A 72,089-nucleotide genomic window follows, 5' to 3' on the forward strand; every position below is an offset into this window, starting at 1 on the left:
CAAAAAAAACAAAAGAAAGGGTTGTAAAATATCTTCTAGAGGGTAGTTCAACACAATTTGGCAAATGATGTTAGTTGTTTCCCGTCAGTTGTGACTATAATTCAGAGTAGTACAAGAAAAGTACACAGAAAATGGGAATGTTGAAAAAGGCAAACATTCCAACACAGAGGAGCTTCAGTACAGAAAACTAAAAATAGGAAATGCACAGCAAGAAATTTTAAATATGACACATTTATGACTGTACAAAAAAAAAAAGCTTATGGAAGTAGGATTTACTTATAGAACAAGCAAACATAGATCATCATTAAAGACAAAAAGGGAGAAAAATATGCTGATGTGGGGTGAAGAGAAACAGTCATGAGCTGTTGATGACTGGCAAATCTGCCTTGGACAAAAATATAATGCAAGACTTTAGTTTGATGCTACATAAAGAGAAGAACTATCACTATTAATAACAATATAGTCTGCCTAACACTCATTTTATTTATTCATTTCCAATATATCTACTTATCTATGTGTATTTGACCAGATTTGAGTTGTATTACGAAAGATGTCCAAAATAATTAATATAAATTTTAAACTCAATGGCAGGTTTGATGAAAAAAACAAGAAAAAACATTATGTTTATCTATTATATAGAGGATGACAGTTGTCAGTTGCATCTTTTAGACAGCTTTTAATGTTACCTTTACTTTTATTAACTATATTAAATAATTTATTTTCATTATAAAAACAACATACTTGTCTACAGTCACATAGCTCACACCTCCAAGCCTGTTGACAATTTAAAATGTCTCAGTTTGGCTTGTGATAGAAAAGTAAACAGAGAAAGCAGCTTTTGGCTCACAGACTTCTAGCTAATTTAAACACATTAAGCAAATTATTTCTAAATCGGTTTAATGCCACATAGTAGTTGCTGCTCAGCTGAAAACCCTGAATAAATGTTATCTTTTCTTTGGCTCAAACAAGAAAAACTAATCTCTAGAGTTCTAGTGTTTGGGGAGTTTTATTGACCTAAATGCTGTTTTCTTCCCGCAGTTATTGTCCTTTTTATTTTGTTTTGATTGAAGACGCGCTGTAAGCTAAAAATAAATAAGATCAGAAGGAAATATTTTCATCTCATCCATCCAGCACAATTTCAGACCATATGCCAAGGCACTTGAGCAAATTTATTTTATGCAAAGCACAGATGTTCTATCTTTGTCTCGCCATATTAGTGGCAACTTGTGTAGTAGGCTTAAAAAAAAAAAAAAAGAAAAAAGTACATTTTTACTAATGTGATGTTTTTTTTCTTGTCTGCATGTTGAAAGTGTCATTGGATTTGCCTTTTCCTTATTGTTATTAACTGCCATTAAATGCATCATCTTACCTTTTTGAAAGACATCCTGCCATACATGAAGAGTTTCCATTCAAAGACATCATTTTCTACGCAGTATGGTGTTGAGAGAGCCCAATCTCTTCTCGTTGGCCACATTTACACGAGAGTTTTAATTCCTCCCTTATTCCAAATAAAAGTCAAATCCACTTTGAAGAGATGAAAAATAACCATGCCAACACTTAATTCCAAATAAAAATGACAATTCAGAAATAAATTTAAATCCGAAGGAAGTGACTGGTTTATTCTCATTTTAAATATGAACTGATGAATTCTTCTGTCATGTAAACATTAATTATGGTCAATCTGTGCATTCTTACTGTTGCAATCATGCACATGCAGTTTTATGCCTCCCGTCTCCAGTACTTTATCTTCCTTCTTTTCAGCTGATGACAAAGGTGAAGTAGTATGCACGTGTCGAGCTGGTAATTTAAATATATGATCATAATCGAAGCTGAAATTGTACATATTATGTTATTTTCCATGTTATATCTGAAACTGATGTGAAACAGGAAGCAGATATTATTTAATACTGGTATATATAAGTACGTCTGTCCAATCAGAGCCCTTCCCAAATACTGGTTTAAAACAAAAATAAGTAAATGTGTTTACCATGTAAACCTCAACTTTGAATTACTATTTCCATGTAAACTAGAAGTAAAATACTTTCATTTGAAATTATTTAATTTTGGTTAAATAATTCCAAAATAAAAATATCATGACTCTGTAGCCATTGACCACTCCCTGGCTAGTGTCCTGTATGAGCTGTTGATGCAGTTCCCACACTCCATTTCTTACACATAAGGACAAAGCAGAAGATTAGACTTTTTAAATTCCTGTGCATTATCATTAAAACCACAACAAGACCTGATATATTTGGTTACACACCCCTTTCTGTCTTATTTTTATTGTTATATACATATTATATGTTGGCGGGACATCAGCAGTAAATGGTTTAATTATAGTCTAATAATAAGAAGAAAAACACAGTTTTTTAACAACTAAACAGCCATAAAAGAACCACAGGTTTCATACATTATCCAAAAGGTTGCACAGAGGAAAAAAAACCAAACATTAACAACAATTAGAATGATGAGCCATTTGGCCATAAGGTAGATTCCACCAATCCTCCATCTGTCTTTCAACTCTGCTGTGGAAGTTGCTATCCTGCTGACAGGAGCAAGTGTGTTGGGCTGTTGACGCTCCCTTGAGAAAACCGTTTAAGAATTTCTCAAACATGAATATTCAACTATTCAACAAAGAATAGTTCACTCATGTGCTGGTAACTTGTCCAATGCTGAATGAAAGTCCTTATGTCTGCCAGAAAAGTACTGTCACTTTAATAGTTATGTGGATCTCGGTAAACTGAGAGTGTACGATGCATGGGTATGGCTTTGAGTCACAGATCCACATACTGTGCAATTTCTTGTCTTACTTAAGCGTCAACCTTGAATCTCCCAGTGGTCCAAATTTAGCACAGGTCCAGTGGTAAAGATACCACAACAGACCCTTCATCTCCAAAACCCGTCCTTGGTTACTGTTGCTATGCATGGTGGATCGTTGCCGTCACCGGTACATCCAATAGGCATGTCGGCGCAGCCAGGGAGTCTAAAAACAGCATTCTATATTACAGCATATAATGAGAGAGGCTTCATCAGTGTTCTCTCCAAATGTCAGAACAGCTTTAATGATCTGCTGAGCACACACACACACACACACACACACACACATACACACACATAGAGATAGCTGTGCACACGTGTGTGTGCAGTCACAGTGTGTAGCTCTTTTCTGCATTGTTGGCGATTTTCAGTAATCCCACCTATCTTTATTCCCTCTCTGCTATTAATTCTCACCACTGAACCTATTAATTCTTTCCATCCTCATCACTTCCTATTCGTCTATTCTTCCCTGTGGCTTGCTCTTGCCTTATCACGATTATCAAACATGTGACTTGCATAAGTGCTTCAGATTTTTTTCTATTTTTTTCCACCAAAAAATAAAAAAAAATAAAAAGGGGGAATAAAAAAGTTTTGAACATGCAAGCACTCCCCAGGCAACCCATTTCAGTGAGATTCATGAGTATGTTTCCAGGGACGAGGTATTACTCATCACAGTGAAGTCAACAGGAGACAATTAAATAGCTCTATGATGCACAAAGACTAAGAAAACCCCCTCATCTATCACATTATATAATGTAATTTTTTAGCCACTAATAGTATCAACCAGTAATTACTTCGTCCAGGGTGTGTGTGTGTGTGTTTGATGTTAATACTGAAAAACAGTCATTTCCCAGCAGGACGGAGAGAAAGACACAAAATACTTTATGGCAGGTGAAGAGTGGTTAATAAGAGTTGTATGATAAATAGAAAAAGGAAAAAACGGCTGAAACAAACAGAAAAAGGATATTTGTGTGAGTAGAAAAAGGAGGCGAAGCTGGCAGAAGACAAAGCTGCAGATAAAAAGCGGAATTAAAAGAAGGAAGAGTTACAGACAGATATAAGGAGAAAAAAGAAGTGGTGGCAGACTGAGGATTGAGACTTGTGAAGAAGACAATATAAGCAAAGAAAGACAGAGCGAGGGGAAAGGCTTATGAGCGAACATGCCGGCCAGGGCTCTTGGTGCAATGCAGAAGGCATTGCCATGGAAACGAATGGAGGGAAAGCTCAGACGAGGAGGAGGGGATTAAATAGGAAAGAAGAGATCACCATAAAGTTGGGGGGGGGGTTATGTTTTGATGAGGAAATAACTAATGAGAGGATGTGAAGTTAAATTATCGTCTTCTTTGTAGTTTTATGATGTTCTTCTGTGAATGAATTCAAATGTAATATGTAATGATTTACACAAACTTACCATCATCAATACTTTTGACTACGATAATTTGTCAACCCTTGATTATTTTTCAATTTTAAACACCCCAACCGAAGTCTGTGTTGTTCAATAATGAGTGGAGAGATTTTACGTTCAAGTAAAGTGAAAGAATTCTACTAAAATGTTGCTTCAGTAAATTAGTGGGGAAAAAAAGTGATGCGGGATAAGCCTGTCACCATGGCGCCAGTTGTCTCAGGTGGCATTGTCTGGGTCCAGATCTGAGGGCGGGGGTTGTCATGGCAGCAGGAGCACATGGAGTTTGTCTTGGTGCTACAAAGATGCGCGCACACACACACACACACACACACACACACACACACACACACACACACACACACACACACACACACACACATATTCCTGCACACGTGTCTGTTCGAAATATTCTTGACTGCAGGATTATAAATAGAAAGCATCAGAAGGCAGCGCTCCTATCCAAAACACTCGTGGGACCCCATCACTCTCATCTTCCTCCTTTCCTCATCTCTCTTGTCCTCCCTTCACTTCTCCATTCTTCACAAACCCTCTATCCTCATCATCTCAACTCCCCAAAGTCTAATTGAGTGACTTTGTTTGCCTTTGTTTATCTCCATAGTGATGGTGATGATGCAGGGGTGTCTGTGGTTGTCAGGGCAATGAGACAGGCATGGTGAGGATAGTTAATGATACTAGAGATGCTCAGGCTAATGAGGTGGGATGGCTCCACCAGGGTGTGTTCTTACCCTGCGACAGGGAACAAAGCATGTTAAAAGTTCTCTGGAGTGACCACAGGGTGTTATTGAATTATCTGGGTTCTGGTAGAGCTCAGGTTTCTGTCGCAACCATAGGGGAAGTCATAATGAACCGTGCAGATTCAGTGCTACAACTGATTAAGCTAACCTGTTGAGTACCAGTGATTTACATTAGAGTTGGCAAGTTCAATTAAAATGGTGACTTTTAGATTACATGTGTCTGTAAATGGGAGCATGTTGCTTAAGGTTATTGCAGTCTTTCTCTCTGTAGGTCTTGCCGTTACCTTTCTATAACTGCCTTTATGAGCTCCATGACACAAACCTTACTGATCCTAATTTTCCTTTCTGTGATTATTAGGGGTGTCACGATTTCAATGTTTAATTGTAATTGATCGAAATTACGTCATGATCTCGAACATTTAAATGAAAGAGAGGATCGACGATGAAAACTGCATCACTTAAATGTAGCCCATCTTTTGACATAAGACTTACTGTACAAAAGTTAATGAAAACAAATTATCATAGACAAGACGAGTCTAAAAATGTCAGAGGTCTCTGTGCTGTAAGAAAAAGAGAAAAATATCGAGAGTCGAATCGAATTGTGACCCTAAAATTGAAAACTAACTCATATCGATGATTTGGAGAATCGTAACACCCTTAGTGATTATAATTTATATAAAAAAAAAGGTGATGAAATAACTGAGTTAATATCAAGTGGGCCGCAGCATCATTAAATAATCATATGGATGTTTACATTTGTAAAAGCACAAGGAAAATAATGAGGATGGCATTAGCAGTGAGACCAAGGTGTCTGTCACTGCAAGGATACACAAAGTAAATCCCCACAGGATCTACTGATCATAGGTGCCTCTGAAACTTTGCTCCTCTTAGTTGATAAGCTGCCCTTGGAGCTCTATAATGTGTTGCTGGCTATGCTGGTGGGTTGCCAGTTCTGCAGTGGGGTTGCAGTTCACCTTCACTTTTTCACAAAATATGTCAATTTTTTCTTGTCATTTTATGTTGACAGTCCAATATCAGCAAATTCCGGCATCTAGGGAAGCCATCATGTTGAATGCGGAATAATTAGCTGGGAGTCACTAATGTATAGTGATGGATCTTTTGGACTTTCAGACTCCATATTTCTGACTTGTTTTGGTGACACTAACATTTATAATACACATTCCTGAAACTGTCACAGCCCTGCAGCATGCTGAGGCTGAGAAACCATACTTCACAACTTTTGGTTCTAGCATCACACGAACGCTGCTTTTTGCTTTATGGGACCATGTCACACTGACTGGTTGATGCTGCCCAGATGTTCTGTGGACAGGGTGTGATTAATATGTATTTTACTCACTCCAAATACCTATACATATTATACAACATGAGAGAACAAGGATTCTTGAAATTTGAATGATGTGTACCATTCCAGGTTACAATCATAATTGTAAATTCAGTAGAAATTTATTCTTGACCAGTTGCCAATGCAATTTATCCTGACAGCCACACTGTACTCCAGCAGCAGATGATACTGTTATCACTAGGGACCCAGCAAAAGTAGTTCAATAAAATAATTCCAAAAGGTTTTTATCAACAAAAAACATTTTTTGGTCATGATTGTAAGATGTTAAAGGGTTAATAAAGTATTTTTCAATTAATTTAAGGGGTTGGGATTGTTGCTTCAAATGCTCTGTTCCACTGTATAATATATATATATATATATATATATATATATATATATATATATATATATATATATATATATATATATGTATATATGTATATATATATGTATATATATATGTATATATGTATATGTATATATATATATATATATATATATATATATATATAATGTATATATGTATATATATATATATATATATTATCTTTGACCTGCTGTCAAAGTCCTGAAGAAAGCATAGATAAAAAAAAACTGTACATTAAACAGTCTTTCTTTACAATTTTAATGAAACACTTCTTATCCATTTAACATGTTTCAAGCAACATGTTAAACATGTTTCAACATTCCCAGCTTTTTTTTTTTTTTTTTATCAAGTTATATCTTTAAAAATCTCTGAATTTCTTTATGTTGAAATTCATCTTTTTAGTAAAAACCAAAGTGTTTTTGTTAGTAAGGGGAGAGTGTTTCTAAATTGCTTTGGTGACACCTGAAAGCTGCAGAGTCATCTACAGGTTGCAGGTGTCAGTAGTGGGAGACGCCAGCTGTCTTCAGATGTTTTTATTGTGGTTTGATTCAGGAGTCACTTTTGGTCAGTTCAAAGTGGTCCATCGTTTCCCTTGCAGCTACAATTGTGCAGCTGGATCTGAGCTTCAGATCACTGTGCTGCTTAAAAACCAAGGATAACTTCAACCTAGCTCCCCTCTATCTGAAGAAGCAAAAAGACCAGCATGTTGCTGGAATATTTTGCAAACTTTGTTGTTTCCTTTCTGCAATTTTTTTCTGATTCAGATGCCAACAAATTGATGAGATACATGTAGACAATCAGTTTATTTATTTTGATATAGTAAAACAAAATCATTTCTCAGTTTGCTTAATTTTACCAGAAGAATGTCAATAATTGTGCCTGAGGAGCTTTCTTTGTCTTTCATTTAGCATACTGGTAGTTATAAATACAAAAAATGTTCCTTGTTTTTACTTCAAACGGGGCATTTTATTGAAATGTTAGATTTCACAAAAGTAATCAGTGTGTATTTTTTGAAGAGAAACTTAAGCTATTTTAACTTGTGCTTAAAGTTTCATGATTTCAGCTCCAGTATAATGTCAGTCCATGTATGTGTCCACTGTGCATGTGTGTGAAGTTCCCTGAAGTCTTCTGGATGGATTTTTGCCTCGACTGTCATTATATTTTTGAGTAAGTGGCACATTGAGCGCCACATCCTGTGCTCAAGACTTTTTCAGCTTGCCCAGTCATTCAAACTGTGTCATAACAGAGGATGATGTCCTGAAAGCTGCTTTTGGGGTTAGCAGCTCTTCAGCTTGCTTTCATTCTCCCAGCATCAGCAGAGTTGCAAAGATTAAATACCTCCCCACCCCCACCCCCATACCACTTGTCTGCTGTGCTTAGGTTGTTGACTTTCTTTTTACCCTGCCACCCAGGACTCCAATCATGCCACCAGTTTGTGCATTTCTACCTCACAACTCGAGACTCATGAGTACCCCTAAAAGATTATCGCTCTCAGCTCCCAGCAGAAACTGGCAAATGGGCTTTGCATTTAAAATGGGAGTATAGTAATACCTGGGAAGTGGGGAGATTTTTCAACAGCGCAGGGATATCCCAGTGGATATTAGGTGAGATCGTCTTCCTGCTCAAATGAGCCTTCTTCAGAATAAGTAGTGGTGAGAAAGGTGTTCTCAAGGTGAATTTGGGTATGTCTGACAAGGCAAACCCTGAGATGGGTTTAAAAAAAAGGAAAGTGACAGAAGCATCCATCTTCAATCAGTTTTAGATGGATACTTTGAAGAAACGATGAGAAGCCAAGGAAGCTGTAGGTCAGCTCAGAACATGAGGGACAGATTATTTCATATCACCTGTTCACCAAGGTTGACGGTTCACATGCGTGACTAATCATGCAGCTGTCAGCTCTGTGTAATACCTGACTTCCTTATCAGTCTCCTCCTCTGATTATTGTAGTTGGTGGATTATCCTGCTGAAATAAGGCAGCTTAAATAAGTCAGCTATGCTTTTTTTTCAGATGGTGGAACAAAGAAGCTGCGCAGCACCATCCGGAGAAGCACAGAGACCGGCATTGCCGTGGAGATGAGGAACAGGGTGACACGGCAGGGCAGTAAGGACTCCACTGATGGCAGCACCAATTCAAATAGCTCTGATGGAACGTGAGTGTCTGACAAGTTGTTCTTGCATTCATCCATACATATATTCAGTGTGTATCTATTAATCACTGCTAATGTTTCTTCTTCTCTCCCAGGTTTGTCTTCCCTACCACACGCCTTGGGCCTGAGAGCCAGTTCAGTGATTTTCTGGATGGACTCGGCCCCGCCCAGATCGTAGGCCGACAGACGCTAGCTACACCCCCTATGGGTAAGCTAAGAAGGAAGATGACCAGTTTTCCACGTTTAGCCCACTTTATTCTCATCTTCTGGGATTCAAAATTAAACTTTGCACACGTAAAAGGAAAACACAGAGTAAGGTGCACATCATGACAGTTGGTTGTTATTCATTGCAGGCAATGACAGGTGTCATCTTCTCAGAGGCATGTCAGTCACATTCAAGTAATATTTTACTGATGTGCGAACTCTTATGTGTGCAGTTGCATCTAAAAATGGCACACATTACTTGTGTATTCACTCAGTATGAATGAGTTATACTTCGACAAAATATACATCTTTGTTATAAAGGTCACTGGTAATGAAAACCAACAACAGAGCAGTGTGCTGCAGCATACCTGCTGGTTCAAGCTTTCAGCTCTCCGCTGCCCTCTGCTGTTAGATAGCGAGTACTGCATTGTAAATTGGAATCTTCAATTGATGGTAAAACTATGCCCCAAATATCAATCACTGGCTTTTTGGCTGTTTTATTAATATATATATATTTTTTTTTTTCAGGGGATGTCCATGTAGGTATGGTAGATAGAGGAGGGCAACTGGAGGTGGAAGTCAACCAGGCCAGAGGGTTGATCCCAAAACCAGGCTCTAAGAACATACCAGGTACTAACTTCCCCTGTTAAAACTACACTCCTTTTTTATTCAGCACATACAGGAGGGTTCATTTGTCTTTCTTTCTTTCTCACTGTAGCAACCTACGTGAAAGTGTATGTCTTGGAGAATGGAGTGTGTTTGGCCAAGAAAAAAACCAAAGTAGTGAAGAAGACTCTGGACCCCACCTACCAGCAGGCTCTGTTGTTTGATGAGAGTCCTCAGGGCAAAGTCTTACAAGTGAGTGAAGATATTTTTTATTTCTTCCACCCTTCATTATTTATGCTCTTCTCTCCAGTGCCCAGGAAAATTCAAGGTGCTTTGAGCAAAACACACAATGTTTATTTGACCAACCAAATTCTGACTCTAGCAGCCAGATAATTTATCAGTCTAGTCCTTTTTACCTGCAAGTTGATGTGACCAGTTTTAGAATGCCAGTGTGAGATACAGTTGCTAAGAACTGTATTCAGTCTTCAGTCAAGGCTGTAGAGGTTTTTATTTCTGTAATATATCTTTCAGGTAATAGTGTGGGGGGATTATGGGCGTATGGACCACAAGTGCTTCATGGGAATGGCCCAGATCCTTTTGGAGGACTTGGACCTGTCTGCCACAGTCAGCGGCTGGTACAAGCTGTTCCCTACCTCTTCCCTGGCAGACCCCAGCATCGGACCCCTCACCAGACGCCTCTCCCAGTCTTCCCTGGAGAGCGCCACCAGCCCGTCGTGCACCTAGAGACCCAGGAGACACGCACATACACTTGCATAGGCAGTCATGCAGACACACACACTGTATATACACAACAACTGCATTTAAAGTGCAACACAGATAGGCACACACACACAAACATAAACGCACATCTGCTGAAGACATACTCAACACACAGCCGCTCCCATCCACATTAACACATATATACACTAAACATGCTGCCATACTTGTTACTGGACAATATACTTTATTGTACGCTCACATTCTCACACACTGACAAAACTATCAGCAAATCCAACTCAAAGAAGACACAATTTAACCAAACATGTAGCATTTTTCACTCACCTCTTTCATCCTTTCACCATGTGCCACATCCTGCATTCCAAGTTACGACATCTCTGTGGCACATGTCATTCCAGGGCCATCCCAATGCCAGTTTCTAAACTCTCTATGCCAAACTAAGACAAAAAAAACTTTATTTTTTAAAACCAAAGCAATTGTTATTGTTGTAATTATTATTATAAGTAGTAGGTGGACTAGTAAACAATATAAAGTATGGATATGTAGCAGAGTCAATGACTTAGATGTAATGCAAAAAAGAAAAAAAAACTATACATTTTACACACATGAACTGAGATCGGTAGGCCAAACACATAAACATACCTGGCTAACGGGCACAGACATTCACATAATGGCTATTATGTGAGGTAGCAACACTGCTATTCTATAATTTTCACAGGGCAGAGTTTATATATAGAGCTATATATCTAAATAGATAGTTAAATACTTATTTGTCTTTATATATGTATTGGCTGCATTCTGCATGTTTGCTTGCAAGACATTTTTAAAGCGCTTCAATCTTTTCATTTAGCTTGCCTTGGCCAGTGTAACAGGCGTATATTGCCGCTTCGTTTTGCAATCTGTCCCAAGAATAGAGCACTGCACTGAGTTAAGGAGAAGGAGAAGGCTTTAGTGACTATCATCGCAATCCATGGAGAAAGAGAACAAAATTAGTGAGCCAGCCACACAGTCACTGCTGAACACATTAGAAATGCTGCCTTCATCTTCAGAGTATTGGGGAGCACAGAGTAGTTAGCAGTGCGAGAGGGGTTTCTTGTGCTCTACAAACAGGGGGTGCCACAGTCTCACACTCCACTTCCAGTTGAGTTCCCTGTTTTGACATTGTAAAAATGTTCCTCCTGCTGGATGGAGGGTGCAGGGATATGTGCTGAGCGTGCCTCTGCCTCTCTTCAGAGCCACAGCTCTTTCCTCTCTCATCATTTTTTATTTTTCATCTCTATTAGTATTACTTTACAAGCATATACAGTAATCTGTCATCATTGTGGCAGTTTTACGTGTTCCAGGTGCAATATGTCAATAACACACCCTTCAGCAGTCTGGTTTTATAATTCCTGCCCATCAGTACGTTGGCGTTTTGGATAGCACTTTACTGTAAATGATGTATTTTTTAATTCTGAACTTCAGCAGTGGTTGACCTCTCTTTAATGTTATTTTGTTTAGTTGAGTCACACTGCATTGTGCTTCTCTGAATCTATGAAATCCAGCATGAAAATGTAAGTCAGGTGTGTTTTTAAAGATCAGTGTGGAATTGTACTGGAACAGCTGAAACAGGTCAGTCCTGAAACTGGTTTTAGACTTGAAAAACTGAGCACCAATTTCCTCATGAAGAAGTACACAGTTGGGCTTAGTCCTAAGCAAATATATAAGTGGTAAGAAAAAAGGTACGTCCTTAAGAATATTTTTTATTCTTCTTAAAAGAAAACCTTTATTTTAGTTTAATGATAATTCTTTGTTCCTGCTACACTGATTGTAAATTCAAATAATTAAACAGAGTTTAATTAAGATTTAAAAAGAAAAAAAATCACGAAGACGGACCTGTGAGCTGTTTGAGTTGTATGTGCATATGTCCACCAGAGGAACAACACACCAAACTAACTGACTGATGTTTTCTTTTTACTTTAGATGAAGATATTCTCTGTCGATTTAGTGGCTTTAAAAAAATGTTTCCAAGTGTTTATAATGTGTGTAAGCTGAGAGCAACTCCAAACCTTGTCTATGGACAAGATATCAAACACGGTCATATTTTATTGGAGAACTGGCAGCGTAAAAGTCTTTATTCTATAAAAAGCTTGTGCATTTATGAGCTCACATTTGGTTTTATTATCAGCACACACTGTCCTCTGAGGAGTATAAAGTTTCTTACAGTTTATCTTTCAGCAAAAAAGGGAAAGTCTGTGGAGTTTTGTCCTTTTAAACACCTCAGACCAACACAAATCACGTTTCAGCCCTCTTTAGACTTCAGATGAACAGATCTCTGGCATTCTTGTATAATAAGGGTGGGGAGTGATAGTTGTTTTTTGTACCCTCCCGAAATGTATTCAACCCTTTTTTAGAAGTGAAAAGGTCAGGGTTCCAGTTTGTTTTAGTTTTGGAGCTTTCTCTTGGTGGATCTGTACTTGTATGGTCACATATATGAAGTAATTCTGTGTATCTTAAACTGGCTTGTATCTAATTGTCGTGGACGACTGGCATGGAAAGGATTCTTGGTCGGTGCACACGTTATTCCAAGTGCGTACCATTTCTGAAGAGCTATAATCTTGGATGATGAATGAAGAAATTAAATGAAAAAGAAACCTTGATGTATCCCCTTCCTGCTGAATGTTCAGTTGTTAGAAAACATAAAAAATGCTGTTAATATTTTTTCATGTGAATCCAAATGTTTCGGAGCTTGTATGAGACTGTATGACGTCCCTTTGCCGTGTATTGATTAAACCTGCACATGATGTGTATGATGTTTAATAAGTTTTTTTTGTATGGCAGCAGAGAGCATTTGCCAAATTCAGTCAAAACCTTTGAATACAGCAACCAAAAGGAGAACTTCGATCATTGCCTTCGAAGTGTAGTGCATGTGTGTCTTTTTTTGACCAGATGTATTTATTGTACTGTGTGATGCATGAGTGGAAGAGCAGAAAAGATGCGGGTTGGCGGTCTTCTTGGTGTTTGTGCAACTGAAAGATATCTTTATATGGGATGCCAGAGGCATGTAGCAGGTTGCAAAAATTGTCAGACTGATCTTAGTGGCGGTTGCAGGCACCAAAGAGCTGTTATTTGGAAACGTGTAGAGCTTGCTAAAATGTGCTTCAGGTGCTTGAGCTGAGAGTTTTGGATGGAAAAGCTGTGGATGCTTGGAATGTAAATCCCATCAATTTGCTTGCTTTGATGTAAACCCCAATGTTAACGGAACCCAATCAACCTGCATCATCTCTTGAAAAATGAGTTGAAAGCTTATTTTTATTTTTGTAAGGACAGAGATATTATTGTGTAAAGGTAGACACCGAGTCGAAGAGGTGACGTGGGCAAGATCTGCCTTTAGATTTTTGCAAAAATGAGGGCTTGTTAAGTTTACAATGGCCTTAATTTGTGTAGAAGACATTGCTTCACTATTGTAGCACACAACTGAAAGTTTTGACAAATGTATTTTGCTTGGAATATTGTACTAAAGTTCTATATGTGTATAGTTTTATGAATGTATTTCTAAATCCTTACACCACAATGGAGTGCAATTTTTTTTTTGTCATCCTGTTTGCTATATTGTCTGCTTTGATGACTTTTTCCAGGGCTGTCGCCAGAGACGGCCCCCTACTTCTACTGTACTGTAATCTGTATGTCCTGTTTGTTTCCAGAGAGAACAACTCCATGTTAGAAAAGCATGAATTCCGTCTGGCGAAATGCATTTTTTTATTTATTTACATTGCCATGATGGCTTTTGAGAAAGGATTGCTGACCCCCTTCCTGCACCACTTAACTTCTCAAATTTATCTTATCGAGCTGATATTTGTACTTTGATCTAGAAAATGTTCGCAGCATGATTTCTTTAACCGTTTTCTTGTATTGAATCTCTATGGTAATATGACTATGATGATAACACGCCACAGTGATGAGACAGATACAACCCAGTTCAAAGTAAAAGGCAATCCCAAGAGATGGAACAGAATTGTCTAACAGTGCTGTATCTTAAGTAGCATGGACTTAGCCTTACATTTTCTCCAAAATACTTCTTGCAATAACCATTGGCTGTAGCCTCTACCATTGCTAGGGCTCTTTGTCACATTCTCAGTCCTTAGAGCCGCAGATGTGAAGACAGTATCAGCTGAGTTACAACGACAAGAATGATTTGAGGTTGAATGATATTTTCAAGCACTACAAGCAATTTCGACTCAACAGGGCATGCAATGCATTGTGAATATCTGCTATATTAAAGCACTCATGAGCAGCAGATTTTTTTCTTTTCTTTTTCTTTTTACTGGAAAAAGCATGAAATCCAAATGTCCGTTTACCTGAGTTACAGCTGTCAACAAGAGCTGAAGGGCACATTAGTACGCTTTTGCTTCTACTTTGTCTTTGTCCATATCTGCAAATGTCAGTAGTCACAGTACAAGTTTCTTAAGTGGCCATTTTGTCCTTTTTAGCTGTCTGTCAGACAATTTTAAGGCTGTAGTAGCACCCCTTGCCACCGTCAAGACAACCTTTATCTTATCAAACCCAGAAAAGCACAAATCACAAAATCAGAACTGACAGTATTTCTTCGAAATGAGTTAAACCTTTGTTTGAGTTAATATGAGTTAAACCAATATTTAATGTACCGCACTGATACACCCAAGCACATGTAGTACATGTAGCACATTTCGTACACTTAATGTAAAGACATTTAAAAAAGCATCTTGTAAAACTAATAAATCATTCAGCCCGGTTTAATTGGACCACTGGTGTTGGTAAGTGAGCGGTTGTCTTTTCTGAACTGGCCTTAAACTTTCCACCTAGTGTTCACAGACTAAATGGGCTAAGTGTCAACAGTCTGATGTCTGATGAAAGGATATGGTTAATGGCAAAGAAGAAAAAGGGAGCTGTAATTTTATACCTGTGCTTTGTAAATGTTTTCTATGTGCAGTATTTGATAATGTAAAACTGGTATTTTTGTGGTTTGTACGCTGCAAAATTGATTACTTACGGTGCACGTAGTTTTGTAAGAAAATAGAACCAAACTGAGGAAAAAAAATTTAAAAAATGAAAAAAACCCAACGTATTTCAGATTCAGAAGCCTGTATTTGCATGCCCTTTGACATCTGGACGCAAAGTCAATAAAGTTTATTTGAATCACAAAAATTTCTCTTGTTTATTTCAGTGATTTTTTTTCAGAGGTTGCCATGGCATCTTTGGCCAGCATCAGACAATGGAAATAAAATTTGCCACATAATCACACCTATAAGAAGAATATTGCTATTATTCATAATTGATCTAATTTCTGTAGGTTTGTGTGGAGTAGTTACAAGTACGCATGTTACCCATATCGACAGCTAAGCCAACTTAGGCCACAGAAAAGCAAATCTAAAACAACTCAAACCCAAATAATGTCATTGTGGTTGAGTAGAGGCTATTTATAGCCAGTTTAGCAACAAGTCAGTGTTCAGTGTTGCTTCAGTTATTATGTATGCTGATGACAGCCATGACAGACAAGTCTGTCAATTCATTCACAAACTATGAGATGAGATAACAGACGGAATTAATTCATAGCACATACACCCACTGACATTTGTGGAAAAACTGCAACCCAGGAATAAGCTGGGTTGCAACAAATCAGACAGCACCTGGTAAAACCTCTGCTGGTCAGTTGTCGATACCTGAGCAGCCACCATGCTTGTCGTGATGTGAAGCAAAAGAAGTTTAGTTTGGCTGAGATGGCGACAGAGCAAACAACTGTCTGACACAAAAGTTAAGCCTTTTTTTTTTTAAATTTTGTGCTCTGAGGGTGAATTTGGTGAATCTGCACAGACAAAACATTTCTAACTTCTGGATACTGTTTCTGCCACACTTTTGGAACATATGCAACAATCATGTCTCAGCTCAATTTTAATCCATGATCAACTGTTACACTGCAAAAACTCAGCCTTAAAAGTACAAAAATTAGGTAAATGTTGCTTAAAATAAGATACATTATCTGCCAACAGAACAAGAAAATTTGGCTTGTCAAGACTTCCCAAAACAAGTAAAAATACTCTTAAAACAAAAGGAATTCTCTGACATGAAAACTAAGAATTATCTTGCCTTTAAAAAAATAAGCATATTTGTACTCAATTTAAGAGTTTTAATCTTACTTAGAGTTCAGTTTTTGCAGTGTAGATCTGTCTACTGGATCGGTTTTACAAAAAAACAATTCCTGAAGTGAATCTACAAATCTGAATTTGTTTAGAAGTTTAAAACTCATGTACCTGAAGAAACTGCAAAAAAAAAAAAAAAAAAAAAAAAAAAAAAGACTTCTGCAAAAATGTGGTCAGAAATTTGCATCTCGAGAATGAAAAGTGACAAGTGTTGACTTGTAAGAAAAATACAAAGGATATAATTTAATCAAACGATATTTATTTTCTGTTTTGACAGAGACAAGTAAGTATTACATCTATACTGTTTTCATTTCATCGAGGTCGTCTAGACAAAACCAAGAGGCAAAACATGAGAAAAAAATGCAGAGCCAATATACAGATGATATTCATGAATCTTTTTTTTTTTTTAAATATATAAACATAATATACATATTCCGATAAAGAATACAATGCACAATATCTTGGTTGACAAGTACATAAAAGATACATTCGTTTATTTGCTTTCATTTCACAGAAAACATACAAAACAAAGAAAAAGGAACAGATTGCAAGCCACCTAAACTTATCTGCCCTGTATAGAGATGGATTTTGCTGCCTTTCCAGAAACACCTCATTACTCTCTGACAGATGGACTGTTGCAGTGCAGAGACGACACATAGTCGCTGGGTGATATTGCACTCTGCAGAGAAGGTGACTGCTCCTGTCACACTCCTGCCTGAACTGCTCCCAAATTAGATCAATTTAAAAGAAACATCGACTTCTGAAGGCTGTGCTGCTGGTTTATTGGCAGCTTGAAGTGGATTTTTACAAAAAAAAGATGCAGAAAGACCCAGTTTATTTACATTAATGGCTTCATGCATTTATAAGAAAGGGCGGATGTAGAGAGGACTGACAGGGGTAACTCAAACACTGAGCGGTGACAGGTTTTGGTCGCACAATCACTTTTCGCTTCAACGATGGGTTGTGGCCAAATTGTAAACGCTCCTGAATAAACCTGAAAATGCTTCAGCCTGGTCACAGTTTGCTCCTGACTACACAACTCCTGCAAAGGCTTTCAATCACAGAACATTCAAGAAATACACAAGTGCACACTGCTTGACAGGGAAAAAAAAAAAAAAAAAAGAAAGATATAACAAGAAAAATACAAACTGCAGCAGTACACAAGTGTGTGTACTCATAATGAGTCCAGCACAATCATGAACACATTGAAGACACACGTTTACTGATTTTTTTTGTGTTGGTCTTGGTCAAAGACTGATCCACATGTACAGCAGAGAGAAACATTCAGCAATCTTCAACATACAGTACGAATAATCAGAGCTAGATAAACATTTTCATGCAGGTCAGTGGAAGCTTCCGAAACAGGACCGATCTATTCCCCATCTCTTTCCTGATAACAGACATTCAACATTTTCCGAGGCCACTATTGTACAATGTAAATTCTTAACTTGAGGTGCTTATGATGTGTTAACAAAGCATGCATTTCTTTAAAGTGTCCCCACCCTTGCTGAGGCAATAACACAGTGATCTGTAAGAGCCAATACAAATGGACTGGTGTTGATTTTACTATTAATCACTAGTTAAGTGGCAATATGCGAAAAGGACACTAGAATACTGTACAGTCTCAATAAAGCTTGTATTGATCTTTGGTCTCCCAAAATCCAGTTTAGACCTTTTGTACAGTTAAAAATGAAGATTACTGATTTTAATTTAAGCCCTCTATAACTGAGATCAAGACATCATATATAAAGGTTGTTAAGGTAGGCGTTGCTTTTGTTCTAGCTTGTGATATAGTGGGAAACTAATTTAGGAACTTATCAACACTTAAAAGCAATTTACTGAATTTAAATATTTGTGGAAAAAGACATTTATGCTTTTGCCATCTACATTATGCAGATAGTTTTGGCATGTTTTGGCAAGGAAGTAACTTTAAATAGCTAAGCCACACTGACACAATAACACATGAAATTAAAGATAAAATATTGCCAGTGCATTCAGTGAAAAAGGAAAGAAGCACTGTGCAAGAAAAATGTGAAGTCGTATCAACCTTTCAGGGTTACAAACAGTTTACAGCCATTGTTCGACAAGGCTGTGAGATGTAATTTCATTTATCCCTGCAGTCTAAACAAATGCCCAGAAGTCTGGAAAATAAAATAAATAATGCAAACAAAGCAGGAAGGGCTATCAGATAGCAGAATGCTTTCTTACTGATGTTCTTCCTCAGTTCTAAAATACCACCGCACTTGCACAACTGTCATTGAAGAGGAAACAGAAGAAACTTTACCTGCATCCTCATCATAACAAAAAAACTAAACATTAAAGCAAACCGGATGATTTTGGTGGTCTGCTGAATGTCAAAGTTGGAGGTGGAACATCTTCCATCTGTGTAGCAAAGGGCTGGATGCTAAAAATCCTGAATACATTTCAAAATAAACAATAAATACATCAAGAGTTTAAGCGCAAGGAATTCCAATGTCCAACACAGTACGCATTATCAAAATATGATAGGAATATGTGGTGAGATGTTAACTTACAGACTAAAAGCCTTTTGTGGGAAAGATTCCCCCAAACAAAAGCTGAAAGACTCAGATCAGTGCACATGCCTAAGTAACCTTACAAAATATTTAATAAGAAAAAACCAAATAAAAAAATAATAAATCTATCTTGAAAACATTACAGGATTGTGTCGTCTTTACCTTTATGCCTTTTGTAAGTTTATTGTTTACTTGCTGCGCTATAGTAATGGCGGTTTGGACCATTTTGCTAGCATCTATGCAAGGGAGATTAGCCTAGCTTAGCAAACATCTTTGGTGTTTCTGTCAACTTAAACGTCTTAAATTTCTCTCAAACATGGATTTTATAACTTCAGTAAATATTTTGAGTAACAATCTCTATACGCTTGATGACTAGCTAAGTTGTAGCTCCTTCAAACATGCTTTCTACTAAAGTGTTGCAACCTTTTTTAAACTTTGTAAGCGCATAGTTTACAGAAAGGAATACTACTTATCCACTGTTGTGTTGTCTTTTGCTCATTTTTGCCTTGTTTCGGTACAGTTTGGTCATATAAAATATTAAAGCTAGGCTAACCTCAGTGCTCAGCCTGTGCTGTATGAAAAACACTAATTTTCTCCAAAACCAAAGCAGCTACTTGACACCTACTGACAGCAGAATTGTGCTATCACTCTCCCATGATGGCTAGAAACAAGAAAACAAATAGGGTCTTAACCAGTGGCCTCTAAACTTTTCAGTCTTGGTCAGAGTACTAAAATGTCCTGAAGGCAAACGCAGAAATCTGCAGAGCATGGCTATGGATATGACAGCAAGAGGAAGCATGGGCAGAGAGGAGAGAGAAAGAGAGGTAGTAGTTGTTTCTCACATCTTCTTCACACCTGCCTCCTTCTCCTCCCTTGCATCAGGAAATGTTTCATGGAAAGTCTGATCCAACGGCTTCCCCTCATTTGTGAGATGTTTTAAATTCTGAGACATACGTGATCATTTCCAGACGTGTGCCGTCATGTGTGCCGAACTCTGAGTTGCTGACCCTCCCATGTGCTGGCTGCCGTATCCCATTGTGCCGTTGGTGTTGTAAAGATTCATGCCGGCCATGTGCTGCTTCATTTGAAAAAAAAAACCCCAAAACATTTCATTACTAGCAGCACATTTATTGCTTTCAAAAACTCCCCTGCTGCAAAGCTAACGCACTCACCTGCGCAATGTTCCACTGAAGCTGTTGAGTTTGATGCGCTCCGTAAACCTGCTGGTGGGGTACGGTGGACAAACCTCCACCCTGATGCTGCGCCATCATTCCACTCTGCTGCTGTCCCATAATGCCATTCTGCTGCTGAACCATGAGTGCACTTTGCTGCTGTCCCATCATGCCCTGGGCCATCCCTGTCATGTATGGCGGTGCCACAACCCCGCTAGGCTGAGCCATGACACTCTGAGCACCTATTAGACTATTCTGCTGTCCCATCATGCAGTTCTGTTGAACTCCCATGAGACCACTCTGCTGCTGTCCCATCATAGCCATTTGTGAAGTCATCATGGTGCTTCCCAATCCACCCATCTGGGCTAAAGAATGGTATGAACCATATGGATGAGTCGGGTATCCCATCTGGTTCATGTACAGTCCTGTTGAAAACAACCACAGACATTATTTTGAGATCTAATAGTAAATAATCAAGACTAATCATGTGAATGCCCTTATATAACCCAAGAGAGCTGTGTGTAGTTCTCACCATGTGCAGCCATACTGCTGGCGTGCACTGAGGGGGTGGAAGCATACAGGGAGAGAATAGAGTCCTTGGACAGTTTCTTGACGGCTCCTTCTTCCGCTTTAGGTTTCGGATCCAGAAACAAGCTGAGGTTTTCAGGCACTGAGGCCGTCACTCTGCTCTGAGGCATGGAGCTGGTAACAGGCTGAAGGGTGGGAGCGAGGATGGACAAATTAAAGACGAAGAGAGAAGGGTGCAAGCTTACAAAACAAAAAAGGAAACAGCCCAGTTACAATTATGCTTTAAATGAGCTTCAGAGAACAGAAAATGAATCTAAATTAAATCAGAGTGAGTGGTATCTTCTTTTTAGGTCAGAATGCAGTTTTTTCTTTTACGTTAATCAGAAAAAAATATGCTAATCAAGATGGAAAAAGCTTCAAACAGTCTGGACTATGTTTCCTTGGTACAGTCAAGCAATAGTTTTAGAACTTACAGCAATTTTTAAGACATTAACAGCTTCTTATATACCATGTCATATGACTTAACTTAAAACCTAAAACTGTCATCAAGTTGAAGCTGTTCTGCTTAAGAGAATGGGGTAAAAGTCAATAAAGCTAATTGTCTTGGACTGATATATAGTTATATAGTTATTAAGCGCAAATAGAAAAAACAAATATGTTTTGTAGACAGAAAACAGAGCTTCTTTATTTTAATTTGAAAATAAAAATCATGTTTAAAAAAAAAGAACAAAAAAACAATAATGTCTTGAGGGTCTCAGTAAGATCAATTCATTATAGGTCACTGTTGGCATTAGACATGAATTTTCACAGGAAGACGCCACATTTGAGACTTCAAAAACAAAACCAGAGGGTGACATCACAGAGGTTAGTCTGTGCCATGTTATGCAGGCAGAAATTTATGTAAAGTTTATAAACTATCACACAGCTCCACTGATTTAAACAAAAAGCCTGGAGACAGCAGAGAGACGGTATAGAGTGTGTGCAGTGTGCGATCCACTACCGTGGTTTTTGTAGAGGAAGCAGAAGAGGGGGCTGGGAGAGAGTTGAAGAGATCCAGTGCAGAGTGTGCCAGAGCTGCATTAGACACCACTGGGCTCTCATTACTGTCTGGAACACATCCTCCACCATTAGACACCGCAGGGCTTGGAGCTGGGGCATCTAATGGAGAGTAGATGGAGGAACGGTAATGATTATAACTTTCTGCATTATCAATCAGCCATTTTGGAATCAAGTTATTTGATCAAAACTCATATTTTAAACCATAATGTAGATGCCTATCGTTTCTATTTTAAGGTGCAGATACGCAACACATAAGTAGATCTCTCTGTATGCTAAAGTAGTAAACTGTAGTAATGACAATGCATTTTAAACGAGTGGAAGTGCATTCGTGAAGTTAAAGAGATACAATACCTAATCCAAGCAGGTCTGTGACGGACTGGGAATCTGTCTTCGGGCTGATGTCTTTTTTCTGAGAAAATCAATACAGTTAATGCAACATTTCTGCATCAAAAAATGGGCTTGAATCCAGAAACATTTTTCTTGAACTCCCTGGCGGTGAAATGACTGACACTCAAGAAGAAAAAAGCTACACCCAGTTTTCTTTGGTGGTCTTAATGAAGTATGTCACCTTCACCTCACTGGTGACATTCCCTTTCCTCCTCCAAATTTACCCTCACCCAGTAATCTCATCCCAGTGCTGTCCTAATCTACTCTGCAGCAGTTAAATATTAAAAATTAAACAAATAAAGGATAACATTATGTCAGTGCTACTAACTCTGATGTAAAGTATGTGAACATGGAAAGATGACCTACCAATTTCATCTTCTCAAATATTACAGGCTCCTTGGGGATGTTGTCACAACTCTTTTCTTTCTGTACAGAGAAAAACTCATGATTTTTCTGGTTGAGCATGAGGACATTAAAGCTGAATGGGTATTAGGTAAAAATCTTTTATCTGTTTATGTACGCTCACCCTGAGCATTTGGATGTCAATAACCTTATCCATGTATTTCTTCTTATCATACTTGTCCCTGATGAAGATCTCTGCAGCCTGATCTGTCTCCGGACGCTGAAAACACTCAGGTAAAAAAGCCTCATAGAGACGTTTGGCCTTGGCATTTCCCATCTCCTGCACACACTGAGGTTCGCAACATGAAACGGGAAACACAAATAACATCATGAGACATGTCCACAATGCTGCTAAAAATAGTAATGCAAATAAGACAACAGTTTTATGCTATGGTCTTGTTATTTTACATTCTCAACATAATTGTGCAGCCAACTCTATAATATTATTAAAAAAGGCTTTGAAAGAGGAAAAAGGGGGATTGTGTCTTAACAATGGACTGCAAGAAGCTAACAGGAAATTATGTTGTGATGAAATATAATTAAATTTTTTAGCATATATTCAGTGATATTTTTAAATAAAGTACACATTATGTATTGTTATTAACAGAATATGAATGTAAAGTGGAGTAAAAATTTTAGCTGATAAGCAGTTTGCAGAGATTCATGGTCTAGAAAGATGCCTGAGTTGCTAATGCTAATAATGACAAAGCATGCTAACCCATTCGAAGCTACAATAATTAACAATGGTTCAAAGAAATGGCGAATCACTGTTTATGCTTTATTTTGTTTATGCTGTAAAAATCCCATCTATAAAGAAAAGAAAGTGCTGAAATGAAATGTCCCAATCCCTTTTATATGGACTGCTATCAAATTGCATGCTCTCTGGCAAAGAGCACCATGACATGTATCCTAAATATGAAGTCAAAGCTAGCTGCTGCTTAGGTTAGCATAGCATAGAATAAAGCACAAAAATAAGAACAGATGATTTGCTATTATCAGATTTATTTCTGGTAAATTTTACATTTAATCCTACCAGTTCAGACTAAGATGGAAATCGGGGCAGAACAATTATAACTATTGTTGCCTGATGACTTAAGTTTTCAAGTGTTTGAAGTTCAAGGGATTGGGTTTGTTGCTCTGAAGTTTTACAGTCAAGACTTCTGACCTGGACCTGCTCCTGTGTCCACTGATCCAAGTTTACAGACTTGACCTTGGAGATGTGGACCCCCAGATTTCGATGAATGCCAGCGCAGCGGATACAAATAAAGATACCCAAATTCCAGGATGCCCATCTTGGACCTGGAAGAGACAGAACAAGGATACACGTGATATTTACAGGAGAGCGTGTACAGAGGGGGCAATGAAAGGAGGTAATGAGATTATGTAGCGGTGTAGCAGGATGGCAGATTACGTGGGTGATACAACTTGGCAGGGAGGACCGAAGAAATTATGAGAAAAACTCTATTATTACACCAGAATTAATCAGAGACATGCCTGAAACCTTAATTTTGAGTTTGAATTCAGAGGGGAACAGATCTAATCTTGTGTAAATCGTACAGTGTCCTGACACATAATAGGATCCAATACAAGAGTTAGCCTACATAACTGAGACTGAGAGGAGAGAGGGGGAGTATGATAAGACACACACATACATCGACAACCCATCAGACACACTCAGAGCCCGGGTACCTGCAGGGATGATTACTCATTTGGTCATGAGCCTGTGTGTGGGAGCAATGTTATCTGAACAAGTCATTTTGTCCATCTTACAGCCATATGTGTATAAATGGATCCATCTGATGTTTGTATCACCTTCTCAGTCCTGCATACAGCATATATAAACTGAATATAGTGCTTTTGTGTCTGTGATTCCTTCTTCTATAAGCAGAGCTGTCAAGATCATTCCTGAACACACAACTCAGAGAAGGGATGCAAAAACACTTCTTAAAAAAAATAAATTATGCAAGCATCTTTCTTCAAAGAGTACATTCAGCTTCAAAGAGAATACTTGGATTCTCTTCCTTCGTCTCTCTCATTTCATCCCTCCTGTGTTTTTGCCTCCACCTCTTCCTGTCCCCCTTTAGCCTGCAAATCACTCTGCTGCATTGTGGCCCTAACACCACTAGATGGAAGAACAGCTTTTGATTTGGATTATTTTTCTTCTCCTGTTGGCCGAATTCAGCCCACAGCGTGTAAGAAAAGGGCATTCTATGCAAATGAAAAGGGAAGTGTATATTTAGAAGGGAGAAAAAAACATGCAAAACCTTTGTCTTTGAGGCAGCTGTGGAAACAATGTGTTTGGGTGCAGAGTCAAAGAACAGCTTCTTGTCTTCTCTGCATCCTGAACTTTAAAAGCAATTCTCTTAAGAGCCAACCACTGGACTTTGTTACTTTTTATTTTTATAGAGTTGCAAGCTTAACTGAGAGTTACTTTTTCAATTTAGTAAATGTTAACAAACCTGAAGAGAGACAAAACCACAGGGTCATCAGACAGCCCACGTCCACCTATCAGCCTGACCGTCTAGCTGCAGCATTAGCTGCTGTGCAGGCTAATAATAGTAGATTACTTTGCAAAGCCTGCTTAACCGCTGTAAACACTGGCACTGACACAGAGAAACACAGAGAATGCCAATTGAACTCCCCATACACAGGAATTAGTTTGTCTTTTAGCATTCTCTTCCTAATAACCACACACCCACCCCATGCTCCCCCAGCCATTTCTTATCTCATTAATTCACACCATCACTGCTCCTCTCGTCTCTCCACTCCCTTGTTTGTCCATATCTTTGTCACACAGTTGCATTTATCATTTTTCAACTAGATTCTCCACTATTTCTTTTTGTCCAGGCTGAAAAATTTATGTTAAATTTGGCTCAGATGGTCTGCAGATAAAGCTACAACTGTTCTCACAGATAAACCCCTGATACATACGTGCATACCAGCGAGCGTTTCACATTCGAAGGCCTGATCTCCAGGGAAGCGTTGCAGAGGAATGGCTGACATGATGTAAACTTTATTTACAGCATTTTGAGAGGTTATGGACAACACTTCAGATTTTATACTGGGTACTGTAATAGGTAGCAGGCTGTGTTTGTACAAAGATTAGAGATAATGTTAGAGATGTGGTGAATGTCGAGCTTTTATACATTTTAACTTATTATTTCCTGATATGTATTCATGAACAGTATGACAATGACAGTATACTAGGACAATGACAATGTGCACTGGTGGAAAGGTACTGTCATTGGTGAAGGGTACATACAAGTTTTAGAGTGACATATACTCCCAACTAGATGGCATGTTTTCCAGGGAAAGTCTTGCATAATTTAGCAACACAACACTAACCAGAAAACTACATTTATTGCAATAAAATGGCTTAATACTCAAAAGGCATTTTTACATGGACACAAGTATTTTTTTTATTAAGTTTCTAATCAGAAGAAAAATGTCTCCTGTTAACATACCATTTAAAAAATTCAGATCTGTTTGTGTGTATATATGCGTGTATCCATGTACAGCTGTGTGAGAGGAAATTCACAGGTTTGTTTTATTATGCATGTTTTTTTATCTTCTTGTAACCCTACAAAGCACTTAGCGTTGCTGTTTGGTATGACAAAAGTGCTTTATAAATGTTATTTGTGCCCTTCAGTTCATACACATTTATAGAATATTGCTTAATGAACATGTTCCCCTTGCCCCTTGGCGCGGAAATCAAGATAATCTAACATTTTTCATTAAACAGTAAAACTTTTCTTTCTTCCACTGTGAATAAAAATATATGTTCATCAACGTTGCTGATGACTTCATTCCATTTTTAATTCATGTTTTACATGGTGCCCCAATACTTCTGGAACTGGACCTGCAGATAGTCAGGCTACTACATTCAATATTCATGTTCCTGATTCCTGTGATGGACGGTGCATAAAAGAGAAGGCATAGAATATAGCTACATGTTAGAGGGAACATGTTAGCAAGATAAAATGAAAATTCAGATTCACCGAGCTGCAACCATAACTTGAGATTTTTGTTTTTTTGTGCTACCATCAGCACTGCGGTTAAAATATATTTACAGAAAGTTAAAAAAAAAAAAGTAGCCCTACTGTCCATGCACGTGAAAGAGCTGTCAGGTGAATAAAATAAAGATTTAAAAAGACCTTTATAGTGAATCACAATTGTGCCTCTTTTTTTTTTTTTTTTCCACTTTAATCATTGCAGTACTTCAGTGAAAACCCATTACAGAGTAAGTCTGTCCAGTTCCTGTGCACACCTCCAGGTACTTTTAACAGTTATAAGTGGAAGAGAGTAGGAGGAACAGATGTCTAAAAAAAGGAAGGAGATTGAGCACACACTCATAAAATAACTGGCCTTGCAGTGTAGACTGATGTAACTGTATAGTTTATGTTGTCAAAGAACAAATATAAATGCTCTAATTAGTTTTTGAATCAGCGAATGGTGGACTTTAGCGCGTTGATGACCTGCTGCTGTGTGCACGTGGGTGCACAAACACAGATTCCCTGATTGGACATGAAAATTCAGAAACAAACGTAGAACTTTTTAGCATCGTCATTTTCTATGGGTGTGTTTTAACCAGCGCCTTCGAGCAAAACTCACAAGTTACAAAAAAACATTTGTGCATGCACACACCCAAAGACTTACACACACACACACACACTAAAGCACGAACAGGTGGATGTGGCTCATTAGCTTAGATCCCACAAGGATAAATGGTGCTCTCTGCAAGCACCAAGTTAATCCCACAGAGCTGCAGTCATCAGTGGATCCTACACCCTCCTCCACCACCATACAAACACACACACACTCATGAACACACTTCTCCCGTCCTCTTGCTGTGCGGCAGAAAAAAACCAAGCCAGAATCCCTAAAGCCACCCGGCGACCCAGTCCCAGTCTGAATGAGGCAGATGGACCCTTATTGATAATTTACTGACAAACTCCCACCATCTGTGTTACCATGTCAGCCATGACTGTGACAGTGCAGGTGAGGCTGAACAAGATCACACATCAAAAGATTTGGGAAACACTCCTGTAAGGGCTGAAAGGGTCTCGCTCGTTCTTTTCTGGCTTCACCTGTTACACCTGTGAATCATGTGAATTCACAAAATATATAGTATGGATTTGCTGGATGTCACTCATTGAAAAAAAGTGTGTGTGTGTGTGTGGTGGAGGTGGTGGTTGGGGGGGAGGGGGTAATAAACAGCAAATCTCCTTTGGGGTCCTGCTGCCTTCTGATTGGATAAGATTAAAGGGCTTGAGGGCAACATGGGCGAAAGGCTAGTGGAAGGAGGAAGCACAACATAGCCAGGTGATATCACTATGGCAACCAGTGTGTGCATAAGCACTAGTGCAAAGAAGACAATAAAACAACAAAAAAAAAAAGATACGCTTTGATGTGGGCTGAAGCACTCACTCACACACACACACACACACACACACACACACACACACACACACACACACACACACACACACACACACACACAAAGCTTCTTTAGACTGACGCCAGAGGTGGAAGTGGCGGCTGCATTATGCACCTGCTTCTCAACCTCAGTCTATTCATCATTTCCTGGCAGGACTGAATGTTTACAGTAGAAGTGTCACTTAAAGTGGAAGTGGTTAAGAACACATGATGGGGATATGAAAGAGACACAGTTGGGACGTTACCCTTCCCAACTGCCACTGCTTATTGTAACAAGACTCTGTGATATTCAGTGTAAAACATAACAATGTTTCTTGTTTGTCTTTCATTCACGTGCTTGTGTACAGTGATTAAAAAAAAAAAAAAAAAAGCACAGCAGCAAAAGTGCAGTCAAGGAACAGAAACTGAAGAAGAAAGATCAGATGGGGCGATTGTCTGATAGAGCTTTTTATTTATGTGTGTGTGTTTTTATATGCTGGTGTAAACACATTTTGAGCTTTATAAATCACACCAGTTCCTCTACAATCACCCAAGAGGATAAACACACAGCACGGTATATCAAGGCAAACACGATTAGACCCAACGTCATGGCGAGCCATATGGCTGGAAGCCTGACACAAGGAAGGACTAAACGCACTTGAGGCAGCGCGTGTGAGTACATGTGTGCTCTTAGAGAGAGAGAGAGAGAGAGAGGGAGAGAGAAAAACGTGCTGCTGAGCGAAGGTAAAATACCTGCCTGACACCAGGAGCACTTAGCATCAACTTGCTCATCAGCAGTTTCAGTACCAAAAGAGGGAAAAGAGATTCATACGCGATTGTTCATCAAGTCTGCAGCCTTGTTGTTTAGTGTTGCACTTTCACCCACTATGTTGAAGTTGATGATAATAACAAATCACTAAATAATAGAAGGAAATAGTCAGTTTAATTTATTTTCAGATATTTAGCATCCTTTTCATGTATGTGTTCAGCTATTTCTCCCCTCAGCCCCTAATCTCATCTGCAGTCTAATTAGACCAATCTGTTGCTGGTCGCGACCAGTCACGCCAATCAAAACCAGTCATGCCTGACAAGTTTAAGGATGTGAGAAAAAGAGAAATCAAACATGAGCAGTGATTAAGACAAGTTGAACGGCTTAAAACGGCCTTCCCTTGTCTGCATTTCCTCGATTAAAATTCCAAAAGTGATGAACGTCTTATCGTGCGCGCAGTTTCTGACAATAATGAAGTCCTAGAACAATCAAGTGTGTGGATAAGCTGCAGTCTGATCACATCACGCTCTTTTGAGATGACTTTGCCTGAAGTACATAATCATCATCGTCTGCTACAGCTCTATTCATATCTCATTAAGTAGATCATCCCAAGGCAATATAAAAAGGAACAAAAGCTTGTGTTGTACACTCCGTCAGCCATCGTGATCAAGTGACCTCAACGATTTAAATCTAGCTAAACGTTGGAGATCACATGGCATATTTAAAAAGAACAAACTTTGTTGTCGTCTACAGTCTCCTGATGTTCTGCGTCGTTGTTTTTGTGCTGAAATCCAACAAAAACACATCAAGGAAAGTCTGCAGAGTAGCTAACATTGAAGGGTACCAAACATTCCCTTATGCAGGATCCAATTCAGGATGATTCATTCATTCATTAATGCCAGATCACAAACTCCTGCTGCTCATCATTAACAAATGATCAAGCCACTTTTATTCATATCGACTCATACCTAATAGATCATAAGTCCATAATTAATTGATGCGGTGAGAAACTGGCTTGGATTTTAACTACGTGACACAAAATGATCTTCAAATGCTCAATAAATACAAACAGTTACAAAAAACACATTAATTCCTGTCTGAAATAGCTAAATGAGGTAATTAAGTTGATCTTGTTTAATGCTAAGGGCATGACAATAAAGACAACTGGTCCAGTTTCAGAGTTAGAATGACTGTAAATCCACAGACATGTCTGATAAAGGCCACATGAATGTTGACATTACATCATCAGTTTCTTAGCGAATGTCTTGAGTCACCTCATAGTTTCTTTATGTTTTGTTGCAAAGACCAAGACTTCTGCTAATCTTTTAAAGTGATCATGGATTTCCAAGCTTTCTGGAGGTATTCTTTGTAAAGTCAGCTACTTTTTTCACCCATTTTCAGCCCATGTGTCCATGTATGTGACCCTTGTCAGTGGAATTTGTTACTTGTTAGTATAAAAAAGGCACATGATGAAAGGGATGAGCCACTGTTGGGAACTTAGCAAAGAAGATATTTGAAAATGTAAGCATTGACCATACCGTTAACAAAAGAAAATGTCCATTCTGGCATAATCGCTCAGTAAGACCTGCTGCCAACGGTTTCCAGTCCGGTTTTTGTGTCATCCCATACCTTCTTTAAAAACGGCTTCTCAACAGCAACTCTACAATGGAAACCATTTCTGATGGAGCTTCCCGTTAACATGGACCAATTTAAGGATCAGATGCTTCTTTAAGATTTTGGTTTGTAGGATTTCTTCTCCTTTTGTCGTGGAAATCTTTCCGACACTGTTCATCCACAGCAGTTTATTTTTTTTTAGACATGTTGCTTCTTCTTTTGTAAACATTTGTCCAGTCTCTGCTTGTATTTTAAAGAGAAACTGCACACCATACTGAGACATTCCACGTGCTAAGTTACTAGCTCTAATGTGGGGAATCACCTTGCTGGTGCAAAAATTACATTAAATGCCAATTTTGTTATCTTTGCCGTTTTTTGTCAATGCAACTAAAGAAATGGAAGCATATCTTTGCAACAGGCTGCTAAAAAATAATAAGAAACTTCCTAAAGTCTGCAGAACTATCTCTCCCTCAGCTTAGAAAGTGAGTTTAAATAAATTGCCTGACTCATTAGAGGCTCAAGCTTCTCAATATATGAATTTTATGAAGAATGAAGTGAAATATTTAAGACACAACTGTAGACACACTTATCTTTTTACACTGTTTTTTAAGCCTGGATTTGCTCTGGTGTATTTGTCTTATATTGTCTATTTAACTGTTGCTTGATGCTTTTACTGTTGATTTATTTTATTTACTTGTACTACACTTTGGTTACCTTGTGGTATTTGAAAGTGCTCTATAAATAAAGTTTTGATTGACTAACTGACACAGAGATAATTTCATCTGTATTTTATGTGATTTGAGGCTCATAAACAAACACAGATGAGGAAGTAAAAAGAGACCCAGAGAGAACAAGAGGGTGACGATGGCCTTCGTCAAAATGAATAAAAAGCCAAACTGAGTGGGGGCACTGACACGAAGGTTAGCTTGAAGAAGAGGTCAAACTGTTTATTTGCTGCATGACCTTCAAGTTTGTTTTGACATACTGGCAGTAAACATAACACTGTTTTGATCCATTAATTTAGACAAAATACCATCAAATCACGTTGATTTCAAATCAATCACTCTTCAGTCATGAAGCAGAAGTCATCGTGGTCTTGCATCATAAATCTGCAAGTCAACACATCTGCAATGAGGATTATATATGTTGTAACGGGATTTGGGTTTTTTTTTAAATTTTTTTTTTACCATCTTGTAACCTACTGAAAGTTTCTCATGAATATAAAGTTACATAAAAAGTTGCTCCGTGATATCATTCAAACATTTTGCTTTTAGAGTCCCAGTGCGTCTCCGATCATGACAGCTTGCGGTGTTTTAACATGAGCTGTGGGCGTTCACTGCCCACATTAAATAACAAGCCGCTTTGCTGCTGAAGCATGTGTCTGACAAGACGAGTTGTCACGACATAATTTCATCTACACACTAATGGCATGCTTTAAGAACAGCACACGTATTAAAAGGCTCATGCACTTATATATGAATGGCCGGCTCAATGGCACAAAAAAGTTGTACAAAAAATCCATACATATTGAACAAAAACTGTCCTTTACATACAAGAAAACAAGAATAAATAACTATAACATAAGATAGGACTTTTGCAGAGTAAGTTTTGTTGATTTGGTCTCCAGTGTTGTGTGTTTGCTACCAAAACACCAGTGTTTATCCACCAGTATGGCAGAACAAGTTCAGCTAAAACCTGATGGCACAGGTCAAAGCTTCCTTGAGGTGATACAGACTGAAGGGGCCGACATCCAAAACTTATATACCACTCCAGAAAATCACCTAAATAAGTAGGATTACATGTCACCTGACAGCTGCAGCCCGACACTATGAGTGCAGAACAATGCAATGTGAGGAAGATTTCCCTGGGTGCACTCAGCCTGCTGGAACAGTCTGTTCAGGGCGACTCAAAGTCAGCACAGGTGTCTCCATCTCTATCTGTCCGCCTGCACTGCAGTTTCCAGATAGTGATTCAGAAGCCCAAAAAGGTCTTGTAAAGATGCCAAAATTTGGAGTCATTTTCACTTTATTTTATACTATTAACAAAGCACCTCTTAAATAAGGAGCGTTGCAACTAAATCACTATCTTGCAGCTATCAGGTCGTCTTAAACATCTCAGTGCTTGAGGTATCTTAACATGATGTAACTGCATGCCATGCTTCTGCCTTTTGAGAATGTGCCCCCCCCTTCCAGTCTCCTCTTGCACCATAGTACAGCGTAATTGGTCGAGGGCTGGTGTGTGTGTGTGTGTGTGTGTGTGTGTGTGTGTGTGCATTGCCGCATATCCTAGAGTAGTAATTGGTCCGGAAGGTGAACTAACAAACTGGCCATTTGCAGGCATCAACAGGATGAAGCAGGGAAACACGATGCTGACAATCACCCACCTTTAGATTCGCAGTCAGCGCAGAATTTGTTCTCCTCCAGAGCCAGTAAAGAGTTGAGGACCGCCTGATACCTATCAACGTCTTTCACAGATTTGCCCGTCATCACTGCACTATAGCCCACCTCCTCCACAGCCTCCTCCACAGTCAGCGCCGACAACTGTCAGACAGCTTTGCACTTCACAAAATGAAAGCAATGTGAGCAGACTGGGTGACGCGAACAGCTTCCTCCTCCTCGTCGTTCTCCTCCTCCTCCTCCTCCTCCTCCTTCTCCTCCTCGACGGGGAGCGCAGTGAGTTTGTTTTACCACGATGGGATGAAAGCCTTTCAGCCAACCAGCATGCGGGTTATTCAAGGCGCGTGTACCCCGATCAGGACGCAGCGCGCAGAAAAACACCATGTGATTTCCAGGAGTCAAAACGCACTGACGACTTTGAGCACATCTGTAACCCACCACTGAGTGTTGCTACAGCAGCTCCCCACTATCGCTTTTACACACGCGCGCGCACGAACACGGACACAAGTCTACTGCCACCGTGTGGTGTAATTAGAGTACTGCTCTTTTGCTGTTACCCTCCACAACGCAAGAGGGCGGTAACAGTGAGCCTAACGAGTTAAACGGCAAAGAAAAGACCAGACGACTAACTAGCAAATTTCGTCAATTTACAAACAGTTCTAGAAGTATGGCACAATAGCCTTCAAAATAAATATTAACACTCGTATGTAGTTTGGAAAATCCTATTTATAACACCTGTGTTATAGCCTTGGTAATATAAATATATATGGTTTTGTAATTTTGGTTTTAAAGTTTTGGTGCAAAGTTTTGATTTCCCACTGTACTTTAAAACCGCTGCATTTTTTCCATTTATACACGTTGATCTTTCGTTTTATTCTGAAGTCATACCGGAAGTTTATATTTTAATTTAGGTTATTTGATCTCATTGGGAGTGTGTGACTGAAGCAGCGATTAACGGAAATAGTGCTTTGCAAGAATCAAATAAATAAAGGATTAATCTCGAATCGCCAGCCGTGTAATCCTTTAACGCCGTCCACAATGTCCAGGCAATCCAACCGAACAACAGACAGCAAAAAGATGGTAGGCCTCTTCCGGAGGATTAACAGCAGCCTAACCTAGCCAGCCTAACTAGCATAATGCTAACTGTAGCAAAATGACTTCCCCAACTAGCTACTTTATGAGTAACTTTAGTTTAATACATTATTGACAGTCATGTGTCATTGTTTAGAATGTGGGACAGCATATATGGAAAAGTTTTGAACCTTTTATTTATTTATTATTATTATTATTATTTTAATCATTCATGGTAGCTTCAAGAGACAGTGAAGTTCGTTTTTAGCACACAAGCTAAAAAATACCAGCATAGAAATGTGCATGTCCATCGTTGCTGCGACTTCTTAATGTATTTATAATTTTCCATCATAAAACGACATTATGCATGTTTAACAGTTATTCATGACATCTGCTTACATTTGGCTTAATTAAGAATAAACTCAAAATCTTATTTTCAAGTGTATCTGGCCAACTACGCTTCTGATCAGCTGTAAAAATTAAATTCAATCAAGCGTTACTATTTAGTTTGTGTGGGTAGCTTTAAAAAAACCACACAAACAAACACTCACACACAAAAAAAAAAAAAAAAAAAAAAAAAAAAAAACCAAAAAAACAAAACACGTGACTATGTGTAGTGTGGTGTTATATTTTATGGTGTGTGGGTTTCTATTATACTAAGTATAATAGAAATAATTACAGTAAAAAAAAAAAAAAAAAAATTAATTAGAGACAAACAAAGAAAGACCCACATAAAACGAAACAAACAAGCCAAAAGAAAAACAAACAAACAGACAGAAATCACATTGCACTCAGGTCTTAGTATTATCACTATGCCTTACTTTGGCTTAAGAAAATTCTTTAAATCAAATTCTACATGAGGATCTGCCTTTATTCTTATAATACATCTTGTTAAGTGTAAGATAGTTTGACAAGCCATCCCACTAATGGTTCTTTTCACCTTAAAGTTATACATTTCCTACCTGCCAACATCGCAAGGTCTATATATCTGTGTTAATATTTACTCTAGTTGTCAGACACACTAGTTCCTGAAAGACATAAACGTGATGTTTTTAACATGTAAAACAGTAATACCTAAACATTGATATCAACTTAGTAGAAAACGTACTTTAAAAAAAAAAAAAAAATCATTAACTGTACTATAAGAAGTGCTTTGTGTTTTTGTCTGCAGAACTCTGAGCTGTTCACATTGACATATGGAGCGCTGGTTACTCAGCTTTGTAAAGACTATGAAAATGATGAGGAGGTGAATAAACAGTTGGACAAAATGTAAGTATTACTAAATTACATGTATTTATTGTACTTTTCAGAAAAGAAGTGGCCTTTGTATTTTAAAAAAGCCTTTCATCATGGTTCTATTCTGTTATGTACATTGCTGTATTTAACTTAAGATAATTGTTTATATGCTTTTATTACTGCAACATACAACAGCACTGTACTCTTAAATGGCAACCGTGTAACAAAATATAACCTTTTACACTTTTTTTGTCAAATGTCTCCAGAGACAATGTTGCTGGAAAGATCTTCATTCAGGCTTACTGTACAGGGGCGAGAAAGTTTATCATCAAGACACACCTGGGTGTCTGCGTATGAATGTCTATTCTAAAGCATTAATAACATAAATAAGCAGTCAAATTTAAGTACATTAAAGATACATTTTTTACTCTAATCAGCGACTTACTCACACTAAAGTGTCTGGGTCAAAATGACCCCCAACATCATCTTTGTATACAAACGCTGCACAGATGTTCGACTACACATCAAAGTCTCCAAATTTCACTCAAAGGTTCATGAGCCCAGAGAAGGAAAAGTCACAAATTTTCACGAAGAAAAAGAAAGGTTAACCAGTAGTTTGTTCATCACAAAAACTGAAATGGGTCAAACTGACCCTTAACATAATATAAAGGTTAAGAAGGAAATTTTAATACTTACTTATAAGATGGAGGGGGAAAAAAATGGAGGGAAGCCAGGGTTCATAAAGTAATCCTACCAAATTAAACTGAGATAAAACTGGGGATTTATAGACACAAAAATGCAAAGCATCCTGTTAAGCTGACAGAAGTTTGGACTGGATGTACTTTAAGTCTCTTGTTGCGAGGGAACCCCAAGCTTAAGTTAGGTTTTGGCACACGTTACCTGCCCTCAGAAGGAAACAAGTCTTTATATCCTGGTCCGCCGTTTGCCATCTAACAGATCAGAGACAGACCGTGTTAGGATTGGGATTCATTGATTGGATTCAGCCTCTGCAGTGAGGATGTGTTGTCTTGACTCGAATCAGAATTATCATGTGAGCATCAAATCAAAGCAAGCCTGAAGTATAAGGCTTTACTTTTACTGCTTTACTACTACAGTTCTGGCCTTTTATTCCTTCTTTGTCCTTTTCTTCTACTACAGAAAGGAGGGATGACATCATTTCTCTTTTCTTTGTCTGCGTCTCTTCTTTTACAGGGGTTATAACATTGGAGTCCGTCTGATTGAGGACTTCTTGGCCCGTTCCAACATCGGCAGGTGTCAGGATTTCCGAGAAACGGCTGATGTCATTGCTAAGGTAACTGGAAGGTTCCAGACCGATCGAAGCGTGACCGTGGATGTGTCCCAAGGTGGAGGGAGGACAAAAAATACAGATTAGTGAGATCAAAACATCCCAACACATGCTCTGTGCCAGAGCAGAAACGGGGGGGGGCTGATGCTTGTGACTGAGTAGATCAGGTTTTCAGGACGAAGTAGTTTGGATTTTTCTAATCCAGGATCACATGCTGATTGCTGTGTATGTTACCTCTTGTGGAATTAATTGACATATTTAGCTATTTCTTTGTGGAAGGATTATTAATACATTATTAACTACATTCCTTCGCATCTTAATATCCCGCAGGCTCAGAGTTGTGTCTCCAACTAGTTTTCCTGGACAGAAATCTGTTTTCCCAAAAAGCTCCTTGGGAAATAAGATGCAAGTAGACCAGAAAAGCAGGTCTTGGACTTTGTAGTCAGCGCTGCAGCTGCTTCCAAAGTGCAACTTTTGCCTGTTAAAAGAGTCATTCCACAGATGTAATCACACACTAGTCCAGGGAATTGGTTCATAGTGAGAGAAGGGTGAAGACTGTAAATAGAGGAGCACTATGGGATGGTAGCTCGGAAAGTTCTATGAACGATGAGCCGCGGCTTATGATATCATTTGACTTCTTGCTGAACTATAAAATCACCGAAGCTATTTGTTCTGATATAGTCATGTTAAAAACAAGTATAACACAAATAGATAAAAAAAAAAAGACATTTGGTTTTCTTTGAAGCAGTGCCTCCAGATGAATGTTTACTACTTTAGTTAAAAAAACAAAAAAACAAAAAAGAAAAATGTGTCACTTGTCAAGTCAAATACAAGGCGTTTGGCGTTTTTGGGCCTTTTTGCATAATCGTCCAGAATCTCACATCAGCTTAGTGTAATCTCTGACTGCTAACTTACTTGTTCAAGATGTTTTGTAGTTTTCCCGCAGTTATTGTACGTTTCAGGTCCAGTTCATTTCACATACCTCAATTTCCTCTCTCTTAACTAAAGTCTTCTTGAATTAGTACCAAAGTTAAACACATTATTGTCTAAATCATAACTAAACATTTAGAACATTTATGCTTTTTTTCACTCCTCTTTGTCCATGTTTTTATATGTTAGGTGGCATTTAAGATGTACCTGGGAATCACCCCCAGTGTGACCAACTGGAGTCCAGCAGGAGATGAATTTTCCCTCATTCTGGAGAATAACCCACTGGTTGACTTTGTGGAGCTGCCAGATAACCACAGCACGCTTATCTACTCCAACCTGCTATGTGGAGTCCTCAGAGGAGCCTTGGAGATGGTAAGTCCAGTCCTGAAATTAGTCTTCTTTAATACAGGGAAATGTTTACAGATAAAAAAAGGATGAAACGGCAACAGCTCCTGTACATCTTCTAAATTACAACATATGGATAACATTTGTATTTGTCAGATTGTAAGACAAATGGACAATGGTTAATGTTTAGACTCCAAGGGTGTAACCGACCAAATTGAATAATTTCAGTCTTATTTTTACCTATTTAAAAGAATTTGCCCACTATTTAAATTCCTATTTGTCTTTTTAGTGCAACACATGAGTGAATCTGTGGGTTTTCTGTGACACACAGTGATATGAAATGTTCAGACTGAACCTAGGCCTAACATCTCCTGCTTTCTTTTGAGACTTACTTCCTGGACAAAGTCCTGCGCTCCTAACAGCCGCAAACAAAAATACTGCCACCATGTTTTACTTTGTTTTTTTGCTTTCTTTTCTTTATTTCTGAATCAGAAATGGCTGATTACCGTGTGATGGGCCAAGCAGTGAAGAACAGTCAGGCATCGGATTAAAGTTCAGAAATAGGGTTTTTATTATGACCCAAAAAAAGAAAAAGTTATTTTAACACAAATGAATAAATCAGGCTATAAACAAAACGATAATTAAAGAATTTGTAACAGAAGTAACTCAAGCAACACAATGAAACCAACTGACCTTACAAATGACACCCAAGGGGAAACTTAAATAGTGGCTGATCAGCCCAAACAAAAACAGACAAAGGGGATGACACACAAAAACCTGACTAAATGAACAAAAAAAACCCCTAAATTCCAATTAGCTTGTTCCACCTCGTGGTTCACTGCCAAGGGACTGGAGCTACTGAAAGTCAAAGGAAAAAGAAAACAAATGAAAATTTCATACCATAACAACATAAACTAAAATGCACACTTTTTCAGAATAGTTTTGATGCTACATAAAACTAATGTCTAACAAAAATATTGGTCTGTAAATCAAATCATGGTTAAACAAAATAAATCTAAGTGTATGTGTGATACATTTTGATATCACCTGTGTGGCTGCAGACACAGCCATCACAACTGCCATTACCAAGGAGGGTCTGAGTATGCCCACCTTTACGTGTTTTTCAGTCTGTTTGTTAGCAACTTAGCCAGATTTTATGTAATTTTTTTTTTTTTTTAAGAAAAGGTCTTGGTCTGACTTAGATTCCATTTAATCTTTGGTATGGATCTGGAAGGAAGTTTTGAAAAGATCCTTCACAGTATGTGTGGAAATGAGCTGCTTGGTAGAGCTCTCCAAGTGTTTTTCTCTTTGCCTCGTCCTCCATTACTGTTCATTGTTCGAGTTCATTACTAAGCTGATGACACCAGGAAGAGGACTGTAGTTGTGTAGTGGTTTATTTGAGTGCCATTATGACCTCCTAAAATTGTACAGGTGTTGCTGTTGCAGTCATCATCTCTGTCAGCCAACTATTTGCATTCAGTCAGCTGGACTGACTGGTTGAGTCCAAAGTCTTCAGAAGTGTGTTTGCAATCTCTAATGAGCATCAAAAGCTGTTTTGCTGACGTCCTTGGAAATTTCTTCTTTTCCTTTTAACATAAACATGTTGTGAAGTTCTTATTCCTATAAATCCATGTACTTTCATGTGAAACACAACGTCAAGTCACAACTGAACGAAAGCACCTGACCAGAATTTAAGTCTTCATCGGATTTTCGGTCATTAGCTTCATTAAAAACTCTGGCGGAGGCATCAGGACGAAGGATCGTCTTGAGCAAATGTGTTGGCGGTGTTTGTGTTTTGGAAATGTAACTGATTATGAATCCAATGTAGGTCCAGATGGCGGTGGATGTGAAGTTTGTTCAAGACACTCTCAGAGGGGACAACGTCACAGAAATTCGCATGAAGTTCATTAAAAGGATCGAAGAAAACCTCCCGGCAGGAGACGAGTGATTGAAACAATGTTACCTGCACGAGGAACATTTTTACACTCTAAAGCAAGAATGAAGAACGTTATTCTCACCATCAAACTGAGGCTAAATCTTAACCGTGTAGAGGACAAATACATTCCTTGCAGCTTGACTTGTTTGTGAGTTGGGTTTAACACAGACACACAGACACACACACACACACACACACACACACAATACCCAATTTACGTACTGAAAAGACCTCACAAGAATCTAGTTAAGTCCTGTTACTGTTGCTTGAATTGACAGAAACATAAACTTATTTGGTATCATAACGGCACAACTGTCGTAACCGACGGCAACTGCTGACCTGTGCTCCTGTAAGAGATGATGGTTTTTGAAGCTTTGTGCCTAAATGACACATCACCACAACGTTCTCCCACTGATCCACCTTTAAAATATATCGTGGTTTCTGACAGATATGTTTTCATCTGCCTGTGTATAAATGTATACATATATATGTACCTTTTTGAACAAGGCAGGGAAGTTTTGTTCTGGATTGTTTTATGTTTTTTTTTTTTTTTTTAATGAAATCTAATTCTGTATTGCGGCCAATTGTCTGGCATGTTAATTTATGTTGGTGAATATCTCAAGTAAAATTGATTTGAAGTGATTCGAAGCTTTTCTTATGTGGTTGGGAAACTTGACACTACTTAATCTGTTATACGTTTAAGCTGCTCACACGCTCATACACAAGTACAGCGTCTTATTTGCCACCTTGTTTCTGCGTCAGATATTTCTTCAGTGTCTTGCTGCAGTTTTGTATTTTTTCAGGATAGATGGAAAAACCATGTGCGTGTTTGCGGAAAACGGAGAAGTACACGGTTGTGGTTATCACACCTGTGAATGGCTTGACGTCATTCAGAAGTAACGAGCAGAACTTCCCAGTTAGGCCCACTGCACACCTCGTCAATAAGAGAAAACACAGGCTGCTATTCGTACGCAGACATACACACACATACGCAAATCACTCCAGCACCCACATTACAAGAAGGAAAAAAAAAAAAGGAGGAAAGATTTGGTCTAGATACCATTTGAACATTAGCCATGTTTTTCCTCATTCTTCATCTTTCTTGTGGTGTTGTGTAACAAAACAACAACACTGGTACCAAACTGATGAAAATACTTCCAGATAATGAGATTGGCAGATAGGGATTTTCTTTTTTAAGAGAAATCTGTCAACTATTAGCTGCTGGAAACATCCCCACTCTGCACATCCCATTTTATAGCTACTATTGCATGAAACCATGTCTTGTTTTCACAGCTTTAGAAAGACTTTGCAGAATTCCTTAAACAACCACCAGAGGTCGCTGTCCACACGACGTTTTGCTTCCCACTTTAAAACCGAGGCAACCTACATCCAGCTCTTTTGGCCAAAGATGGATGTTGTGTGGCGATATACATTACCTTATTTGTGGGCGTAGAGTCCTAAACTGCCAGAAAGCATAAAATAAATGTGTCCTCGTCAAGTTAGTAATATAGAAAGGTGATCCACAATATAGTTGAAAGCAGAGGAGCTTTGCCAGTGTGTGGACTTGAGCTTTGATTTGGCTCAAGAGTAGACAGACATCATGATCTCTTCGTACATTGTAAGCTGTATCAGGGTAGGATTTCTGATTAATATTTACTGCCTCTGCCCACTTCTGTTTAGGGTAGTGATTATTTAAAGGAATCAAGAGCGGAAGGTGGAAGTCAGCAAAAGAGCCAAGAGTGTACAATAAACTCCGCGTGCTGTTAGGCAAGTTCTCAACACATTACGTGTGCATATCTGTGCACCCTATAGGCCTACGATGTGTATATTGGATAAAAACCGGGGAAATTCTTTTTTTCTTTTTTCTTTCTCTGCAGCAGTTCAGTGTAAATGACTTGGCAGGTGTGGAGTTGTCTACCTGGGGATGGATGGACAGCTGGGTTTGTGTACTTGTGAAAGTCTGTATCCCTTCGCCATATGCTCACAGGATTCAAACTCTGACAAATGTATAGACAAATACTCACACATGCTGTGCATAGAGGCCAAAGTGAGGATGAATTCATTACCACCACAGTACTCACAAATAGGTATTAATGCATACTAAAAAGACCTTGTCCAAACACACAAATCGGCCATTTTTTGCTTTCTCGGCCCTGAAAGCTCCACCAGTCTGCCTTGTGGAGAGTTTTGTGCTGATGGTTTTCACAGTTTTATCCATAAAAACAAGAAAGTATGAAGATTACAAACTAACTAATGCTCCATTATGACTTCACTTCTCATAACCTGTGCAGATGGAATTTCTATTCCCTTTAGCAACGCTGCAGATGTCGCAGAATGAAAACACTCGCAGGAAAAAGAAGAGATGTTATTGAGACACTTAAGACTTGTTGAGCCATGAGGAACTACTTGAGGATGCTGTTTTATCTAGTGTTTTTCCCCATTCTACAGTCTCTTTCAAATTTGTTTTAAACACTCACACTGGAACATTTCACATCACTCATATCGGACACAGTTTGTTCAGTGTCTCCCCCTCGGCAGACAGACTCCTTTAAAAAAAAAAAAATTCATTTTAGTCACGTTATTTATTGCAGCCGCTTATATTTTTCAGAAAACTTTATTAGGACAGACCTGGAAAACAAGTAGCAAATGTTACAGGGCCGAGACAGCGTGCGTTGAGCTGCTTTAAGCCAGATAAACGTTTCCATGTGGCCTTTATGGGAACCAAATGGTGAAAGGCACGCTGTGACAGCAAAGCCCAGCATACAGCCTGGTATTGACTTGTGCTGATTGAATACCGCATCCCTTTCTTCTACCTTCACTTCTTCCATTTCTACAAACTATTACTCACGGTGTACCTACTTCATTTCCACAGTGTTTCTCATTATTCATATTGTTTGTCCTTTATCCATCTACTTAATATCCTTCTGATGTGCTGAAAGCAGGCCAGAACTGTCTGAATCGGAGAAAAGCTGTGTGATAATCAGCCTTTTGGAAATGTGCTGCATCTGATGGGAAATATGCTGCGTGAGGTAAAGGCTGACTGAAGACTCAGTCACCCAAGACTTGCACAGATTTCAAGAATGTGTGTTTTGTGTCTGGTCAGTGGAAAGAGCAGACAGCAGGATAGACATCACACTGTATGAAGAGAATGCAGTGAATCAGCAAAGAAGTGAGTTTGTGAAAAACATATCCCTGACAAACTGAATAATCCCAGGCTGTGAAGCGGGAAAATAGAAGTAGTTGATTTACACAACATATTTCCAGAGCTCAAATGAAAGACACTCATGTAAACACAGGAGGTATCGTTGTGTAATTCGCCGGATTTAACCATACCTACTTAAATGTACCGTGTGTGATTTTAGTGGTCTGACAAGAAGCTATTTTTCAGTTTTGTGTGCATAAACACCTCAGTAAACAAATGTGGATGTGGTTTTGAGAGGCAATTATGAGTTGATTTGGTTTTCAATCACAGCACGTACCTACTGAGATTTCCTGCAGCATCTGCAAGCCATTTGCATTATGAATCATCATCCACTTGCAAACAGTTGAGCAGTTCTTATAAATCTAATAACTCATTCCTCTCTCTCCCATTTAGAACAAATCATGCATCTAACAGAAAGTGAGAAGTTGATGTGTTTCTCAAAGTTGTTTGGGTCATCAGGAGTGTTGGCAGGACTGGTGGAATGGTAAACAAACACTAAAAATAAGCCTGGGTCAGATACAATATGGACAATAATATCCTGGATCATCAGTGTCACAACAGATTCTTCTTTTCCTTTTTTCAGCGAGGAGACGTCAGGATAAGGTGGACGCAAAGCTGTGTTTATCTGTTTTTTTTTTTATTTGTATTTGGGTAGGTGGAGGGTTCCAAGCAGGATTGGGTGATGGTGAGTCATTTAATGTCTTGTTTTCAGTTTTGCCTTCTTCCCTTTCTTTCAGGCTTTTGGGATGGGAGCTGCTAAGCTGGCTCTACTCTGCTTCCAATTTTCTCCTGCTCTTTTTTCTCCCTTCCTACTTTTTCCAGAACCTGAAGTAGAGGATGTTTTAGACGTTTCTGATGATATAGACTTTATTCATTCCATATTCTTTTTGTGCCCTATTTTCTCACAATGCTTCTCTACTTTTGCCATGTTTTTTCCCCTTTTCAGATAGAGTTTATGTAATAGTGAGAAGACTTTCCAGCTTGCATCAAACTTACTTGAAGTTGGAATGAAGAGAATTAGAGATGGAAGGAGAAAGAAGAAAGTTTTACGTACAGAGGGCACTCAGCGCCTCACCTTAGACTTCCTTATTCTGTACTTTTTTTGGGGTTTATATCAGCCTCCCAGGGAGGAACAAATATTTTAATTCCAATTGAAAAGCAGGAATGTCAAAGTCCTGGTTTGCCCTGGACTAAAATCAAACCAGGCTTCCCTTCTCGGAGCACAAGGCTGCCTAGAGGCTGCAGAGCAGCTGCAGTGGATAGGCCTATCACTGTGCATCACTGCCAAGCATGAACTGACCATGTGTGTGTGTGTGTGTGTGTGTGTGTGTGTGTCCCATTAAAACAAAACTTTGTAGCGACAAAACACAAGTCATACAAAGAAAAGAGCAGCTTGTTTCTCGTGATGTATGTCTCCCAAGCAGACCATCTATCTAACTTGTCCAACATGATATCTGAGCTAATATCAAGGCATAAATCTAGACACCAGCTCAGAGGCTTTATGTGTTCAGCAAGTAATTTATTATCTGTCCACTTGATCCGCCTCCCGCACACGGCAGTGCAATTGCAAGAGTTCTCGGTGTCCTTTATACAGGGTAGACATTTCAAAACTTGAAGTATGTTTTGCCAAGTACAGCTTCTCTATTTAACCACTTTAAGCTGTCACTTTGCCCACTGAGACTGGCCTGTTGAGTGAGATAAGTTATGTGGCAACAATAGTGAATTGACAGCAGTTATTTATACTTTTTTAAGCAGTCAAAGCACTTTGCATTATTAAGCAATGTTACACAATCACTTTCATAACATGCCATCAGTTGCATGTCAGCATATCACCCAGGATTAGGAGTTGTGGCCGAATAGGATAATATTTCTTTTAAACAAGTTACATGATATGATGAATTGAACTGAAGAATGCTTAGAACCTATAGCTTTGTGACGGAAAAGAATTAATACATGTATTAAATATTGAACCACTTCCTAAGGGTTTTCCATACTGTGTTGTTTAAAAAAATGTAAAAATAAGTAACGTTTATCTAGAGGATTCATTCAAAATGAATTTTTACATATCCTCACATTTGGCCAAGTATTGTACATCAGAACCAAAGAAATGGCAGCTATGCTAGGATTCATGTTACTTGCTTTGGTTGCTTTGATTTGCAGGTTACCAAGTTAGCAGGGTGGGAATCTTTATCATAGAATGATTAGATTTGATAATGATTCAGATAGTCACAATTCTAAAATGATTATTGTGTGTGTGTGTGTGTGTGTGTGTGTGTGTGTGTGTGTGTGTGTGTGTGTGTGTGTGTGTGTGTACGAGTGGCAGCTCGACTACTGGAAATGTAACATGGTTTCTCATATTTGTTGTGACACATAACAAAGAGGAAAACTCGCTCATCTATTGGTTTGTTACGTTTGTTTTCTCTAAAGAGCTAAACATGGAGGTGCATTAAATTCTAGCAGTCTTGAGTTGACCCATATTTCTGGCCAAGAGCCATTTGAGCTAGAACAGCCGATAGGACTTCATTCGTGTATGGATTTGATGTGTTTAAACACAATGCCCTGCTTGAACCCACAACATCCTTTACATTGTCATCCGCTTCCTTATTTCGTTGTGTAGTGCATCACATGACACCATGACCAAGAGTATACACATGTGTATGTGCCCCATTTGTCCTCAGTCAAAGCTACGAAAGTGTGATAGTGACCTCTATAAGATGACGTGTTGAGGTAAAACAGAGCACTTAGTCAAACTACTTAGAGTGAAATGTTTGTTGGATGATCAGAGGTTGCTTCTCTGAGCATCAGAATTTGCTTGTTCATTAAGACCTCCTCAAATGAACCAAATTTTCCAAGAAAAGCCCACCATAAGGCCAAAGTACTTCTATACACTAGTTTTCACACTCAGCCATTATAAAGAAAAAAAACCCCATAAAAATTTATAGATCAATTCCTAATCATTCACATCTGCATTGTGATGCATTCTAAAGAATGGCCCCCGTTTGCTGACTGCAAGTTAGTAAGATCACTTCAATAACTGCAGGTTAGCAAGCTAACACCAGTAATTGCAGAATTTTATGAGGGTTAGCAAGAGTTGTTATAGTTATTAGGGTTATAGTGACACATCAATGACGTGAATGTTCTTTTCATACCTACAGGCTGAAACTCTTCACTAGAGTTTAAAAAGCTGTTCAGATAAGAGTTTAAACATCTCCATGAACCAAAAAATAAGTCTAGTCACCTTTATTTAAGCTAACAGTTAACATAGATGACTGAAAAAACTGCACAGTATCAGTGTCATTTAACGTTTCTGTACTTTTACTGCCCACTTTTTTGTCAAATGATTCATTTTATGGCAAATACCCTGGAAAACTCTCCCCAAAACAAGCATATGTCAGATGAATACATCATTACCACAAACATCTTTGCAGTTCAGACAGAGTGGAGGAGAGTAGCGGGACCTGGCATGTATGATTGCTTGCACAATTTTGCCATTATGTATGAAATATAGATTTCCTACACTGTTTATTTTCTGGAGAAATAATGTCTTGTAAAAATGTTTTAGTTGTTCTCTGGGTTCCCATTAACTCATGGTAAGATAATTGCACAACATCCTCCTTAATGTATTTAGTCATATAGCTCAGTGACATAATATGAATGCCTAACTATTTGATTCCATAGAAACATTTTTCTTTATGATTGGCTGTATTTACAAATGTTAAAGGGTAAGTTAGTTTCCATTGGCCATTCCAGTGGCCTTTGCTTCCAATGAAAAGTTAAAGGCTCCTAAAAGTGTTTGCTCTACAGACTCCGAAAGTTGTTCAGCTATTTCTCTTAAACTGACACCGTTAATCGATGCTGGCTGTTGTCGTGGAGTTAGCTAATTGTTGAGAAATTTAACTTAGGAGAAAAAGCAGTGGAAATTTGTATCATGCTGCTGTCAGTCAAAACAATAGTGAATTTGTTCTGTCATAATTAAGTCCTAATTTGCAAAGATAAACTTGTGACTTGGCAAGTGAGGGTCCAGTAATCATCTCTGCTCTTTAACCTATCGTCAGTACTGACAAGACCAGACTATTGTTCATCCTGTCAGTCCTGGTATTATTTAATCAGGAGTTGTGTTCTCCATCCTGTAATTACTGTTTTCTGTGGTGATGTGTTTGCTCAACTGTTAAGTCTTCAAAGTCTTTTCATCATTGCCGAGCCCAAGACCTAGATCACCTCCTGGGCACAGGCACAAAGACTTATGGTGATTTGCAATAGGCCGTATTTATAAGACAGTCCAATATGAGCAGAGCATACATTCTCAATGATACGTAATGGAAATCAGAAGTCTCACTAGAGGAGACACATCAGCTTTAAACTTGCCTGTAAAAGGCGCCGTGCTCTTACATTCAGCACAGCAAGAACTATTTTCACTGACACTTCATCACGAAGGTCCGGGGCTTCCAGGTGTGCGAAGCTGTAAAATGTATAATCTTGGGTAAAAGTCAGCTATAACAAGACGTAGCAGCAGTATAATTCATGCTAGCAATGTGGGTTCAATCTAGCCAATGAGTGCAAAATAGGATGTTGTCAGCGTATGTAAGGACTTCATTATGTCTGACAGTGCATGCTGACATGTATACCTGCCTGCATTTATTGTATTTCAAGCACAACACATGCATGCATGTATTTTGGATTCTTAATATGAGTATTCTCAAATGGCAATGTCCATGCCAAACACATGTAGCTGAACGTTCGAATTTCCCATTTCCTCACTCATGTCATTCAGTAATGTGAGCACTGGGCCAAAAGTTCTTAATTTTTATAGCCTCGAGGACATGATGTTTTTGAGTCTGCGTGCATGCATGCATACAGTTGAGGATATATCCCTGAACATTTGTGCATGTGTGCATCAGTTTCACCTGTGTGCTTCCCTATGAGTTTTTTTTTTTTAAACTTATTCAGCATGGAAGTGCTGAAAGCTCTCTCTGCGGGCCCCATAAACCTTTTTTTTCAATTTAGCAGGCCAGGCTGGGTTTAGTGGTGCGTAGATCTACTGTAAATCTGACCCAGCCAAAACTGCCATTGTGTCCTGCTACGCTGGAACTGAAGGGGAAAAAAAATTCATCCCAAAGATGCCACTTTTTTTTTTTTTAAGGGTTTGACAGCTTCTCTGACCCTCCAGTTATCACCATCCACATCAATTGGGCAATTTAAAAAGGAATAAATGGTTTTAAATTGGATTTTTAAAAAAAAAATCTTTTTTAAAACTCAACTAACATTTTCTTGTTGATTGTCATCAGTTTAAATTGTGTCCATGTTGGTTAGTATTTGTAGCCAGCACCATCTTAACACCAAGCAGTTTACCTTATTATGGTCACCGGTAGCTGATGTTATTGACAAATGGTTGTCTTACCATGTAATTACTTTCTTATTTTCAATTAAATTGATTCTTTCATTTAAAACTTAAGCTATTTCTATTCAAACCAACATTTGGTCCCACAGACATAAAGGAAAGCAAAACATAATCGCTGATTCTTTTCTAAAAAAAAAAAACCCAAAAACTATGGTTTCTTACTGCAAACACCATGGGGACATTTTCAGTGGACATAAAAACCAGTGGAGCTAAGTGATTGAGACCTGCATGTCCTCAGAGATGTGATCTGGAAGACAAAAGCATAACTTGAGTTGCAAGAGGAACATCCAGCACTCACATTTATTTTCTTTTTTCTTGCATCCCCTCTTCTCCTCCTCCTCTGTTTTATCCATTTCTTGGCCGAAGTGAATAAGAGAAAACATTTGATTCTGTGAGAAAAAGTGAGGTGCACAGACTTAGATGAATATAGGGAGACATCTTGACCTTTGAATCCCTTTTATAAATAGATCGACACACAGCAGCTAATCAACAAATAAAAAAGAGCCACTATTCTCACAACAAAGCAGTGCTTGAAAAAAGTGTTTAACAAGTATTCTTATTTGTAAAAAGATATTTTATTCCTTGATTAAATTCCTTGCATATTAACAGTTAATAATATTAATTCATTTATTCATTCATTATCCTAACCGCTTAGTCCAATGAAGGGTCGCGGGGAAGCTGGAGCCTATCCCAGCAGTCTTTGGGCGAAAGGCAGGGTACACCCTGGACAGCTCGCCAGTCCATTGCAGGGCCAGTTAGTAATATCCTAGATTAATTGAATAAGGTAAACATAAATTAGCTATTATTGTAACCATAATTATCTTAGGTAACCCAGATAACTGAGTTAAACAGTTCATAAAATGCATGCAAGCTATTTACATGTGTTTTTCTGCTAGAACCTGACTCACCTTGATCACTGACAAACATGTAATTGTACCTTTTTACCATGTTTTATTGTCTGTCTCTACATCAACGTTGTCAGTGGTGGTCCCCAAGGGTCACTGCTCTGCATGCTTAATATGTTCCACAGACCTGATTCAGATGAAATAGATTTCCTCAATAGCTTGTCCCAATGGCGCCATCATTTGCACTCATTTAATTCTGTTCAGCACTTTGGTCAACAGAGGTTTTGTTAAATGTGCTATACTAAAAATTTGAAGTGAACTGAATTGAACCATCATTTGAGCTGTTTGAATATAAGCAGGGAGAAATGTGCAGAGTAGTGGCCATCAGAGATTTGGACAACCTTACTTTACTCTTTAAATGACCACTTACGACCATATTTAGGCTACTTGTCTTAATATGTCTACTTTACATACAGTTGGAGGGGGAGGGGGGTAATGATCAGGATTTTTTTACTGTATTCTGACAAACAGGTGCCTTTGAAGACAGACACAAAAAAGCTTGTTCTGAGTTCGTCCGATTTCAAGATGGATACAAATAAACAACTTTGTTGGAGTGAGAGGAAAGTACCTGAATGCTTCACACTTGTGGCATTAATGGTTTCTATATTTCCATATAAAATACTGGCCACCTGATTAACAGCAGGGTTAGGGTAAAGCTGCAGGTTGTACTGAAAACATTATTAGCTATGCATAAAGCTAAACATTTCCTGTTGCCACTGGCACAACAAACATTTACTTTTTATGTAGTAAATGATAAATTAAGCAGACGAAATTGGGACTTTAAATACCCTTGCAAAAACTACACTCAAACAAATGAATGTTTGGTTGGTGTAAAACAATGGAACTCACTTAAAAGTGATCTTAATAATTGTTCAATTTTTTTCAATTTAAATATGAATATAAAGAGTATATACTAAAAATGTGGGCTGCACACTGGTGTAGTGGTTAGCACTGTCACAATAAGGTCTTTGGTTTGATATACACTACTCACAAAAAGTTAGGGATATTTGGCTTTCAGGTGAAATTTATGGAAAATGCAATATGTTCATGCTACAGTGATATAATATCATAAAAGTAAGACATTTAAGTAGAAGGATGCACTACTGATTTCCTCATCTCAAAAAATTCATTCAACACAAAAGGTAACAACAATGGTAGTTACACCACAACAAAAAATTTGAACGTCTCAATGTCTCGTCATGTGTCCTTGAGCATCAATTACAGCTTGACAACGACGTCTCATGCTGTTCACAAGGCAACTTATTGCCTGCTGAGGCATGGCATCCCACTCTTCTTGAAGGGCAGCCCTCAGGTCATTGAGGTTCTGGGGTGCAGGGTTTCGAGCCTCTACACGACGGCTCAGCTGATCCCACAGGTTTTCAATGGGATTCAGGTCTGGAGAGAGTGCAGGCCGTTCCATTTGAGGTACACCAGTTTCCAACAGCCGTTCCCTGATGATGCGGCCTCGATGAGCAGGAGCATTGTCGTCCATGAAGATGAAATTAGGCCTGTGCTGTTCATGTAGGGGCACAATCACTGGATTAATGATGTTATTCAGGTAGTATGGGCTTGTCACTGTACCATTCACAAAGTGTAGGGCAGTTCTGTACCAAGTGGACACCCCTGCCCACACTGTAACACCGCCACCACCAAAAGCTCGCCTGGTGACAACAGTGGCTGATGCATAGCGCTCTCCCTGACGTCTCCAACATCGTTGCCGGCCATCATTTCTGCTCAGTGTGAATCGACTTTCATCAGAGAACAGCACTGAGGCCCACTGGTTCCTCGTCCAGCGTAAATGCTCCCTGGCCCATGCAAGACGACGATGCCTGTGCCTGGTGGTGTGGTCAGGTACCCGTGCAGGTCGTCTAGCACGCAGACCACGCTGATGGAAACGGTTTCGAATGGTCTGACGTGACACTTGGGTGCCTCTCACCTCTCTTAAACGTGCCTGGAGTTGAGTGGCATTCATCATCCGGTTTCTCAGGGCAGTGTTCACAATGTAGCGGTCATCAGCACGGGATGTGGCCAAAGGACGTCCACTTCTAGGCCTTTCTGTGACTCTTCCAGTCTCTCCATATCTCTGTTGCAACCTGCTGATGACACTCTGTGACACTCCAAGCTCAGTGGCCACTTCTGTCTGAGAACGTCCTGTTTGAAGCATCGCAATGGCAAGGGACTGTTGTTCCATTGTTAGGTGTCGTCTTGGTCTCATGATGTCAAAATGTGAACAGCATGATGAGGACAACTGTTTAAACACCAGCTCTAATTGAACCAGGACATTTATTGGTCAATTCAAGGATCACACACCTGCCGTGATTTTTGCCGTTAAGCTCCTTGTTAGAGAACAGCAACTTGTGCAAAATTTATTGAAACATTTAACAGTTGGACATGTGCATTTAAAAGCTTAGAGAAGATCACATTAAGTTCACCTGTACAGGTTTGAATGCATTTTAGGCTTGTTGTGAAATTTCACCCAAAAGCTGAATATCCCTAACTTTTTGTGAATAGTATATATTGACCCCCGGCTGGAATATTGGAGTTTGATATGTTTGATAATTATGATATGTGTGGATTAAGTAACCACTTAGGTTAAGTAGCTTGTTGCATGTTGATGCATGTTGTTGCATGTTAGGTTAAGTGGTTATTTTAAAATTGTCCCTGTGAGTGTGGATAGTTGTTTGTCTCTCTGTGATGGCCCTGTAAGAGACCGGCTACCTGTCCAAGGTGTCCCCTGCCTCTTGCCCAGCAATTGCTGGTTAGGAAAATTAATAAATGAATACTAAAGATGTATGAACTGTTAAAAGGGAAAAACAGGAAGAAAAAAAGCACCTCTTAGTTGTTTTTGTGTTTTGAGCTTTTGCCGTAGATGCAGCCATTCAGTTGGTGTATTGTAAAATAAGGATGAAGTTTTTTTTTAGTTTTTTTTTTTTAGTTTTTAAAAAAAAATTTAATACATTATCATGTGATATTTATAAATACACGAAATCTGTTGAATAAGCCTTAATTTATTCTAACACCTGAGGCAAGGGGCACCAGTTAGCCTGATCCTAACGCCTCTTCTATGAAGGCTTGATCCACTAGGGTGAACCTGGCAACTGGAGTTTAAAGAGTGGACTGTTCAGGGACATAACTCCCCATTCACACCCACCTCCGGTGCAGCATGGTCTGGTAAAACTTTACAACACAAGGAGGGGGGGATGGTCTTAAAAAACATATCCTGTCTCCAAAAAGTGTCATTGACTTGCACACACATATGCTCACGCTTCACCAACGTCTGACAAGTGCAGGGAGAAAAGTGGGTATTTATGATATCATGACATCATCAAGCTGGGTGATGGAGTGCTGTGCAAACCTTTGTTTGGTTTTCCAGAGCGAACGGAATTAGCACTAACACCAGCTTTGGGAAAACATGTCAGGGGAGGATATAAGTGAGACTGGTGCAAAACAGTGAGAACCCCCCCCCCCCAGAAAAATATACAATAATGACCCATTGGGTGACTGTTCAGAGGAAATCTGGACTTTAACCTAACTTAGTGATTATACAGTAACAAGCTACCGTCAATCACAATCCCTTCTCTTTCTTCACACCTCAGTGACCCGTGATCCACCCTACCGCTCCCAACACTGAGCTCCTTGTGACACAAGGCCTCTCTCAGCACCATGATAATCAACATATAGATTCAATACTGCTCAGACCACCCTAACGTCTGTGATAGTGGTTTGGGCTGCTTGGATCAGTATTTACTAGGGTATGTTATGTCAAAAATACTAAAAAGCATTAAATTAAATATTTTTTAATTTTCTGGCTTGGAAACAGAACATCGGTTTATATGTTTATATATTCCACAGCATCAAAGCATGTTACTGAGATGCTAATGGAAAATAAAGCTTAAATAACTGATAGGAATTCTACTCCTTGAATGGCTTTGGTCACAGCTGCTGCTGTCCAGTAGATTATTGCGATTATTTTAACAGTTCTTAATATGAAGTCATTTGCTGTGTGATTACCTAAAAGGAAAAGCATGTATTTTTTGATGTTGTTTAAAAGCTTAAATCACCCAAAAACAGAATAATTAAACAGAAGTCATAGAAAGGCGGAACAAGGTATGAATGTATGCGTTGTCCATTTATACCTTCTTTGGATATAATTTATGATCACTGAATGCATAATAAAAGAGGTTCAAGCCGAGTGATCAGTAATGACTGTGGTAATGAAAATAACAGAAAAAGTGTAGTCAGTGGTCAGCGACACAAGGTGTGGACACAGTGAGGAAAGAATGACAGATTCAGTGGAGGGCTTTCTGAAATATGAGTCATATATAAGTACTTCTTTATAGACTTGTGGGCCTCATTTAGAACAAAAAAGAAAAAACAGTAGCTAAAAATAGTTCTGAGAGTAACACGCTTGGAAAGGTTCATCTGAAATTTCCATTTTCACATTTTGAACCACTTATGTAAAGTATAAAATGATGGTGGGGTGATGTGTTCAGAGACACATTATATCACCTGTGGGCCTACCCTTGCTACCAGTGTTCAAAAGGCCATGTGTACTATGGTATACCAACCAGCAGCTCTACAGACATAAAGAATAACGTACATTGCCTGAATCGGTTGAAAATGCCTTTACTTCTATGTATTTGTGCTTATACCTCCCAATGTCAAATATGAAAATTCCTCAAAAACACAATGTAATGATGTAATAATATGTCAGTCTCATAGAGCTATATATCTGTCTGTCTGTCTATCTATACTGTGTATTTTCCCCACTCCTTACAACAAGATTTCTAAACATCTGGGAACTAATGAGTCCAACTTTGGGAGAGGAATGTTGTCCCTTGAATGATATACAATCCTGGCTGTACTACATTTCACAGTTCTGCGTGCCATGATGTGCTGAATGTACTGTTAGTGAAAGATCTATAGCTCCTGATTGGTCATTCTAAACTTGTCCACAGTAATTGATGTATGTCATAACCAGCTTGTATCAATGAACTTTCTGCATCCCATTGGACCCAGCCACATGTTGAAAGGACAAAGCGATGGTATCATTGTTTCCCGTCTGATGTTTCCCTTTCAGGGCTCCAGAGATGGGAGTAGTACTGTGTCTGCTACAGATGACAGATGAGGTCACTGTAGGAAAAGGAAGTGGGAAGTTGTGAACTGGGTGTAGGAAATGTGAATCTTTATCTGGGTCCAGGTTAGGTGAGCGTATTGTATCTCAGTCTTTTTTTTTTTTTTTTTTTTTTTTAACCTCACAGAAGCCCCTGATATTGGTAAGAAATTAGTTTTTTACCAAAACTGAAAAGAATCAGTTTACGTGGGACCTGTGTCTAATTTAAAATCAGGATTATAAAGTTTTGTAGCTGTAGTTTTGTCATATTAGCACAAACTAAAACACAGGCTGTGGTATAATCTGAAAAAACATTTGATTATAACATATTGGATGGTGCTCTTACTTTTTACTGTTTAGTAGTTGTTTTTTTTTCTTTGTTTTAAATTTTGTTTTACTATTTAGCAATTTCACAAAGGTTTGAATGTGGATAATGTCAAATACCGTAAACCTAAATCACCCAAAAACTGTCAAATTGTAACCCTTTTGGTTTTCAATCCATTCCACTAGTATTACCCAATCAAACTTGCAGGAGGTCATAGGAGGCTTAATGACAACTGAAATTTGGAATAACTTTGGACATGTAATTGGTCTCATATACACAGTTATGACATTTGAAATACTCTATTGATCTCACATGCATGTTTTTTGGACTCTCATAAGGTGGAATGAGAAAAACAAAGAACACAAAACCTTGGATGCAACTGTGTTCAGCAATACAGTGAAAGAATGATTTAAAGTGGAACTATTATGTGCATTTCAGGCTAATTTATTTTTATTTCTGAGACCAGAAGGGCTGGGATTGATCGAGTTATTGTCACAAATCGCTTTATTTACTTCAGACCAACCCTCTTCGTAGGCTGTCAGATCAGCCTGCGGGCAAAACGAGTGGATTGAGACTCTTCCGCATTAAGCCCCGCCTCCCGCCACTGCGCTACATCGGGAGCGCGCATCACACCTGCTTTTGTCGTCATTGTAACATCTCATAAACAGAAGGATTAGGCTAATATGAACTCAATAAAAAAAACAAAATTTAATGTCAACACATAGCATACAGCCCTACATGTTGGAACCTGAATCAGACCCTGAAAACAAAGTGGAAAACAGCAACCCACAGCAACGAATGTAGCAGGATGTCTCTCTTTGGTAAACTCACCAGCCATCGTTGGAAATAACTTTATCCCATGTTTTCCACCCGCCTGATGTATTTGTACATGCCCTTGTTAACCAGTAGAAGGTAAACAATCACCGAACCTTATCCCCCGGGACGTCACAAGGATTTTGAAGTAGAAAAAAACTCTCTAAAACAACGCATTTTTCGTCGCCATGGAAACCGAACAGAGTGTGCTGGAATTCAAACTCAAACATGTGTTTAGGTGATAAAAACAGTGCCGTTCACATGTCTGACGAGGATTCAACACTGTAACACTGTAGAAAGCTCAGAAAACTTAAAATACCATAATAGCACCCCTTTAAAGTTAAGGCAATGTCAGACAAGTCCCCTGCTTTGTTGGGGTTGCATCTTCTTCGCAGGCAACTTCAAAGTAAATATGAAGTCAGTGACACAAGATGAAGACAACAAAGATAAAAGGAGAATATGAGAAGGTAAGTGAGGTAAAAATAAAACAGAGCTCCACATCAGTCAGCTTTATACATAAATCAACACACAGTTTACATCAGTAATAACTGAATTAAAAAAAAGTTAAACTTTATATTATAGTGCAACAACTAATTAGATCGGTTTTTAGTAAGCAAAAAACAAAACAAAAAAACTTTATGATAGCCATAACAATATTTTCATAAACCTAAACTGAAGCTGATATTGTTATACGTCCATGCTATGACCAAAAGAAAGTGTGTGAGGACATTTAGTTGGTTGTTGTCTGTTATCATTTAGCACAACTGTTACACATTTATTCACATTTTTGTTGTAAAAGTGAATTATTTATTAAACTCTCTATGAAATAATAGTTGTGCTTTTTATTTCCACAATTGCAACAGTAAGAACTACCCCTTCTGTCTTCCCCAAAATCTTTCTACCATGAGGTCACAGGTCATTAGTCTGACAAGTTGCCACCATATAAACAGACACTTTTATTTGCCATTAATCATATCATCTTATATGTGCTCTTAACAAAACCAAGATGTGAACAGCCAAACTGGCAAACTCAAGATTAAGATTATGAAAAACAGTAGTTTTCAGACCATCCTTTTTCTGGCTGCTTATCTGTGGATGGGTTGTAGGGCAGCTGCCTAAGCAGGAAAGCCATACACTTTGTCTCCACATTTGCCTGCAAGTCCTAGGATACCCAAGTTCTTTTTTGGTGAGCTGAAAGATGTAGCCCCCCAGGTGTCCTGGGTCTTCCCTAGGGTCTTTATCTTCCTGGCCTCACCAAGGAGGTGTCCAGGAAGCATCCTGACCAGATGCATGAGGATCCTCATCTGGCTCCTCCTGATGCAGAAGGGCAGTGACCTTACTCCAAACCCCTCCTGTTGATTGTGTTTCTCATCCAATCTGAAATGAGGAGCCAGGCGCATGACAGCATTAGGATCTGAATCTATTAAGAATTCCAGATTACCACACTCATGCAGATAAAAACACAGCAATTCAATAAAACTATTTAAAATCCACACGGCAAACAATGTAAAACCACTTTAAACCCACACATATGAAATTAAATTACGATAAAATCATGCAAGGTTAAGATATACTCAATGAAATGTGTAAACTACAACAAGTTTAAGAATAATGTTAAAGAAAAAATGTCCCATTTTGACATACTTTAAATTCATTGATCTTATTTTCCAGACTACCATGTTTTTAATCAGGATTGAGCACAAATGAGGGGGTGAATGGGAGGGCTGAGGGGGGAGGTGTGGGGAAAAGGAAGAAATGAAAAACAAAAGGGAGTGAATGAGAGAGATGTTTCTCTCTTTCACACCATGTGTTAATGTAAGATATTCATTTCCTCTGTGATTCCTCTCCCTCCCTCCAGCTCTTTGTTTGTCTTCTCAATCACTGTCAGTGTGTGCTGGCTGAAGTAGTCCAGGTCGTGTTGACTCCACTGGACCGGTCTCTGCTTTGGACCTGTCCTTCCAAATCGGTTTCCCAAACTGAACCTTGCACAGAGCAGCTGGGGTAACTGGAGAGCTCTCTCTTGTAGTTCTGAGCCGCCAAGGCCCATTAAAAATGAACATGTTTGACTTCTGAGCCTGGTTTTGTGATTGAATTGTGAGACCAGTTGTATTTATAAGGTTAAAGGTAGAAAGACATCTGTTGACTTCAAATTTTTGGTCAGATTTTGACTGAGTGTAAGCAAGCAGTAAAAAGACATGTGTCTCATCAATCGAATGCATTAATTAATGCCAATAATGAACTATGTAGATCAGAATTCCATCATCTTTTCTACATTTTTCTCAATTCACATTGGCCTCGTGCCTGGACTCCAGTTCCAGTAAAGCCTGAAGTTATTACTTTACAGTGTAGTATGCCTCTGAGTTAAGACACTAATCAAAAAATCATAAAATCCGATTTGTGGTTGTACTTCAAAATGCAAAGCATTCTGGCACCCAGAGACTGATTATGAGTCCTTCCAAGCGGAGGGGAGAGCTCCTAAGGCCAAAAGTGTCACATGCTTCTGGTGATTCTGGGTTCACATGAACTATAGCCAATGATTTTCAGTAAATGCTGTATTTTTCATTGAAATATTCATATTCTATTGCACACTTGTTGTTCTGTGCAACTTATTCTTTTTGTTTTTTTTCTTTGGGTGCTTTTTATTTGGCAGTTTCGGTGTTGTCTTCTTCCTGTCCCTCTTCTTGTCTAGTTTGTTCCTTTGGTTGTGTATCAGCTATACGTCTATACATCTATACATCTTAAGACTGCCATTTCCGGTGGTATGGCACTATTTTCTGTCTGGTGACAGACAGCTAAGCCCCTTAAAAATGGACCAAATTACATGTGAAACTGATGGGGAAATGAACAAAACAAATGTTGGTATGTACATTTTACAGTGTATTTATCATACAGTAAACAGATTCCTTCATGCCAAGTCTGTATCCACATGAAAATGTATCTGATTCAAAACTAAACAAAACAAAAAGTTTTCCGTAAACATGAAATCATTTTAAGAAATGTGCATCCAAACAAACCAATGAAATGCTGGAGTATATACTGTATTATAGACCTGTAAGTGTATTACTGCCACAGAAATACTCCAAAAACAGTGAAAAGGACATGATGGATGTGTGTATTTTCACATGATTTAAAAAAAAAAAAACATACAAAGTAGAAGATGGTGGAGTATCGGGCAAATATTGAGATGTTTGTGTATATTTCAGTTTTTTGGCTTTATAGAAAGACCCTAACATGCTTAATAGCTTCTGCAGGACAAACACTACTTTGTAATCCCACATTGTATTACATGTGATGGGTTAAAGGACAGACAGGACTATCGTATCATCAGTTCACAAAATATGTGTACGGGTAGTTAACACAGAGACAAAATGTTGGCATTTTCACATGTCTGCACTTTGAACCAGTTTGAAACTACATCCACTACTTTTTTTGTACAGACAGCAGCTTTTCCAGAAAGGTCTGCATCCACACAACTCCAGTCAAAACGCTGTAGTATCAATGCCAGGTCTGTAAGTGATGCTGAAAAAAAGATAGGTCCAGGTTGCAAACAACGTATTTCTTTTGCAGTTACTATCTTTGGAAGGCATTTTATAGGAGCAGCAGTTTTCTGGTCCAACAAAACTGTGTGGATGAAATGTCCAAATGACAAACAACCACAGCACTTGTTTCTATGTGAATATGGCCTGAAAAGTATGCAGATCCCGTGACGTCAGCATCACACAGCGAGCAAATTTTAAATACAGAATCAGTTCTTTAACTTGTTTATTGTATCTAATTAGATATCTAGCAAGAGCTTGAAAAAATTTAATTAATTTTCATTTACAAAAAGCAATGTTACCTGTCTGATGAAGAAGGAGACGATAATCACTTCATTCAGATAATCTGCCACTATTATTGTCCCAAACATCAGCTGTTTAATGACCATGGTCCTTTTACTGCCATTATTCCCAACAGGAAATTTGTGACCAGACTTGGTGAATCCAGTATGTCGCCACAACACTGCATGGATAATATTTACTCAGGTGTTGAAAGTAAAGTGTTAGACATTTATAGAGCTGAGTGGAATATACAGTATATCTTCGGCAAGTCCTCTCAGGGATCAGAGCACTGAGGTTTGCCTACACAGCTTCCCCCAGGGGGAGACAGAAATAGGGAAAGGGGAAGATTGAATGAAAAGAAAAGAGTAGAACTCATGATGAAGAGAGCAGAAAGAAAGTGGAAACCAGACATAGACAGAGACAAATGCTCCTGTCTGACCGTCCGAGTTAAATTCAATACCTCGTGAAGCTGCAAATCAAACCCACTCCTCTTGCTATTGTCAAACAATTTGTATGAGAAGTAATTATGTTCTGGACTGAAAGAGCCCCCATGCTGTTGTGAAGTAGAAGTAAAGACCTTAGCTAAATTCCAGCCGTTGGAATTTAGATTCCTGTGTTTGGAGACATATGCTTTATATACTGCACAAGTCTGGACAGAGTAAATGCTCTGCTTTATTTTTTTTTTAGCCAGACACCCACTGGCACGTAATGTAAGTGTGGTCAAAAAGAAGGAGAGGCCTTAACAGCGTTTGGACCCCACCCCACCAACCAGCATCAATGCATGGTGCCTCGCCCCACATGTTCAACTCACTTGTATGTGTCTGTGAACGTAAGAGAGCCTGAGAGATTCAGGAAGGAGAATCGTAAGGATTTGGGCTCGACTAGAAGGCCACCTCGGCGGCTAGGGTTACCTCCACTCATTCTTCCCTTCCCTCTTCCCTCCTTTTTTTCCACACGAACAGGAAAACCCTGGCTCTCCCTCCCTCTGCAGCGGTGTATAACTCAGTGTGTCTATGAGAAAGAGACGGGCCAAGCTGGATCGACTTGTCCTTGGGAAAACCACATGCAAGAGTGTGCTCCTACTCTGACACATTTCCCACCGAGAAAAACTCATCACAAATGTCAATTCCCCACCTCTCATAAAATCAACACTACACTTTCATCTTCACCATGTCTGTCTCTGTTGCTCTGTTGCTCTGTATCCCCACTTTTTCCCCATTTGTTTTTCTTTGGTTTCACTAAGTTTAGCATTCCTTCCTCCTTTCTTAAAATGTGCAAACATGTCAGTGGTAATTCATGTTGATAGCAGCTTTTATCCAAATATTTCCACTGTAACTTTAACCAAGAAATCAGTGGTAAATCCTTTTAATCGAGCTGTTTGCTGAGGTGGCTACAAAGCTCTGCTTTCTTTGGCTGATGGGCTGCGACCAGTTTAAATATACGCCCCTTTTCTGTTTAGAGTGAAGTTTTGGATTTAACCCCTCAGCCCGCCAGTCAGCACACCTGGTGGGAACAAATGGGCTGAATCTGCTTGACCTGTCAGTCACAGCGGGTCTTTGGCTGCAATTGAACCTTGTGTGGTAGGTGTGTATATGCAAAAAATGCACTTTACACCAGCATGTGTTTGATTTGTTGAGCACATGGGTTGTGTACCACATACTGCAGGCTTGCAGATTTACTGCAAAATATGTTTTCATGTCATTCTTGATATTTTATCTCAATAAAAACTTGTCTATTACCAACAAACAACTCCATGTGAAGTCCTTCTATTTGGTAAATAAAATCTATAATGAAATCTGGAGTATGGTCATAAATGTATTCCAGCTCCCAAGCTCTTTAGTCTTTACTTTGAATATGAAACTCTGTCTATTTATGGCCTTTTTAAAAGGTCAAATACTGCGCTCGCAGCAGCTGCACAACTGCAGGGAGAAAAAAAAAATCAAGCCTATGTTGCAAAACACACACATACAGGTGTAATGCTGCAACTGATCAGTGCACACTGACATGCAGCTGACCCCAATTTGAATCTAACTTTAATCTTAAAACCAGGTCTTAATGTTCAAGGAAATCTAAGATGGTATATTAGAAAGAGAGAATTTGGCAAATTGTCTTAACCTTTCCCAATGTCCTCACTTCAGTGGTCTAATAAAAAAGTCAAAAGTCCTTACTAAGAAGTTCAGTGAGCACACACACACATGCACACGTGTGCTGGATTCATATTACCTATGGGGCTCTAATGACATAATACATAAGTCTTAACCCTGGACCAAAAACTATGTTTTAATAAGTTACTAAATTTACTAAGTGTTCCCATAAAAGGCTATTATTTTCATTTGAAGTCTTTATTTAATTTAAAATAATTTTATGTCTATTATTTACTACTATGCATTATGTCAAAATTATTGGAGTGCATGATACTATTATGATTGCTTCCACCAGGAAGCAGAAGAGCAGTATCAGATTGTGTACAACAGGGTTTAGAGCAAAGTTTTTACCATAAAGTGATGCAAGAGGTCTTAGAAACGGTGTGTATGGAATGTAATCCAGCATTTTAGGATTAATACCAGTAACCTGGAATCTACAGGAGAATCTACACATATTTCACGAAGCGTCCAAGAACTTAATTTTTTTTTCATTTAAATCCATCATCCATTCAACATGCAACCAATGTTTCTTTGAACACACACCTTGCAATTTGGCCTCAGCTGCAGTCTGCCCCCGGTCCACAGATGTTCCCTCTCAGGGTGATCTCTGGGATTTGGGAAATGTTTTGAAGCACTGGGCCAATGACGCACCGCAAAGCCATGGAAATTTCACTGGCCCTGAAAGACAATCCACCCTACCTGCTGAACTCTTCACGGATGCTGAGCTAGTGTTGATCTTGGTTTCTTCAATCTGTATGAGTTGGTGTGAGTAAACAGACAAACATTGTAACATTTTCATATGAGCAACCTTCCTCTTATACATGTGCTTTCCATTTCCCAATAGGAACAACATTCATTTAAATCCATTTGTGTGTTTTATTTTCCTAATAGCTGATATGTTTACATAAAGCAAGGCAAAGTCTACTAAACACTAATAAAGAATGTTCCCAACAACATTAACAATTTTTGAAAAATTATGTACAAGTATGTTCTCAATTTGGTGTATTTTTCTGCAGCAGACTTTGAACTCTTGCTATGATTTTAAATGTTCTTACAATTGTTTCCTGACCAGTGGGCTGACCAAAGAGCAGGCTTGTCCTTTATTATGTGTTGGAATAGTATCAGTCAATTTTATTGACATACCATACTTGCCTTGAGGGCCATGAATGAAAACATTTAGCCAGACAAAATTGGCACAACTTTACAACTGTGCTCTTTCTGACACCATGTTGACATATTCAATTGGTTTTTTTCCCCCTTTGGTAAGTTCCACATATGATAAGCCTTAAATAAGTCCAGACTGAACGTCATAAACATTTAACTTAAATCAGGTCCTCAAGGACAATCTATGAATAATTGTGCAATGTGTTACAAGAAAGATTTGAAGCATTGTGTCTGGAAGATAACCTCTTTTTCTCCGCAAGAGAAAGCCATTAAGCATCAATACTTATTTGGATTTCATAGTTGGCATTCAGTCCTAGATTTAATGGGAACATGACACACAGATGCTCATGCTAATTTCTAGGAAGAACTCCTTTATGAAACTCAAAACATGAATTAATTTGTGCTTTTCTTCTAAGATTTGGATCTCAGTTTCAGCTCTGTAGTTTTAAGCTTTTACTTATAATCCAGATAAAAATATCCTGGAGTATTTTTCTCAAATTTTCATTGAGTTGTACCGTATGTCGGTAAACCTGAGCAACTACAATATGTGTTGTATTTTTTGATAACAGCACATTGAGTGTATCCACCCTCTTTCTGGCAATGGAAAAGGACTCATCTGCCTTGTTTTTCTTTGTTTAAAGCATCTGGATGCACATGCACATTTTAATGTGGAAAACATTCAGGACTTTGCACATCAATCAAGTTGTTGTTATTAGCTGTTATATTTAGTCCCTCGTTCTACAACATCTTTGAATTTTACACACCTAGTCAGATGGGTTTTGTTGATCTATTATTCGCAATACAAGGCAAAACTGAGTCATCAGGAAAAAAATGATGACATTGTGGTCCTCTTAAATCTGCACAGAAAAAGATTAGTGTTCTGTCAGAAGATCAACTGAAAGAATCAATAAATTATAAAAGAGCTGCAGAATTATTCTCACCATTTCCGGCTTCAGTACTGAGGATTATTGTTTGTCAGAAAATGTGTTTTCTGTGACATTATGTGGTATTTTGATAATACGACAACATCGCGAGGTAAATATAGACTGTGTGTCTGAAGGCTGTTAAAGCTGAGATGTACTGGTTTGATAATAAATTATATGGAACTTTTTCTAAATCAAAAGTATTTATGCATTTGTTTCAGATATGCAAACTTGATCATAGGATAGAAATAGGTCAGTCAATCCCATCTGTAGCTGCGTAAGTGAAGTAAATGTAAGAGGTAATCTGTCCTACAGCTTGACTTGTAAAAGGTGAGCACCATTTGGCAATGACAACAAGTACCCTAACCTTTAACCCCATTAACCAAAGTACAAATTAAACTACTGGTGATGACTCTGAATAACAATGCACAAGGGTTGCCAGTGTGATTGCGCTTCATCCAGAGTAGAACATGTGTATAAAAATCTGCAAACGAATAGTCTAGTGTTATTTCAGGAGATATTTCAACACAGACACCGACATGAAGGAATTGGGATGAGTTAAGGAAACTCAAGTCTTTTCACAGTCTTATGAGAAACATGAATTTCCATACATTTGCTAAAGTTCTATATTTTGTTTAATTTGATGCCATATAAAAGCTTTGTCTGCTTGTATAATAAATGATTCTTAACAAATCGTCCTTTCAGGCAGACACCATTCCAGTTCAGGCTCCTGCTGCTTTCTGGAGACTCAGTAACTTCCATGTACCAGAGCCCCCTTCACATCGGCCGTAACCAAAGTGGAAATTAAAAAATGGCAGATGGAATTGATTACCTGCAAACTTTCATGCTGTGTGAAGTCAGCCCAGAAAGCTCCAAATTTTAAGCTGTATCGTAATTCTAGTATGAGATAACAGTATTGGAAAGAGCTTTGTTTTTGGGACATAAGGCAGTTTCTGGCCAATATGGCTTCCTCAACTTATGGTTCTAACGATGAGTAGATTACATCAATGTCAATAATTTACCTCATTGAGCCAAACTGTCAGCAACGGGCCTTTTTCAGACCATGGTTATATTATGGTGGAAATGTCATAGCAGATAAAACCATTTAAGTGTTAATGATGCCGCATGCAAACATGTAGTCACAAATTAAAATAAGCAAACATCTTTAGGGTTTTTCTTGAGCTCCAAGCAAAGGCGTCCCAAAACTGAGACAACCTGGAGCATTTTGTTGCCCTAGGATTCGTAGTTTCACAATTTTCTTATGTAACTCCATCTGATTCAGCAGCGCTCACTGCTGATGAAGAATGTACACAAGTAAAGGAGAGCTGGATCTGTACCGATGTCTCAATATGTTTCCATTTTGATCCTCAGAAACTACACTGGAAACACTCAGCTCCAGCCAAGATCTCTTTTGAAACAAGCACATATGAGTAAATGTTACATCCTGCGAACACGTTTTTGTAGGATGAAATGGAAAAAGGAAAGAGCAGAGCACTTCAGGACTTATTATCCAATGGCTGTCTTTAAATAGATCATCGCATAGCCTTCACTGGTATGAAAACAACACTATTGGTCACGACATTTTCACTTTTTGTTTTTTTTTTCCCATTTTTTGTTTTGTCCAAAAAATGCAGCAAAATCCCTTTCTGTTGTTCATCTATATCAAAAAGTGAACTATCATATCGTTTCACTGAGTTTAATATCATGGTGTTACTTTTTTGACACTTAATACTGAAACTAAAAAGCAGTCATCTTCTTTGATAGTCAACCACTAACTACAAATAACTAACTAACTACAATAAATAAAGTTGTAGTAGCTATTTGTAACTGTTCAAGTACAAAATCGCTTGATTTCTAAAAGGCCTGTTCCCTGATCTGAACAAATGCCTTTGTTTCAGTGGTTCTGAGATTTTCCACTAAGTCGACATGGTGAAACGCTCTCTCCAGGCCACGGACTGTGAATGTCTGTGTGCTTTTGGAGGACGAGGATAGGATTCGTTGAGGTTTGAAATAGGAAACAGGCTAGCAGAGTCTCTTCCAGGGATGATTATATCTGTGGGATAGTGGGGTCCATCCAAATGTGTGTGGTGTCTTTGTCTTCGGCTGGTTCTCTAATACCCTTCAGGAGTGCAGATGAGTTGGAGACTGGAAAGCTTGATTTTATATCATAATATCTTCACATCAGTTAGTATTACGCTCTATTGAGCAGACCTTTTTCTTGTTATGGAAGGATTTGGTAATCAGTTATATCATGATCAGATACATAGTTTAAACAGTAGTTTGTTTATATCTTAAAAAAGGGACTGCTCAGCTGACATCAAAAAATTGTGACATCATAAATTGAGCTTGTCTGAAAAGAAAATAAAAAATGATTACGCGCATTAAACATGCTTGCCAGATGTCATATTTTGCAAAGTAAAGGTTTAATTGCATGTCCTTTTATGTGACCTATGATGGGCTATGATGGCTTCCTGTTTTTTCTGGATGCTGCCACCTCCTTTTCATTAAGACAAACTTTTTTTATTTTCTTGAAAATCACAAACAGGCTTCATACTAGTCTGCCAACACCTTGCTGCCTATAGACCTCCTTGCTTGGACTGTTTCAAGATGAAAGTTTAAGCTTTTTTCTTTGGGATTCTTTGCGACTGCAGACTTCAACAAGGAGTTCAGGACCAGCCTATGCTGTCCTTGGGGTCATGGCTGAAAAGGTTTAGGAACCACTGTAATATGTTAGCTAATGTAGGTAACCATGCTATGGCTCTTGTTTGTTACCTCTACAAGTGCTCCAAGCCTCTGAAAGCGCAAAATTCATACACAAAAAGGGACACGCACAGGTGGAGGGACAAAATGGCACTTGAGTTTGACAGATATATCACCATTTGTTTAGATCTGGTTGAGATAATTGGCTGGTGTTTTTTTTAAGTTCTGTCCATCCCACAGTAAGTTTGTGTGTTTTTAATTGGTTGCAGTTGGGATGCGAAGGGGATTTTAAGCAGTAGCCTACAATGAAAAGTGTGCCTGGACAACATCTCCCCCCTTACCTTTAGTGATACACCACTGTTTTTGGTTGGTAGGTGAGCAGATTTCATTTGTATGGGGGATAAAATTATGCCAGGTGGACACTGTGCGATTTTGGAAATCTGACTGTCGGGGAAATGCTCCCACTGCACGACCGGGTTTGTCCCTCGTACTCTATTTGACCCTACGACATGTGTACTCATACTGTACGACTGCTGTCAGCCACGATTATTGACAACCACAACTACTTGTCGGCGTCAGTCGGCGTGTGACGGCATGACGTGCTTGAGTGTGAACAACGAAAAACAAAGGTTCCTAGTTCCTATGACAACCACAGCGTGCCTGACAACAAGATAGCGAGCAGGCAGCAAGTTGTTGCAGTTGTGTGCTCTGAAACAAAATAAAAAAAGAAAACCTCGTGTTCTCTCCATAGCTCTACTAATCTCTCTTCTAGCAGCTGTGTCCACCGCACACATCTGAAGTTGGGGTTGCCCACCATTGTTTAAAGCTCCACCGGCGTCTTCTGCGCAGGTGCAAACGTAGAATCGGGACGTAACACCACTCACATTGTACGAGCGACGGCGAAAATTTCTGACATGCTAGAAGTTTGATCGGGAGGTCGCAGCATCATCATTAGAACGTAGCAGCAATTAATCCTTCCTCCTTTGTGTTCTCACACTGTACGGCTCATGACCTCCCGACCGGATATCCCGACGCTACAATGTTTCCATGATGTTTCCACGCAGCGTGGTCTGCGACAGCAAAATCGTGGTGAAATCCCCTCAAAATCGCACAGTGTCCGCCCGGCATTAGAGATAAATCCCACAAGACAAAGGCCAACATAGTTTTAGAAATCAGGTTGTGATGATGTTGTGTTAAATAATTGAACCTGTGTAAACTCCTGTTCTGCCTAGCCAGCGGTGCTAATACGTCTACCCCATCAAAGGCCAACAGCCACATTTACCCACTTTTCTTGGATCAACAATCAAGCTTTTCTTTTAGGATATTCATGGAAGCCAGTCATAATCTGAACCGCATGTCAGAATCTTGGTTCTATTTGCTGCCATCCTTGATCCTTTTCTCTTTCATTTCAGAATCCCTTTTGTCTCTTCCTGACCCTGCAGCCGATTTTTGAGGAATACCTCAGCATCTTGCTTTTTTTCCATTTTCCAAATTGATCGGTGTCGTAACATCTTACCCAGTTGAGTCTTATCCGTTCTCCTCTGTTTACCTTGTCTAAAACCCCCTCCCTCTCTTCATCTCCACTGTCAAGCTAGTGTGTCCAAGTGTGTACATGAATGTGTGACTGTGTGTACGCTGTACTCCATTTTCTCTTTATTCAGCACATCTGTGTAGCAGCTGAACGCTCCTTTAGGCAATGTCTGCAGTTTTGGTTTTCAACATTTTGTATGTGTGTGGACGCGCATGTGTTTATGTATGCTGTAGAAGATGACCCTGAACAGGATAAGCGATTTGAAAGAGGATGGATTGATGGATGCCTTTCATCTCTTTCCACGTGTGCAATGCTTTGTTCAGTTTTAGACAACTATAATTGCAGTGTGTTTGAATTTGTCTGAGCACATATGGACTTCATGCATGCAAAATACAGGTGTGTATCACTTTGCTCCTGTGCAACCTGTTTATTCTTCCAGCACTTAGCAGTGCTAATATCTTATTTATTCATAAAATGAAGCCTTTTTGGGTGAAGTGTACATTTTGAACTCTGCAGCCTCCTTTATTTTTAGCTCAAGGATTACACAACATACAGCCGTGATGGTTTTCAAAGGCTCACGACCTCAAAACCTCTCTTGCAAGCTTGCAGTCTTTGGCAAGCACTAAGACCTGCATGAGCCGAGCCAGGTGATTGTCTTTTTGCCTGTGTGTTTTCACTGTCTGCAGGTATAAATATTTATTACACGGTAAGGCAGAACAAAAGAGGGTGTTTGTGTTCACTACCACCTCACCAAATTATTTTCTTTATTCTTGTTTACGGTTTTTGCATTATAATCCAGTTTTGTTAATATTAAAATGTTAGTAGTAAAACAGAAATCTGGTCTTTTTTGCGTTTGTTATGAGTTTAAAAATAATGTAAATTTTTGGCTGATTTGGGATGTAGTTTTAAAAAAGAAACTGGCAGGTTCACACATTCACTAAAGTTGTTGTTGGATGTTCAAACATGCTGGCTGAATTAGTGAGATGTTTTGCAAAACCAGTGCGTGATTTTCTAAGATTTGTCTCAATTTTCACACTTTGATGTTTGCTTTTGGATAAATATCCCATCCTCCTGGTTTCATCATTTTGTTTAAAGTGGAAATAGGGAACAAAACAAAGCTGCAGCAAGTATGCACAAGTATGAACAGGCACATATGTGGGAAAGTTGGGAAACAACTTTCCTTTGTAATTTTACTTGTATCCCACTTGTCTGCTTCTTTTTGTTGTGAACTTTAATTAAAATGGATCGAAATTGTTTTTTTTTTTTTATTAGTGTGGTATCTTTGTTGGGGACCAAACAGCTTTTGCTTCCAGAGCAGAGGCAGGATCAACATTAGGAAAGTGGGAAAACAATGCACCAATAGTGTTGATTTTTGTGAGGGAGTTTTATAGCAATTCATGAAAACATCATGAACTTGTTGATTTGTGTTCTAAGACACAATCAAAACCACTTGCTTTCACCACTATTAGGAGTAGGGAAAAATAAGATGGACCCAGGAAGGAACAGGCAGCAGTTTGATAAAGAAATAACAATGTTTATTTGGAGAACCAAGAACCCTGGGTTAACAAAAATAATCTAATGTAGGGGTGGTGTCAGCGCAGCAGCGCAAACGAAGGTTTGGACAGGTTATTACAGTCAGGAAGTGGAATTTGCTTGAGAAAAGGACATTCACATACACACACACAGGCACACACACACAAAAAAAAACAGAAACAAACATCGACATTAATATTCAAAACTGATACTTAAAGCTGGGATAGGTAATGCTGGGGAGCTAGCAATATCTGATTGTGGCACCCTGTCTTGGCTCCTCCCCCTCTGGTTTTGCTCCTTGTGCGATCCAAGGCTTTTTTACTTTCCGATTCTTTTTCCACCGATTTTCTCTTTCTCGGATGTTTAGTGGGAGGAGACAAACAAATTAAGGAATTGAGTAAGTCCTTCCTGCATTTCCTCAGCCATGTTTGCCTTACGAGTTTCTTCTTCTTTACTAGGAATTTTCATCCTAGCATGCCATTTATATGCAGGGTACTATCAGGTTACTTTTCTGTGTCCTCTCAAACAGCATGTTTGATATCTGATGAGTATTCAACGCTATAACACTGCAGAAAGCTCAGAAAACTAGAAAAAGCATCATGGAGCCCCTTTAACAAATTCTCATCAGTTATCAGATTACTCTTACAAATTGGTGTAAGACTGCATTCATGCCCATTAACTGTGATTACACAACATGCTGAATATCACAGTACAGCTGGGAAACGTTACTGAGATATTTAGATATAAACATTTCTCCCAGATTAACAGGACTAAAAAAGTTAGACTGTGTTCAGCTCCTAAGGACAATAAAAGATGATTGCCCATTGCAGAATTTATGACTCCTAATGCACCAAAGCTACTATCAAAATATATATATTAAAATCAAAGCTATAAGACTCAATATCTCTTCCAACTACAAAATGGGAAGTGGACTTATCCAGTAACATTGATCAAAACAAATGATCACTAATATGTTTGAATGTGTTTAAAATGACTAATTGTCAGGGTGGGCTGCACGGTGGCGCAGTGGTTAGCACTGTGGCCTGGCTGGTTTGGTCAGTGGCCTTTCTGTGTGGAGTTTGCATGTTCTCCCCGTGTATGCGTGGGTTCTCTCCAGGTACTCTGGCTTCCTCCCACCTTCCAAAACACATGCATGATAGGTTAATTGGTCACTCTAAATTGCCCCTAGGAGTGAGTGTGAGTGTGAGTGGTTGTTCGTCTGTGTGTGGCCCTGTGATGGACTGGCAAGCTGTCCAGGGTGTACCCTGCCTGTCGCCCAAAGCCAGCTGGGATAGGCTCCAGCTTCCCCACAACCCTGAATTGGAATAAGCGGTTCAGAAAATGAATGAATGAATTGTCAGGGTTTGGATTTTTAAGTTTAGTTTGTGAATTTTTCTTGTAGTAATTTTTTTTTCTCTCTCCCTTCAGGCTGTGCAGCAGCCTGGGGATGTCATCACACCTGCATTCCATCATCATCTTCACCTTCTTCAGTATTCAAGGACAAGTGCCACATTCAGTCATTGCCAAAGTTCTTCTCTTAACTTCTCTTGGTCCGGACTGCTTCTTGCTTTATCCCTCGGTTTGATTTAATTTTTTCTCTAGTGTTTTATTTTTTATTTTTTATTTTTTATTTTTTATTGTGAGTTTGCTCAATTTATTTTGAGCAGTAAAGAACTTATTTTTTCATTTCACCTATTTTGTTGTTGTGTTTGTTTTGGGGTGAGAGTTTGGTGGGGTATTCCCATGGCTGTGGGTCTTTGGTAGTCTCCTGGGTGGGGATCTTGGCTGCTTTGCATAAAGACTCATAGGTTGCACAAGTTGATAGAGTGCAACCAAAATGAGTTGTGAGTACAGACAAATTTGTGTTCATAAACTTTTAGGTTAATTTTGTGGCAAGATGTCAGTTAAAATATATTCTCAAAGACTAACTCTGCGTTCACCTCAGATATCACATGTGTGGCCTAGACTGCTTCTGTTTGTTTATGCAACAAGTACTGTACATATCTGACGTAACTTTCAGTCACTGCTGCTTTCGATTATTGTTTGTAATACATCAGCAGTGGCCTGACCTTATTCTCTGGTTTGTACTTGACACAGTAAACATTATACTGTGGGTGGCTGAGTGAGTAAACAAGTGGACAATGCAAGCAGTCTGTTTGCTTGTTGTATCAACTATTTGAATTGACAAGCTCACGAGTGAACAAAGCTGTTAGCTTCATAGTTTCACTTTAAGAAAACTTTTACAGGTTAGTTATTGCAATTGTGCACAAACAACAGCAGTACACTAAACGTAAGACTTCTGTGTGGGGTAAAGTGGATAAAAGAGGAAAGGTTTTGTACATGGCACACACTAGGTGCATGCTTTTTCATCTGCACATCTGTGTGATCAGTCTGCTTCCCAACATGCCATGCTAACAGCAATTCCTCAGTCTAGCATTTGATGCTCCCATGGCTACAGAAACAGATGTGAATGAAACATAGACAGAGTAATAGTCTAAGTTACGGAGGGGGAAAAAAAAATGCTGTGAATTTCCTGAAATGATCCCTTATGCTTTCTGCACATGATTCCAGTGATTAATGTGCAGTGAATGGTTGTAATCGAAGTGGCAAGTATTGGTGAACTGCCTGCAAATGGAGAGTAAATGCGTGGACTTTATGTACTTAGCAGAAATAATGCTTTGCCTTAACTCGTATAGCGGTTGTATTTCTAGCCAAAATTCTGTAAGACATTAAGCCTTGTAAATATCTTATTTCATGATACAGTGCCATCATTGCTCATCTGTGAATTATTTTAATTTGAAAAAATATACTATTTTTCAAGATATGGATCTTTGTCAAATTTGTCACTTGATCCCCACCTTGGTTAAAATTTAGTCTCCATCTT

At 38.8% G+C, this 72,089-nt stretch overlaps 3 protein-coding genes across 3 annotated transcripts in view; 2 read left to right on the forward strand and 1 right to left on the reverse strand.

The window, feature by feature from the left end:
- Positions 1–10,387, forward strand: part of rims3 (regulating synaptic membrane exocytosis 3) — a gene marked incomplete at both ends in the record, with an annotated part of 26,150 nt that extends 15,763 nt beyond the window's left edge. The window contains 5 exons of the mRNA XM_079259107.1: positions 8,695–8,836; positions 8,929–9,041; positions 9,566–9,667; positions 9,756–9,895; positions 10,175–10,387. Coding sequence (XP_079115233.1) covers positions 8,695–8,836; positions 8,929–9,041; positions 9,566–9,667; positions 9,756–9,895; positions 10,175–10,387 — 710 coding nt within the window. The remainder of the gene's footprint in view (positions 1–8,694; positions 8,837–8,928; positions 9,042–9,565; positions 9,668–9,755; positions 9,896–10,174) is intronic.
- Positions 10,388–20,028: 9,641 nt separating this feature from the next.
- smap2 (small ArfGAP2) lies at positions 20,029–32,902 on the reverse strand (the record flags this gene model as incomplete). Its single annotated transcript, XM_079258372.1, has 9 exons — positions 20,029–20,145; positions 20,243–20,667; positions 20,775–20,955; positions 21,771–21,928; positions 22,181–22,238; positions 22,583–22,642; positions 22,743–22,907; positions 23,784–23,917; positions 32,800–32,902. 9 exons carry the CDS (start codon positions 32,900–32,902, stop codon positions 20,029–20,031), a joined length of 1,401 nt encoding a protein of 466 aa, XP_079114498.1.
- Positions 32,903–33,751: 849 nt separating this feature from the next.
- On the forward strand, positions 33,752–40,222 carry trappc3 (trafficking protein particle complex subunit 3). The gene is made up of 5 exons (XM_079258968.1): positions 33,752–33,892; positions 35,055–35,152; positions 36,332–36,431; positions 37,545–37,727; positions 39,529–40,222. The coding sequence occupies exons 1-5, from the start codon at positions 33,851–33,853 to the stop codon at positions 39,646–39,648; spliced, it is 543 nt and encodes a 180-aa protein (XP_079115094.1). The 5' UTR covers positions 33,752–33,850; the 3' UTR covers positions 39,649–40,222.
- Positions 40,223–72,089: the final 31,867 nt, after the last annotated feature.

The sequence above is a fragment of the Telmatherina bonti genome (genome assembly GCF_933228915.1).
Source record: "Telmatherina bonti genome assembly, chromosome: 19".
NCBI lineage: Eukaryota > Metazoa > Chordata > Actinopteri > Atheriniformes > Telmatherinidae > Telmatherina > Telmatherina bonti.

Bases quoted from the DNA above. Each gene is read 5' to 3' on its own strand.
- trappc3 (XM_079258968.1), top strand. From the start codon at position 33,851: ATGTCCAGGCAATCCAACCGAACAACAGACAGCAAAAAGATG. The intron at 33,893-35,054 runs GTAGGCCTCTTC...TTTTGTCTGCAG, and splicing joins CAACAGACAGCAAAAAGATG to AACTCTGAGCTGTTCACATT. The intron at 35,153-36,331 runs GTAAGTATTACT...CTTCTTTTACAG, and splicing joins AATAAACAGTTGGACAAAAT to GGGTTATAACATTGGAGTCC.